This window comes from Sesamum indicum, linkage group LG10 (assembly GCF_026168435.1).
Source record: "Sesamum indicum cultivar Baizhima isolate 11 linkage group LG10, ASM2616843v1, whole genome shotgun sequence".
Classification (NCBI taxonomy): Eukaryota; Viridiplantae; Streptophyta; class Magnoliopsida; order Lamiales; family Pedaliaceae; genus Sesamum; species Sesamum indicum.
The window spans coordinates 4,843,186-4,915,274 of NC_142666.1; the positions used below are offsets into that span (position 1 = coordinate 4,843,186).

The 72,089-nt window shown below is 34.8% G+C and overlaps 5 protein-coding genes and 1 non-coding gene across 7 annotated transcripts; 5 read left to right on the forward strand and 1 right to left on the reverse strand.

Annotated features, from left to right (window-relative positions):
- Positions 1-9,105: 9,105 nt before the first annotated feature.
- LOC148785204 (uncharacterized) lies at positions 9,106-11,130 on the forward strand. The gene is made up of 2 exons (XM_088885913.1): positions 9,106-10,209; positions 10,963-11,130. Exons 1-2 carry the CDS (start codon positions 9,106-9,108, stop codon positions 11,128-11,130), a joined length of 1,272 nt encoding a protein of 423 aa, XP_088742039.1.
- On the forward strand, positions 10,714-14,419 carry LOC110011220 (zinc finger CCCH domain-containing protein 17). Of its 2 annotated transcripts, none has more exons than XM_011093759.3 (9): positions 10,714-12,527; positions 12,650-12,745; positions 12,830-12,919; positions 13,022-13,123; positions 13,221-13,370; positions 13,499-13,618; positions 13,697-13,756; positions 13,912-14,009; positions 14,105-14,419. In XM_011093759.3, exons 1-9 carry the CDS (start codon positions 11,946-11,948, stop codon positions 14,250-14,252), a joined length of 1,446 nt encoding a protein of 481 aa, XP_011092061.1. In that variant the 5' UTR covers positions 10,714-11,945; the 3' UTR covers positions 14,253-14,419. The 2 variants fall into 2 exon arrangements, with proteins under 2 accessions (XP_011092061.1, XP_011092062.1); XM_011093760.3 differs by having other exon boundaries at positions 12,269-12,527; positions 12,609-12,745.
- A 1,748-nt stretch (positions 14,420-16,167) lies between these two features.
- On the forward strand, positions 16,168-16,240 carry TRNAA-CGC (transfer RNA alanine (anticodon CGC)). Its single transcript has one exon. It is a non-coding gene; the product is annotated as a tRNA-Ala (tRNA).
- A 10,269-nt stretch (positions 16,241-26,509) lies between these two features.
- On the forward strand, positions 26,510-32,885 carry LOC105172367 (zinc finger (Ran-binding) family protein). The gene is made up of 5 exons (XM_011093758.3): positions 26,510-27,207; positions 28,069-28,186; positions 29,864-30,216; positions 30,811-30,909; positions 31,179-32,885. The coding sequence occupies exons 1-5, from the start codon at positions 26,588-26,590 to the stop codon at positions 32,383-32,385; spliced, it is 2,397 nt and encodes a 798-aa protein (XP_011092060.1). The 5' UTR covers positions 26,510-26,587; the 3' UTR covers positions 32,386-32,885.
- A 9,434-nt stretch (positions 32,886-42,319) lies between these two features.
- Positions 42,320-43,141, forward strand: LOC105172786 (nuclear transcription factor Y subunit B-4). Its single transcript, XM_011094364.3, has one exon. The coding sequence runs from the start codon at positions 42,432-42,434 to the stop codon at positions 42,855-42,857; it is 426 nt and encodes a 141-aa protein (XP_011092666.2). The 5' UTR covers positions 42,320-42,431; the 3' UTR covers positions 42,858-43,141.
- Positions 43,142-64,074: 20,933 nt separating this feature from the next.
- On the reverse strand, positions 64,075-70,451 carry LOC105172366 (uncharacterized). The gene is made up of 3 exons (XM_011093756.3): positions 70,332-70,451; positions 68,806-68,866; positions 64,075-64,314 (listed from the first exon to the last, which is right to left on the reverse strand). Exons 1-3 carry the CDS (start codon positions 70,413-70,415, stop codon positions 64,091-64,093), a joined length of 369 nt encoding a protein of 122 aa, XP_011092058.1. The 5' UTR covers positions 70,416-70,451; the 3' UTR covers positions 64,075-64,090.
- Between the last annotated feature and the right edge of the window lie 1,638 nt (positions 70,452-72,089).

The window sequence follows — 72,089 nt, forward strand, 5'->3', positions numbered from 1 at the left end:
TGGTATTAATAAAGGTTGATGTTTACCTGCAGGAGCCTAATGTTTTGTTTTTACCTACCAACATATTATACATTTGGCCACAACTTCTGCCACATCGTTCTTATCTACAACCAATAGTAAGGTCTTAAATTTTGATACATCTTAACAGTATCAGGATGCATTGCATATGGTGAATTATGAGTTTCCCGCAAAGTCTCCCCTCCTATCCATCTATGTTAGGCACACGAACTCACTCCCCATTCACTATCACTCCATCAGCCCTTGTCGACAAATTTGGTTTCTTAGTCAATTTCATTCTTTCCAGGATTCGCAATAAGAAAAAATTTTGAGTTTGTGCTTTTTTAATTTGATCCACAAAGTTCGGTTTAAGCTGCAAGGTTGGCAACAGACTGCTACTTGATCAACCTCCAATTTCGTATTCATAGATCTCATTTCTAATGGCAATATCTGATTTTGACTCCCAAAATTAGCTAAAGTGGACGAACTCTTTCTATTCAAGGCATCTGCTACTACATTTGCCTTCCTCGAATGGTAATCAAAAGTGCAGTCATAATCCTTCAACAGTTTTATCCATCTCCTTTGTCTCAAATTCAACTCCTCCTGTGCTAAAATATGTTTCGAAAAATCTTATGGTTAGTGAAGATATGAATCTTTTGTCCAAACAGATGGTGTCTCCAATCTTCAAGGCATGCACAATTGCTACTAACACCAAATCATACATGGGATAATTTATCTCATGAATCCTCAGCTGGCGAGATGCATAAGCAATTACCTTTCCGTTCTACATCAAAACACATCCCTAACCTATATAGAGGCATCTGTATACACCACATAACTTCCGCTACCAGAAGGTAAAACTAAAATTGGAATTGAGGGCAATCTTTTCTTCAACTCATCAAAGCTTTGTTGGCATTGTTCACTCGACTGAAAAAGGACCAGCAATTATGAAAAAACCCTCAACAAATCTCCTATAATACCCTGCTAACCCCAAGAAACTTCTGACTTTAGTCACATTCTTCAGAACTCTCTGTTCCGTAATAGCTTTTACTTTTGAAGGGTCTGACATAACTCATCACCAGGTATCATATGCCCCAAGAATAACTGCCTCATTTACCCAGAATTCATATTTGCTTAATTCTCTTTCCGAATCTATAACATTATGCTCCTCCCTATTTCTCGAATACACTAAGATGTCTATAAAAACAATAACAAACTAATCCAAATACTCTTGGAATGTACGATTCATCAACACCATGAACGTCGCTGGTGCATTTGGTAACCCAAATAGCATCACCAAAAACTTATAATCACCACAACGAGTATGAAAAGTTATTTTTGGTATATCTTTCTTTGTTATCCTCAACTACCAATACCCAAACCTGAGATCAATCTTTAAAAATGTTGTAGCTCCCTTCAGCTAATCCAGCAAATCATCAATTCGTGCTAACAAATACTTAGTGCCCATTTGATTGTGTTTTCATTTTCAATTTCAGTTTCCATCAATTTTATTTATATAGAAATGCTTTATTGGTTTTTGTGCGAGAACTGAGAATATGTTTGGATTAGTTATTTCTAGACCGAAGTATATAGGTGTGAGAATTAACAATATGTTTGGATTAGATATTATTTTATTTTGATTGAAATTAATTATGTGGGTTGACCAAATTCATTGAATACGAAAAATTATAAAATTATCAAAACGCTCCTTATCATTTTCTTTTCTTTGACTCATTTTCTTACATCTTTCTTCTTTCTTTTCTGGGCTAAACCGCACTGTGCATAGCTCCTTCTGACACAAATTGCCATACAAAGAAGATAAGAGATACAAGAACACTTATGTACATAAATTCTAAAAATGGCTATATATAATATAATTTCTTTATCATATATTTTTTATTTTCTTGTAAATTAAAAAATACAATATAAAAAATATAAAAGTACAACCTAGAAAAAGCATATTTTACATTTTAATTCGTAATCTGATATATTTTAAAAGATATACCTAATTATTTTATTTGAATAATAAAAGATAACTAATTTATCAATACCATCTCTGGCGAGGGAGAGTGGTAGCTGAGTTAGCGCTGATCGCGCACCAATTGGGTGAGGGTCCACTGTAATACTGCTCAGAAATATTTTTTACCAGGGAAAGAAAAATCAAGCCTTCCAACTTAATATTGGGATTGGGACTCCTCTAATATAAACCCTATCTAAAATAGATTTGTAGTCCTCAAATGTATATTTGGATATGGACTCCTCTTAAATATATGATTGAATACAACTATAAATAGAGTACATGGTTATGATCAAAGAGATATAGAAACGCAAATGTGATATCAATGAGTTGATCACAACACTCTCCCAATATATAGGCTCTCCAAATAGTCTCTCTCTCAATATATTGTTGGAATAGGTGACCAGACTGGTTGTTTATTTAACAATCTTTATCAAAATAATATTTAATTGATGAATATGGTAAGAGTTCGTCAAACTGGCATTATGTTTTATTGTGCTTACCACTTATGTTGAACAGTGTTCCAATGTTACAACAAAATGCCCACAGACTAAAAAGTTAAACCCGTGGAGTTAGGTTGCGCATAAGTTTGACAGCTATAAAACCAACTTTTAAGGATCAGTTTGATCCAAATCGAGGACCTCGAGATAAGGCATTGAGAGTCCTATAGAGACTTGCATTAAGTATTGCAATCGTGTTTCTTCGATAGAAGACGTAGGTCGTTTATGTGATTTTTTAGTGGATTACTTGGTAAGTTAGTCAACTGGTTGAACTGACTCGCGAAAATCGTCATATGAAAGCCTTAAGGGCATGGTCGGTATGACTAGTATTCATAGTTTCGATAGTACAGGATTAGTCCTCGAACTTGAGAAATCATAGCAATCGCGCGCATATGAAGACTGTCTCTTGGATTTGGCGAGGATGATTGTATCATGAAATATAATCATCATAAACCTTGTCTACTAAGAGGACGGTGGATTCTAAGAAAGAATTTGTCTCTTGTCAGTATTGTGACAGCGAGATCTCCTATGCACTCTAAAATGTTTAGCTCTTGAAATTTTTTATTGTAGCGATAGATTAAGTGGGAAGGATTTCCTACGATGATCAGTAGAGTAAACACATCTCGAGTATGAAGCATAGATGCCTAGTTAAGGATGCAAACCCGCGCCCAATTTCATGCCCTAAACTAAGACCGAGAGATGGTTCACAGTAGGAACGTACTCGTAGAAACTCAGAGCCTAAATATTCACACATAATTCACCTAGTCTCTAGTATCATGGACTGTTGCTAGAAGATCACCCATGGAATAGGTTATTTCTGGTTATAGGATAATCAGAAATAATTAATTAAATTAGATTTAATTAATTATGTTGGTCAAGCACGCTCAAGTTTAGCTGAGGGTGAACATAAAGAATCACACCCTAATCACCAGATTATGATGGAATTAATTTGAAATTAATTCTAGAAGATAGAGCTTAATTTGATTGAATTAAGTTAATTTCTTGGAGAAAAAATAAATGATTGGATCATTTATGTATCAATCTATGGGTTGGATTTTTCCAAAAAATCATTAATTGAATTAGTTAATTTTAGGTTTTAGACCTTTTAAATTAATTGACTTAATTTAGTGGGCTTGATTTAATATATTGATTGGATTTAAAAATTAAATGAGAGAGTAGCTTGGGTCTTTAATCGGAATAAAGGATTTAAAGTGATAGACTTAAAATTAAATTGGATTCAAATTTAGGTCCATTGACACGGGCTTGATCTATGAGAGGTTAGTTCACTTTGGATCAAGCCCATTACCCAATTTGACCTTGTGTGTTCAAAATGAGATATTGGCTGATTTTTGGGAGCGTTCTGGACGAAATTTTGCCCATTAAAAACAACTGAAATTTTCAGCTAGGGTTGAGGTTGTTGAGAGGATGGAAAGTTGGGATAAGCTAGTCTTTTATGTAGAAAGTTGTGACCAGGTTAAAACACTTTTACACTTTTTTATCTCACACACAACACAAACATACATTTTTGGCTCCCCCAGTTCAACAAAATTTCATGGTCTCTCTCTCTTTTGTGCTCTCTCCATCTTGCTCTTCTTGGTTTTTTTGAATCAAAGAAGGAACAAAAAAGAAGATCGAATCTGTTAAGTCATAACGTTCTTTTGATTTTTCTCCTTCCCTTTCTTTATCTTGCTAGCACAAGAACAAGAAGATCTCTGGTGATTGGCGTGGACGATTTAGAGGGTTTCAAAGGTTGAAACCTCGTGGAGGAAGATTTGGTTAAAAGGAAGTCAACACGCATAGCCAATTAAAGTAAATGACAAGGGTAGGGTCCGATTTAGTTTATCTTGCACCCTCTCGATTTTCTCTTTATATACTTAGCCTATAGTTTATTGTTTTATACGTTGAACGCCTGGGAAAGATCAAAGGTACACCCCTTAATCCGGTTTTCTTTACGCTTTGATTTCATTGATTTTCGATTTTTGTGCTTCCCAAGCGAAGCAGCTTCCTACATATATCTCTCTATGTTTTTTCTTGGAGCATCACCATAGATTCCTTGAATTTAAAAGTGTGTAAACAAGTGGATTACTTTAGTAGTAATCCATCACGGTGAGCAAGGTGTGTTCGTGAGTAAGATTCGAAGTGAGATCCAACATGGAGGAATCTTGAAAATGTTCGTGGGATGATCTTCAAAACAATGAGAAATTGACGTGTTTGTGATCAAATCAAGGCATGAGCTTGTAGACGAGTTAGATCTGGATATGTCGAGCGACATACTTCCACCGCTACAGGTTTACTCGATCCACGATTATGTGCCATTGTAATTTTATATTTAGTATGCACATTAATTGTTATACTTGCGATATAATTTATCTTATGGATTAAACATTGTTATTTTCCAACACAACCGAACTGACTTCTACTCTCTCCTCTAACATTTGAATTATATTTTTCTCTCCATATATAGTTTGTTTTATTTGATTATTGCATCGTTGATCTTCATTGACATTTATATTCCCTGAGGAAGATCTTGACCCACGGACTACCAAGAATATACTTGAGGAGAGGTGAGAGAAGCACAAACAGGCGGAATCGTGACCATGGGTTAATAATAGAGCAACGTTGGTGAGCCTAAACGAGATCCCTAGAACTTATCATATTTAAAAGCTAGCGAGACACTTTTCTATGTATGTTTTCTTTTCTAAATTGTTAGAATACTAAGAAAAATTGTATTCGTCAAAATGAAGAACTTGAATATCTTAGATTTTTTTCTTTTTATATGAGAGAGAGAGTGTGTCACAGAGAAAAAACCTGTAATATCGCAATCCCTGTAATATCGCAAATGAGTAAATTACTCTATATGGAAAAGAAATACAATTTACCTCTTTGTATCTTTTAAATACAGTAATTTATTTTCATGTATTTTTTGAAATGTAGCAATTTACCTCTTTGTCTAAAAAAATTGAGGAAGAAGATAAATTACTATTATTTTTTATATAGAATAATTTACTCATTTATAATATTATAAAAAAAAGTAAATTGTATTCAACCCCAAAAGGAAGTGAAGAAGTTCAATGAGAAATAGATCGGGCAATCCAAAATCCCACTAGTGGATGCCAAATTTCTGCCTAACGAGTTTTCCTATTTTTTTGTTTATTTAGTTTTTGTTTCACTATGAACTCAGATTTTATTTGCGAAAGCTTTTGACAGCCTTATTGAGATTATGGATTGAGTAGTTTTTTTTTATTAATCTACGTCCTTTATTTTTAGGAAAAAATCCAGAAACTCCTCCTGTGATGATAGGACTGTTTAAAAAACTTCTTATGAAAATTAAAGTATTGATCCCCCCCTGTGATATAAAATAAAGTTAAAAAACCTCCTTTGTACAGAAATTGAGTCACACGCGCTTTGACTGCGAATTTACTATAAAAAAATTATTTTTTTTAACATTTTTGTCCTTCTCTCACATTTAATATATATATTTGTTAAAAATAAAATATTATTTTATATAATAACTATTTAATTATTTATAAATATAATTTTAATTAAATTAATTAAAAATTATATATTTAAAAAAAAAATACAGCAACAGCAACGAAGATGCCGTCGCTGCTGTATAAGAGGAGGGCGCGCGCACACTGTCCTCACCCCTAGGTGACTTGGACGACCGATGTTTCCCAAATGGGCGGTGGGCGAGGGAAGGGGAGGAGGGAGGTGGGGGGGGCTGAAGCAAGTGGGGGTGGGGGGAAGAAGACGGGCCGGGGAAGAAGAAGGGGGGGAAGGGGGGGTGGATGGATGAGGGGTTATAATTCTTATTTTGAATTTTTTTATAGATTATAATTTTATATATTATAAATATATTTTAATAGTTATAAATTATATATATTATCATTCAAAATAATTATATATTAATAGATTTAGTTTAAACGGTTGACTAGAAGGGTGTTTTAGTTATTATTTAAAAAAAAAATAGGTTTAAGTTGACCAAGGGGCGAGTGTGATAATTTATTTATAACATAGGGATGATTTTTTATATTAAAAATTTTTTAGGGGGATTTTCTATATTTTGATATATCACATGTAGTCAAAATGAATTTAACCCTTTATTTTTATATGTTCATGAATTATTGACGCTTATTTACAATTTAACTTAATTTTTAAGATTGATTATCCTTACACCTTTTTAAAAAATGCTAAATTATATTTTCTTCCGGACTTTGAAAATTATACTTATACCAATATTGAAAATTCTGAATTTACATCTGACCCCTTTCATTAGGGTTTGGACAGAAAATGCTAATGTAAGCAAAGAGAAATAAATGAATTTTTAATTTTTCTTATCATTTAACATTCTCATGAATATTTTTGTACTTATAAAAGGATAAATGTAATATACATATATAGAGCGAGAGAGAAAGTGATGTTAACGTAATTACATTTTTCATTCATAAACACTAAATTATTGCATGAAAACGTTGAGTTAGGGATAAAATTTAAAAATTTATGGAATTATTTTTACTAACATTAGCATTTTTCACCTATATCCTAGCAAAAGAGGGTATTTCTTAAATGCGGGTATGGAATTATCAACTTTTTCTTTACTGTAACTTTGTTAAAAAAAATAAAAAACTATAAAATAATCGAACGGAGTAGATGAAAAAAATTGAAAAATTCTAAAACAGTTATCCACTTAATCCATAAAAATTAAAAAAAATCATAATTCTTTTTATAAGAATATTTTGGTCAATATATCATAAAAAAATAAATAAAAGTTTAATAAAAACTAATGCGATGAATTAATTATTAAACAATATTAAAATTAAAAAGTATTAATAATTTTTTTAAATAACTAAAAATATTTATAATTATATCAAAAGAAATTCGAATTAGAATTTACCACATTCAAATTAATGGCATTATTATTACTGATTGGTAAAATCTATATCTGTAAAAAGGGAAGGGTAAATTTCTTTTATGGTCAAAAATTGATTCAGTTTGGCTATTTCTAAAAAAGAAAGCGAAGAAAACAGAAATGGTCTGTTGATTTCAAGTATTTAGTTTAAGGAGACTTACTTGGAGTTAATTATTTTTTTATTATAAAAAAATTATTTTATTATAATTTTATTTAAATTAATAACACAAACATGACGAGTCGCGATTTGAAATCACGACTCGTCATTAAATTAATGGGAAAAAATGCAGAATTCCCCAAGTCGGGATTTTGAATCCCGACTTGGGGAATTTTGCTTTTTTTTTTCGTTTGAATTATTATTATATAATTTAATTTATATATAATTAAATTTAACAACATACTAAAATGCAAAATTAATAAAATTAACATTGCATTAACTTAAAAAATTACAATTAAGGATACAAATGTAATAGTTATTTATTTTGTACAATTGTAAAAAATTACATTAAATGTATACAATTACAAATATCAAAAATGTCCACCCGTTCTACAATGTCGTCTGTGGCGTTGACGTCGAGGTCTTCTTATTTCCTCACCCACATTTTGAACTGGCTCATTTTGCGCCTCATTTTCTTCACCACCAAACCGACTTGATGTTTCAGAACTTGACTCCACATTGTCACGATATGCACCAAATGATGGAGATGAAATTGGTGAAATATTATATCCTTGTGTATATGGTTGATTAAAATCAAGACCAAGGTCAAGAGAAAAATCTTGTGTTTGGTTTGACATATATGGAGTCGATTGAAACCAATCACCTTGAGACGGTTGAGGCATATAATAATCTTGAGGTGGTTGAGGTACGTAATAATCTTGAGGTGGATGTACTGTAGAAGGACCAGCTATATCCACCCCAATATTATGACGTTCAACAGAATCAGTTGACATTCGGCTAGAACTTCTTCTTTGCCTGTGGGATGTTGTGGGAGCATCATCGGATGGAGAAGCAATTTGTTGTGGGTGTTGGGTTATAGCTTCCTTGATAATATGTAACCCATGTTCAAATCTATCCACCAATTGACTATATCCTTCGATATTTGGTGGTCTAGATCGACATAAAGTTTCAAGGGCATTCACCTCATTTGCCTGAAAAGTGTAGAAAAATAATAAGCCTTGTGTTGTTAAAAAATATATATATAATAAAACATGTAATATTATATAACAACGTACCACAACTTGCAACATAGGTGCTTCTCCAGGTTGGTACCCGCTTTCCACACGTCTATCAGTAGATGACGACACAAAATTTCTTGTTATGTTGTAGTACCACTCCCAATAACCTCGTTCTGTTTCCCTTCTATTGGAAATGAGTGGCCTATGTACAACCGTGTCATATCGTCTTTGCCATCTAGTGATATATTGTATGTGTTGCAGGGACCAATCTGCGCCCGCGTGATTTTTACGGAAAATCTGATGGAGGCTCATATCACGGGTATCCGTCGATTCTGGTACATTCTGCCTCATCCCGAATTGGCGAACAACTCGTTCGGGACGATGCATTTCAACTATTGATAGGGTACGTATTCTGGGCGTTCAAGCCGTGTATTGAAGGGTTCCAACACTGTCGCAACCTTATCAGTGTAGATGGGACCCATCTATACATAAAGTACAAGCACAAGATGTTGATTGCTGCTGCCATAGATGGAAATCAACAGGTACTTCCTCTTGCTTTTGCAATTGTCGATGAAGAATTATTTTTATCTTGGAAGTGGTTTCTTAGACAATTGAGCAGACACATTATACGAGGGCGACGGGGTATCTGCCTTATTTCTGACCGCCATGCTGGTATCATAAGAGCTGTACGTGAATGTCCGGATTTCGTGCCACCTAACAGCGTGCACCGATATTGCTTGCGGCATGTGTGTTCCAATTTCAACAGTAAATACAAAAATATTGTGTTGAAGGATCTTTGTTGGAGAGCTGGCTCTGAATATCAGATCAGAAAATTCAATCGCATTATGGAGGAAATAAAGAGCCAGTCCCTCGAGGCGTTTCAGTGGTTAGATAGGATCGACAAGGAAAAATGGACAGCATCACATGACGGTGGATGGCGATGCGGAATTCTGACGACAAATATGTCGGAATGCATAAATGGAGTATTGAAAGGGGCTCGCCGCCTACCGTTGACAGCAATTGCTGAGATGATGTTTCAGCGAAGTGTCCATTATTTCCGTGAGAGGTTAGCAAGAAGTACTGTAATGTTGACCAACAACCAACTGTGGACGGATTTTGCATATAAGATGTTCACACGTTGGCATCAAAATTCTGTTGAACATACCGTCACCAAATACCATCAGTTCCAACAGTCCGCCTCGGTTGTTACAAGACGTCACGGTGGACATGGAGTCAACACCCATGTTGTCAAAATTGCGAACCGAGAATGTTCTTGCGGCAAATGGACTCAATTTGGTATACCCTGCAGTCACGCTCAAAAGGTATGCGCTGCATTCATGATTAATGCTGCATTAATGGTGAAGGATTATTACGATATAATGACTTATAAGAATACATATTCTAAGTTATTTGAACCTGTACATTCCGAAGATTATTGGGATGTACCGGGATTTGAGTTGGTCCACGATCCTACTATTCGCATCTCTTCGCGCCCTGGTCGAAATCAAACAACACGTATTCACAACGAGATGGATTGGGCGCAAAGGCGTGCACGACACGACAAGCGCAACAAAGAAATTCTTCAACACAATCGGATGTGCCAGTACCGGGTAGCCAGGATTAATTGTATACTTTTTGTATTTTTTACAATTGTACAAAAATATACACTTTTACATTTATACATTTAATGTAATTTTTTACAATTGTACAAAATAAATAACTATTACATTTGTACCCTTAATTGTAATTTTTTAAGTTAATGTAATGTTAATTTTATTAATTTTGGATTTTAGTATATTGTTAAAATTAATTATATATAAATTAAATTATATAATAATAATTTAAACGAAAAAAAAAAAGCAAAATTCCCCAAGTCGGGATTCAAAATCCCGACTTGAAGTCGGGGTTTTGTTTCCCGACTTGGGGAATTCTGCATTTTTTCCTATTAATTTAATGTGAAATCGCGACTCGTCATGTTTGTGTTATTAATTTAAATAAAATTATAATAAAATAATTTTTTTTTTATAATAAAAAAATAATTAACTCGACTTAGTTGACATTTGAAATTGCACAAAGAAGACTCCTCATCTCAGAGGTTTTTGCGAAAAATTTTGGGAAAACGTCAAATCTTAGCGAATATTATTGTAATTGATCCTATATTCTCGCGTCTATATGTAGGAGTTTGACGTAGCATTAGATCAGTTTTGCTCCTCAAATTACTCAGAAAAAAAAAAAGAAGTTCTTTGTTCAATTGCTCTTATCAAACCTTGATCATTCATCTCTGATCAGAGAAGTTTTATTTTCGGAGATTTTGGTTCAATATCATCAGGTTTGCTATCTTTTGATTCTGTGTATATTCTTAGAGTTTTCGATTTGTGTACGTTTTCAATCGATCAACCCAATCATCATCATCGATGGGTTCTCAAGAATCGGCAATGATTGGTCTGGAGTTCTTGGATTTCTTGTCGTGGCTTTTGAGGGAGTTGAAACTAAGGGCTTCTTTGTTCAGGACTCTTTTTATATTTGATTAGCGAGGTTTAACTGTTTCTTACAAGTATTTTGTATTCTTCGACTCGAGTAAATTTTCTGCTACGTTGTCGATCTGTCTCGGGAGATTGGTTCAAGAAATACGAATCTTGGAAACGACGGTTCTGATATACGTGACTGCTGGATGATTCTGATGTTACTACGGAAAGTTATGGCCTGGCTGATGAAGATAGTATCATTGGATGTGGGATTCATTTTCTGCTTCCCTTAGGTTATGATTTTTGAGGTTCTTTCATGTCTTATATGCAAGATTTTGGACGCTGTTTGTGTCTGGTTTTTGCTTATAGTCCCTCAGTGAATTTTGTCTCCCACGCGTGGATCTTTGTTGGGAGATTATGTTTTGGTTCAAGAAATAAGAATCTTGGAAGCAATGGTTGCTCATATGCACTATTACCGGATCATTTCATTATGGAGAGTTGTGGTCCCGGCTGATGATGATTTCTGGAATTATCTGCTTTAGATAGGTTTTGATTTAAGTGGTTCGTCCATGTCTTAAATATCAAGAAATTGGACGATGTTGTGTCTGGTTTTCACTTATAGTCCCTCAGTGAAATTGTGCATGCAGACAGTATGGTTGGAATTTTAGGGTTTCTGTTTCTAGATTGTAAACTTTTTCTCGTGGCACTGAATTGATGAAACAATTCTGGAGTCGGATGATATTGGGATTTTGGTGCACTTGCTCATGTTTGAGTTCCTTCAACTTTACATAGCGGAAGCAGCAGGCTTTATGGTTTGAGTTTCACCAACTTGGTTCAGTTTTTGATTGTTCTGTTATTCTGTTTTGGTTTAGTATTATACGATGGCAGTCAAGGCAGCAACTAGAGTCTCAACCTGTGATGGATTTGGAGGACTGCCTGTGAAAACCCAAGTCTGCACCTACTGGCTTGCAGGGAGATGCAATAGGAATCCATGTAGGTTCATGCACAGAGAATCGCCACCTCCACAATCTCGTGAGATCCAGTTGGCACCAGCGAAGGACGTTCGTGGAATGCAATCCAGAAAGATGACCTGGAGGAGTCCTAAATATAAGAACCCCGAGACTGCCACCCTTTCAAGTTATAAAGGAGGCATGCACACCAGTAGAAGTGGTCAGAGCAGCCATCAGAACGTCTTGGCAAATACTGGAAATGAGAATGTTCACATGGATATAGAAATGACCATCGCTTCCTCGAGCACTCATGGTGATATACAGGCCCAGCCAGAGGTTTTGAAAGCTGTAAGAAGTGAACCTGAAAATTTTAGCTCTCAAAAAGCTAAGCCAAAGCAATGCAAGTACTGGGTCACAGGAAATTGTGTCCATGGAGACAAGTGCAAGGATCTGCACTCTTGGTTCTCTGGTTCTGGATTCACATTGTTGAAAAAGTTAGAAGGGCATACCAAGGTACTTATTGATAAATGAGTTTAGTATTGTTTAAAATCATGGTCTATATGTCCCCACTGTTTAGCCTTGCATTTGTTACAGGTTTCACTAATACACAAGTACTTTGGTACAACTTTCCTCAGGCTGTTACTGGGATTTCGCTCCCATCTGGCTCCAACAGGCTATATTCATGTAGCAAGGATAAAACCATTCGAGCTTGGGACTGCCACACTGGTCAGGTGGGAATAAGTTTCTATCAATGAAACTGTCATCTTGTAAATAGGGTGTTCTGTTATTCATTTTTCTGTCTTCTCTGGATGCAGTGTGCTGGTTCTGTAATTACCGATGGTGAAGCAGGGTGTTTAATCAGCGAAGGCTCGTGGTTATTGGTTGGACTGCAAACTGCTTTGAAGGTATAAATATACTTTCTTCTTTTATCATGTTTCAATGAACTATGTCACTGTATGCCAGTTCATCCTTTTCGATATGGACTTAATACTTGTGTTGGCAAACAGGCATGGAACCTCCAACATCATGCTGAGTTTGGTTTCGGTCTACTTGCTGGGTTAGTTTGTAGCATGGTCCTGGATGATGATAAGTTGTTTGCTGGAATGGAGGTAACTTCCAGGGTCTTTCACCGTGTATATTTATGGCTGCATTAGCTGCACCGTGGATTCTCATTTTATGTATGAAACAAAACTTATATGGCTGCAGGATGGTAGCATACTGGTATGGAAATTGAATCTGGAGGCTCTTACCCTGGAGGCTGCTGAAATGCTGAAGGGGCACCAAGGCGCCGTGACATCACTTATTGTAGGGTCTGACAATAGGCTCTATTCAGGATCAAGAGACTGTACCATAAGGGTAAGTTTTCATATAATGCTCTTCTATTTCTTTTCTTCCATTTTCTTTTTTCTGCCCCTTTCTGCTTCCAATTTTTTTTTTTTTTTGTATGTATACCTAATATTATTCATTTGTTTACCGTTTTCCAGGTGTGGGACCGGAAAAATCTGCATTGTTTGCATACACTAAATCGGCACACAAGAGCTGTAACGGCCATCATTTGCTGGGATAACTATTTGCTATCTGCTTCTCTGGACAACACACTGAAGGTTTGGCTCTTTATAATTCAATTGGGGATGCACTGTGCTGCATCTTGCTAAATTCCTTTACTTCTGTGTGTCAAATAGATTTGGGCTGCAACTGAAAGCGGGACCATAGACGTGATTCATGAGATCAAAGAAGATTGTGTAAGTGGAATACATTGACTTGAAAAGAATTTACCCAAAAATGCATTGATTTGTGCAGTGCCTCCATTGGCCTCTGTATTTCCCATCCCTGTGTCAAGTGCTTTTAAATCTTTTTAGCATTCTGAAAATCTTGAATATATTTAATGCTGTTTCAGGGTTTTATTGCTCTTTGTGGCATACATGATGCTGAGGCCAAGCCTATTCTGCTCTGCTCATGTAACGACAACACTGTCCGCCTCTATGACTTGCCCTCGTGAGTATCATCATCGACCCAATATCGTTTCTGTCAATATCTTCTTCCCTCCTCTTTGGCAACTGTGTAATCATGTCTGTGTTTTGTGATTTAAGGTTTACCGAAAGGGGCAGAATATTTTCCAAGCTGGAAGTTGAAGTGATAGAAATTGGCAGCGACGGACTATTTTTTACGGGTGACGGCACTGGGGAGATCTCCGTCTGGAAATTGCATGGAGTTCCATGTGAAGAAACTGCGTTGTAACTCTACTTGATGAAGAAAGAGAGAATGCTGTTGATATGTTTTTCAGGCAATCTCGTCATTAAGATTGTTGATAACAGTCTCCAGAACACCAGCGATGTAAAAAGGCCACAATTTTGTATATGCACTTGCGTTCAATTATTCATATATTCTTCTTCATCTCTACCAAACTGTTCTTTTACTCTTTGGATAGAGGTGGAATTGTTAATTTTGCTTTTACTGTATATATTTCTTTAGAAAATTATAAAACAAAAACTTTGAAAAATTAAAGAAAAAAATCTACTTATGAAAAAATTTAGAAAAAATTTAAAGTAAAATTATAAATTCAAAGTTCACAAAGGTAAAATCAATGAAAATCTAGCAAAGATCAAGAAATTATACTAGTTGTTGGATGAACTTTAAATTATGAGTATTTATGATTATCAAAACAAAAAGAAATATTTATAAATGTCATCTTTTATGAAAGTTCGTTGCAATTTAGTTGTTTTCATATTGACAATTTCCGCTCGCTTATTTCTTTATCGTGGTAGACTTATTTTATAAGGCAAATACCACCTACTATTCAGTAGAAATAACAATCCACACATAAACGGGCTTGAACTCATGATTTCTAAAGTCATAGGACCTCAATTTCACCAACAAAATCAGATCTTATTGCCCCTAAATTTATACTTTGATGAAAATGAATAAATAGGGAAATTTGGCTCTTCTACGAAATATTTAAGCAAATATCATATTTTTGCAACCTCTGTTTCATTATCTGTTTGTTTGATGAATTGATAGGTGAATTTGTTGCTTTAAACTATGATGCAACAACACAAACACGTTAATCTAACAAATTTGGATTACTGTACTTTACCCATAAGATCATAATATATATTTTATATTGGAAAAGATGTAAATATTTTTATATGATATTGCAAATGAGCAAATTATTCTTCGATTAAAAAAAAATTTCAATTTATTTTCCTGTATTTTTTAAAATACAATAATTTACCTCTCTATGTTTTTTAAAATAAACAATTTACCTCCTTAGATAGGGAGGTAAATTGCTTCACTTTTTAAAATACAGGAGTGTAAATTTTTATATTTTTTCTGTACAGAGATAATTTGCTCATTTTCAACATCACGAGGGTAAATTATTATTCACCCATATTATACATGAGGAAAAAGATATACAAATCCAAGATTAAGAGTGAATTTTGAATCAAGTTCAAAAGTTTTGGACTCGAGCTTGAGTTGAATATACATGTTCAAATGATCACAACTAGCTATCTTGTAGAGTTTTTTTTTTTTGAATTTTTATTCATTTATTTTAGGGTAAATTACAAAGATTTTTTATGAAATTTTGAATAATTTAAATATCCCTTTATTGTTTGAAAAATTACAATATTCCCTGATATTTTATAAAATTATGTAATCCTTGGATGAAGATATGAAATTGTTAACTATGTCCTCAATAATTTTTTTTCTTTTTTTTAAAAAAATAAAAATTTGCAAAAAGGTCGAACACCATGGATGAAAAAATTATAAAAAAATTAATCTAGTTAGTCAATAAAAAAAAAAAAACTATAATTCTTAGTCCACAATGACACTTTGATCAAGTTACCATAAAAATAGATGGATCTCTAACGGAAACTAACAGAATGAGCTAATTATTATACGATCGTTAAAATCAGGGGTATGGATAATTTTTCAAAAAAAAATATCTGTAATATGCCAAACTTTTGTAATTTTTCCTTATCTTATTAATAGTACTATCTATAATTTTATTAATATTAATACGAATTTGTAACTATAATATTATCATGACAGTAATAAAAATGATGGCAAGAAAACTATATTGGAAATTGATGATTCCATCACATAATAAAATGATTTATGACTTTAAATTTATCATGAGAATTTTGTAACATGGGGGGGTGTAGCTCATATGGTAGAGCGCTCGCTTCGCATGCGAGAGGCACGGGGTTCGATTCCCCGCACCTCCAGTCTCCAGCTGTAATTTTCTTGTTTATTTTGCCACTTTTTCAATAATACACTAATTATATAGCAAGTATATTGCACTTGTATATATTGATTCAAATTTTTAAATGAATCGAATTTTTTTTCGTTTGCTTCTATTGTATTAATTGGCTATCGTTTTTCCATCGATTCGAAGGCAATATCAACATGCAAACCCACCGTCTAAAGCAAACTCTTAATCTCAAGTCCTTGATGGTCTGCCTTAATGGCTTTGGTGTTTTACTCCACCATTAATCTTCTCTGTAGGTGGACGTTTAGGTGGGATAGTTTGGATCTTGACCTAACTCGATCGGGTTCGGATAGTTTTTTTGAGATTTCTTTTAAAAGAAAATTGGGTATCGAGCAACCTAATACTCGAAGAATTTCTCTCCCTGAATTGCAAGTGCCCAAAAGAAAAACGAAAAGTACGTGTAAAGAAAAAATATTTGAGTTGAGGGTTACAAGTTGTCGTTCTATCATCTTCTTCTCAATCTTCTTCTTCTCTCCCAACTCCTAAGTCCCAACCTCGATAAAGATTCCTTTTTCTTTCTATCAAACCCTAAATCTCTAAGTATCACAAGAAGATGATGGTTATTTACCAAAATCAAAGATTAGAATTATTTTTCTTTGTTTAATTAATAGTATATTCAAATTTCTATTACTTACTGTTCAAAAACACTTCAGTTTTAATGAAAAATATATATATACATATAAGTAAAAAACAATATGTTTTTTACATTTAAAAGTTGTCGAAGCTGTACAAATAGGTGTTCAACTTCTGTTTATCAAATAGAAGATTTAATTAAAAGAAAAACTTTGAGTACCTGATAAATTTCGAATTAGGATCATATAGCTAAAATAGAAGGAAAATATTTATTTTTCCCTTTCGAAAGAAATTTTCGTTAACTTTAACTGTTTTATTATCAGAAAGACTAAAAATGCCAAAAAAACAACAAGTTGAGGACCAAAACTGCACCTTTAAATTATTGAGGATCAAAACTGCATAATTGACTTTGTTTGAAGACCAAAAGCGCAATTATCCCATTAAATATTAACTCGCCAGATTTGGGATGCGTCCACACCATTAGTTAATTAATTCTAGAGGAATAGAAACTATAAGACTAGAGTTGTTATGAAGGAATGGCAAGGGGCGGGTTTGAAGCGGACCTGTCAAAATTCGGGATTTGCCCAACCAAAAAAAATTGAACTGGGACTCGAAACCCACCAGGTTGGACTCGGTGGATCAGCTATACTCAGTTAATATTTTTAAAATATTAAAAAATATATTTTTAAAAATAATATTATCACAACTTTATCAATATGAGACTATAATATTTTTGAAAGGTTAATATTTGTTTCTTGTAAATTCATATGTGCATGTTTTAGCTATAGAAATATTAATGTCAGAATACGTGTTACTTATATAAACATTAAAATGTTGAAAACTATTTATACCATTAATTTAATTTATAAAGATATTAACTTTATGTATTATATGTAAGTATAAATAAACTATACATATTATTTTGTATACTTACACATATATTTATAAATATATAAAATATACAAAAAAGACTAAAAAATAATCGAGGAGGGTATGAGTCCAAACCACAAAGGTCGGGGCTCACCCTAGGACCCCTTTAAAACTTCAAAAATCCACCCTACTAGGGGAGCCAACCCGACCCATTGTGATCCCAATTGTTGTGTTTTGAGTTTCACCCACTACTGATTCCTTTAGGTGCATCGGGGAAATGTCTACTTGAACATGAAAGATTTCTTACTCAAATTAGTTTGGTCGAATCAAATTAATTACAAAGTAAATGTAATTACACTTATCATATAATTTATTATTTTTTTACCAAACTATATATACTAATCACATATCAATTACATTACACTTTGACCATTGAAAAATGGAATAAATGCTTACACCCCTTAACCTATAGGGATTAAAGCACTTTGCCTATCAACCTTTCAATTTTTGCCAACTATACCCTAATTTTTTAAAATTGCATGAAGTCCCGTAATTTTGTTTCTTGTGGACTATTCCTTGTGTGATTTTGAAATAGTTTAGGTTATTTGCAAGTTGACCCCTAAGGTTAAAAAATATATCATTTAAACATCTAAGTTATTTAAAATTTTACACTTCACCTTGGGTCTTTATAATTGTTGAAATTAATGGACTAATTTCACCAAAATATTATTATATGTTACTCAACTACTTATTATATGATCATTTCAGTTATTTTGTAGTAATAATGATGCTTATGCCCCATAGGGGCCCAACCCAAGAAGAGTGCTAAGGCCCAATAGGTTTTTGAGCGGCCCAAGACGCCCCCAACCCTGGATGAAGTATGGAGGCCTTAGGCATCCCTGATCTAACTTGCGAATGAGATCCAAAAAAGAGGATCGCCCCCCATGGGCCCACATTTGGCAACCCCCACCCGACAGGTGACTAGCATTCCAATTGGCCGCCACATGAGACCACGTCAGCCCTAGAGGGACAATACAGATGAGGGAGGACTCCCTGAAGACTTGGAGCCCTTGGTGGTTAGGGTTCCAAGACGTGTAAGACCCCCTGTTAGTAAGGGGTCTCTGCCAATCAGAAGATATACGATTATGAGTAAGTCTTGCAGAAAATAAAGGTAGATCATGACCTATCTAACCACTCTTATCTCTTACCTTCTGAAAAATAAGGAGAAAGTGCAGACCTCCATCAAGAGGTTTGGTCCCGTAGGTGGGGGACACTCTCTAGACTTTTGAGCATTATTATTAACACAAATCGTAGCACTCTTTCGTGAACGCAACATATTTTCTCTCATAATTTAATCATCATATCTCAATTTATTATTACATTTTATTTTCTACAATTATCTCTTCTTAAATCCAGTATTGCAGATCCCATTTCTTCGGATCTTATACTCGTTGGCGCAGATCCAAAGCGATAGTCCAAGCTTGTTGCACTTGTGCTATCTTTGCAAGCATCAATTGGTGCCGTCTACGGGAACTAGAGTTAAAGACGTGAGTGACAATGGAAGCACCCAATAGCACACCAAGCAAGCAAAAGGTTGTGGATGCCTCTAGTACCACTCAAACACTGCAAGTCGTATCAGGGACGTTCCTAATGCCTGCCAACGGGGCACCAATTCCAGCACCCCCCAGACCTGCAGTGCTAGTGGCTGAACCTTCAGGATGTAGCACCTCATCTGACACTTCCTTAGGGGAGCTATCCTTAACACTCCTAGGAGCCACTCAATGGATGATTACAACGGCCATTTGGGAATAGGTGATAGCGCTGGTTCTCGCTCGTACTGCAACACCCTCTGACGTGGATGCCCTAGATAAAAAAGACGAGAGGGACATCCCGGCTCCTGTGCCCCTGGCGATAGGTGACCAGGGACCCCCCTTGCAAGTCCAGTAGGAGGTCCCTCCTTAATGGTTAGCCCGTCTGGAGTGTCTTCAAAAAGACCTCTGAGACGTCCAATATCATGTTGCAGGAACGCCCTTAGAGGAACAACAAGGCATCCCTTTCACAAAAGCAGTGACGACTAATAAGCTCCCAGCAAATTATCACACCCCAACTATCGTTGAATATGACGGTACTACTGACCCCCAAGAGCATCTCTCGCGCTTTGAGAATGCAACCCTCTTATACTGATATATGGATAGGATCAAATGTTGTGTCTTTGTCACTACTTTCGCCAGGGCGACTCAACAATGGTTCAATCAGTTGCCCGTAGGAGCGATAGGAAGCTTTTAGGAGTTCTAATTTTTCCTGTACCAATTTGCTAGTAGAAGGAAACTTCAAAAGACGAAGCTCAGTCTCTTTGCGGTATGATAGAAAGAGGGTGAACCCTTGAAGGAATACCTGCACAGGTTTAACGCTGCCGCACTGGAAGTGTCCTCTGCAACTCAGGAAGTTAAACCTAGCGCTTTCTCCTAAAGACTTCTGGATGGAGACTTCTTCAAGTCCCTAGCTAAAAAAACCCGTATCCAAGTTCGACGCTTTTCTAGCCCATACTTCAAAATACACCAACTGAGGATGCCCAGGCTACCAAGAGGGAAAGCCATGGGGAGAAAATGAATGAAACTAAAGAAGAGGGTCCCTTCAAGAAGCCCCAAACTAATTTTAGGGATAAAAAACCGTCTTTTCAGAAAGTAAACACTGTATATACCCCGTTGACCCTACCTATTACTCAGGCCCTCATGGCGGTAGAAGGAAAAAGTCTACTGACGCACTCCAAGTCATCAAGGGATGGCCCTCACCATACCAAATTCGATAAATTTTGTCGTTTCCACAATGACTATAGTCACACTATGAATGCTGACACCTAAAGAATAAAATTGAAAGATTTATTAAAAATGGATATCTTCAAGTGTATGTGTGTTGGGAGAAAACCTGAGCAACACGACCATAACAAAAGCAGGAAGCTGATAAACAAAAATTCACCATATTTTAATATCATTTAAAACTAAAATATGAGATATTAACTAATAATTTTATTTATGGTGAATTTTTAATATTTATTTACAAAAAAATTATCAAAACTTACTAAATTATTGAAGATTATTTTTTAAACAATATAAATAAAAATACTATATTTTACTATTATATAAAATTAAAATAAGAGATATATTGACTAATAATTCAAATATATGGTGAATTTTGAATATAAACTTGATATAATATTGAATATGCACTTAAATAATATTTATAGAAAAATAAAATAAAATAAAAAAAGAGTGACCTCGCGAGCCTCATGACATAAACTATATAGCTCGAGCTAGTATACTAGCCGACTCGGATCAACTTGCACCCCTAGCCCTTTGGGATCAAGTGGTAGCACTAGTCCCCGCTCACATAGCAACTCCATCTGACGCGGATGCCCAAAAGAAGAGGGTGAAGGAAGCCTCCCTACCCCTGTACTCCTAGTCACAGGAGGTTAAAGACCTCTCCCGCAAGCATACAAGAGGTTCCGTCCCAATGGCTCAAACGCTTGGAATGTCTATAAAAAGGCTTCCAAGATGTTCAATAGTAGATTGGCTCTTGGAAGAACAACAAGGTGTCCCCTACACTGAAGTGGTAATGGCGGATGAACTCCCCATGAATTATCGCACTCCAGCCATTGCCGAGTACGATGACACCATTGACCCACAGGAACATCTCTTGTGCTTTCAGAATGCAGCCCTGCTGCATTGATACACGGAAGGAACCAAGTGTTGTGTCTTTGTCACCACCTTTATTCGGGCAGCCCAACAATGGTTCAATCAATTGTTGGGGGGCGATAGGAAGTTTTCAAGAGTTTCAATCCCTTTTTCTGCACCATTTTGCTAGTTAGAGGAAGCTTAGTCTTTTTGTTGTACGAGAGAAGGAGGGAGAACCTTTGAAGGAATACCTGCAAAGATTCAATGCAACTACACTAAAGGTGTCTTCCATTACCCAAGAGGTGAAATCTAGCGCTTTCACCCAAGGGCTTTTGGACGGGACTTCTTCAAGTCCATGGCTGTTGGGTATCAAACCCGTAGTGGTATCACTTAATCAACAAGCCCTAACCAACTATTACACTTGATGTGGAGTACGAAACTCCTTAAATTACAAACTGAGATTACAAAGATAAAGAACAGTACACGAAGTAAATAATAGAGATAAGTGAATAGTGAAACCCGTGATATTGATAGCGGCTCAGGAACATTCAGATTCAGCAGAAGCAACAGTCACGGGTCACCGAAACTCCGGACTCACAGACACTCGGCCCTGGTTGCACCTCACACCGCGGGTGGTTCACACAGACAACCCACCCTTCGGCCGTTCCCACAGAAACACTAACGGGTCACTCACCTCACAACGGTTCACTTAGAATCGGACCAAGAAACCTCACTATACAGCCGTTCACACAGAATCGGGAAGGGTAGGAGTATTTCACAGTGAAGTGCTCGGCTATCTCACTCCTTCACCCGAGAATACACGGCCCCTATTTATAAGGAGAAATGGAGCCGTTGGTACACGCGGGTTTTGGGGTGGCTTTCCTTTAGCCATGGGTTTGGCTAAGGAAAGCCACCACCATTAACGGTGGTGGAAATGGTAACAAAGGTCGGCCATAGAAGGCAACAAGAAGAGGGAGAGGGAGGAGATACATCCGCAGCGGCGCAAGTGGGTGAGACGAGAGAGATAGTTGACTTTAGGGTGAGTGAGTGTGTTTACCTGGGTCGGGTTCATGGGCTCGGGTTATGGGTCGGGTGAGGGCCATCCGAGTGGGCCGAGAGTCTTAGTGAGCCGAGTCGTTGGGCCTACCGAGTTTGGGTCATGGGCCACATAAATACCAACAATGGCCAAGAAGCCCGTTTTCAAGTTTGACTCTCTCCTAACTCATGCCACAAAATATAATAATATAAGATGCCCAAGTTTCCTAAAGGGAAGCCGTGGAGAGAAGAGGAAGGAAACGAAGGAAGGAGCTCCTCCCAAAATCCCGGAACTGACTTCCGAGACAAAAAGCCACCTTTTCATAAAGTAAATATTGTATATACCCCGCTAACATTCCCTATCATCCAAGTCCTCATGGTGGTAGAAGGAAATGACTACTGGCACGCCCCAAGTTGGTCAAGGATGGAGAAATGAAGGCTCTTCTCCAGATGGGGGATACCCTTGAGCCATGAACTGCTCTTTGCAGGCCAGGAAACTATACTCTAAAAAAGGTCCAGCTATCTTCGCCACGTCCCCGTTGAAGTCCACAAACTTCTTGTACTCTAGGAGATGGCTAGCTCAGTAAGCTTCCAAGTACCTGCTGCCTTATTCGTGTTAGAGAAATCAAGTCTGGCTTGGTCGCTTCCTTCCTAATCGCCTCCGCCAGGCCAATAGTCTCCTTTTGCAGCTTCTTAAAGTCATTTTCGGCCTGTTGATAACGTCCCATAACCTCCTTTTTTGTCATCTTCAATCTGGCGATTTCAGTACCCAACTGCTGCACCTTACTCTCTAGTTTCCGTTTCTAGGCATCCCCTTGAGAGGCAAGAGGGGTCCCTTGAAGACGTGAAAACAACTCCTCGCACAAAGAGGTCACCTGCAACATGAAAAGAAAATCAAGAAATACCCTAAGAAGCAAAAGAAAAAAGAAACCAAAAAGGACAAGAGGATGTATCTTGACCAAGTACATGGATATCATTCTTTGAAGTTCCCCTTAGGACACAGAGGTAAGAAGGCATCAATCCCCCAAAGTAAGCATCCCCCTCATAAATTCAACCACCAAGGGTGAGTCCTTTTCCTTCTCTTGTTCTAGGGATTTATGCATATACAAACCGTCTAAGGAAGCGCGAAAAGATTTCATGGGGAGACCCCCCTCATCTTGAAGAGGAAGATGGTTAGGAAGTAGAAGATCGTGCAGAGCTGGTCGGAAGAGTGCCCAAAAACTCATCTTCGCCTTCTTTGAGAAGACCCCTAGCATTGATGAAGCAGGTAGTTTTCCCTTGGAGTCACTAGAGGCCGGGGTCCCCTAAGAATGCCTGGATGGAGGGTTCCCCGCTGGGCACCCTCCTCAGACGTTTTCGTGCATCAACTTGCTAAACATAATATCCCCCCCCCCCCCCAAAAAAAAGAGTAAGAGTTATAATCGTGCATTAATAAAAATATCAAGAATTAAGAAAAGTATAAAATACCTAGGGACTCCACCCGAGGATTTTTCATGCCAAAGTATCCCAAGAGCCTTTCATCAATCAAGGCTTGACAATTATATGGTTTCTCATTCAACTCTTCCAGCAAGGAGGAGAGGGCAACCGTCTTTGCACCTACAGTCATAGCAGGTGGAGGATTATATATCCAACAATGTGGAAAAGTCTAGGGACGAGAGGGCAACACATAGAAAAAACTATTCTTCCAACGTTTTGCAGGGTGGGAACAGGCAAGAAGGACACCCCCCAATGAGGGAAAAAAATGAAAAACACCATTTTCAGTATGCTTAAACTAAAAACATTGGACGAAAGCTTTTACAGTTACAGGGGCACTATGAAAGCTAAATATCACAAAAAAAAAAGCTAGCTAAAACCTAAAAAGATTTGGGGGCTAATTGATTTAAAGACACCTACAAGAAGCGATCGACGTCTGCTTAAAAAAAAGAGATGGGGAATAAAGACCTAACTTTAACCAGGCAGAAAAAAAAAGCTTAAGCAATTTGGGTGTGGGGGAGGGACAATGAGGGTTACTAGTGGCGGAGGGGATATAAATAGTAAATGTCGGAGGGGTATGAAACCCCTTAACCAATTGATGGATGGCGGCGAGTTTGAGATAGGAGGGTTCCCAGTCCGCTGGCGACTGGGACATCTCCCTCTCTTCTTCTCTAGGGGAGGACCCTTCTTCCTCATTACCTCTCTCCTCTTCCAACAAACGACGTGCAGCCACCGCGTCTATTATAGGCTCCATCTCCGACTACCCGTGGGTTCAGACAAGCTATGTCCCATCTTCTTTGAAGTGTTCGCAGAGGATCATCGCCTGGAAAAATCTCCCTCATGAACCTGGCTGACTCGTCGGAAGATGCCATGAATGTTTGAAAAAAAAAGAAGAAAAGCTGTGGAAGAAAGAGTTAAAGGAGAAGGAAGGAACACTTAGAGGCTTAGAGGATAGAAGATCCTTTTTCTTCAAGAACACGTTGTTGGAGGAAGAGGTAGAGATGGGAGGTTTTGCCTTGAATTAAGGGAGGGGGTTGAGCCCACGTTCACCTTTGTAAAGGCGAGTCATGATGGTTAGGTATAGCCCTAGCCATAATATCAAGACTGATAAGATGCAAAGTGCGGGGCTCTATGTTACAGAAAAAGGCGGGAAAAGAAAAGAAACAGGGGACGCTTTTGGAGACAATCCTCTTGAGACAATAAAGAGGAGGCTTCCTTGTTTACGAAGGTCTTCTACTCTAAAAAAGAGCCGATAGGCACCCTCCTCCTCCTTAGGGGGGGCGGATAAAATGATGCACATTGTCTCAAGAGGCCCAGCCCAATAGAGCAATAAGGCCTGGGGTCACCCAATATATTTGCCTTAACAGTCCAAGAGATCCCTTAGCCCGAGATAGAAAGCAACGACCTAACGTACCCCTGGACTCGACCCGTAAATGCGACCCGGAAGGATGTCATCCCAAAGGCCCACACTTGGCGATCTCCACGTAGCAGACGACTAGCTTCCCAATCAACTGCCATGACAGATTACGTCAGCCTTGAGGATATAGCTCCCAAAAGGAAGGTCTCCCTATTGTTTTGGACTCCTTGGTGGCTGAGATTCCCTGCCAACAAAGAGTCTCCCTCAACCAAAAGATACTCGATTATGGACGTGTCCAGCAGCAGATAAGGGCGATTTATTGCTTATCTAACCACCATTATCGTTTTCCCAGAAAATAAAGGTAGAAAGATAAACACCCATTAGACTGGGGCACCCCCCTATATATACAAGATTGGTTTTCTGGGCGGGGGTGGTCCTAGGACTTCCTAAGCACTACTATTAACACTTCTGAAGCACCATCTAGTGAATTTGCTCATTTCGCTTATAATTTGATCATCATATCTCAATCTTTTATTACATTTACTTACTTTTTCATTTTATTTCTTCTTAAACCCCGTACTAACTTGGGCGTTGGAGTGTTAACGTGTTGTTTTGTCGGTCCCTTTTCTTAGATTTGCAAACATTCCAGCCCAAGTCCTGAACGATAATCCAAGCCCATTGGATCCATACTATTTTTGCACGCATCAGATAATATAAAAATAACAATGATAAAAATAAATAATTATGAAAGAGAATATTTAGATATCTAAGAACAATATTTTTTGTGAAATACTTCAGTTAAATAAGAATTTTATAATAAAACTATCATATTTCAACTACAATAGGTGGTTAAATTCATATTTTGTGGAAATAAGGAAAAGTGTCTGTGTTCGATGTTTTGAAATTTGCGTGAAAAATGACAAAAAACGGAGAAATATTTAAAGAACAATTTGTGTGTGAATTTTGATATATATATATTTTTTTGTTATTCTGTTATGCACAAGTTGTATAATTTGGCCGGAGTTGAATCGAGGGTGTAATTTGCTAAAGCTTTTAAAGGTTAGGGTGCAAAGTATGAGTTTTTGTTTCCAAGGGCCTAAACTGAAAAAAATATAAAGTTTTGGGTGCACTTTGCAAATGATTTTGAAATTTAGGGTGCAAAGTGTGTTTTTTCTCTTTTTGAGGGGCAAAACTGCTAAAGTAACAAAGTTTTGGGGTGCAATCCGTGCTTAAGGGTTTAAGCTCTATAGCAGACTCGCGCACCTTTCCTTCCCTATGTTGGCATGGCGGGCTTTTAGTTTCTGTCGTTCCTCCCCAAAGAAGAATGGCACTTTCTCATTTACTTCTGAGGCGCTTCAACTGTTCCCGGCCCCTCTCCCTTTATTGCCTTGCAAAAGTTCCAAATACAGCAGGCTTCTCCTCGCTCTCCCCTGCAGCCGAATCCAGTGACCAATCTCCTTCCATCCCCAAACCCACTTCTCTATCCGCTCGCATGAGCTTTATTTTCGAACAAATCGATGAAATTGACAAGAAACGCGAAGAAAAAGACCAAACCCTCCAGCGAATCCGCGCCTGGCGGGAATCCAAGAAACAACAGAATGGTCCCAGTTCAGGACCGGCGCAAACGCCGCCGGAGCGCGACTCGATGGAGGATTTAAAGTCAGAGTTAGTGAAAAGTGAAGCATTTTTGGTGAATAATGATGTGAAGAAGGAGGTGGAGTTGGTGCACCCGTGGCCGGAATGGATAGAGTTGATGGAGAGGCTGGTGCAGCAGAATTACTTTGACCACAGGAGGAAGGACGAAGATGGTATGATGGAAGGCCTTGGTTTTGATTTATCCGGGGCTGCCACTGAGGATCATAAAGGGCTCGATTTTACGCGGGATTTCAAGACTGTGCAGGCTGCTGTAATCAATTTTGGTCGTGATCGTTTTGATATCTTGAGGTTTTCTTTGAATATGTAGTATGTTATGATGCTTTTCGCATATATTTGTGTCTATATCATTCTTTGAAATTGAGTCATTTGGCACAGATGAATATTGATTAGGGTGAGAACATGGCATTTGATCAAATGCCCTATGATACATACAAAATGCAAAACCTTTAATGATGGTATTGTTGAAGCTTATGTGCTGTTTATATATATTTTTTTTTCTATTTTCCTAGTTTCTGGTCTTTGACAACTTTGAATGTAAATCTAGTATAACAACTGTTGAAGAGAGCATCCTCGAATGCAGATGCTTGGATTTATCTCAATTAAATTCTTTATACTCTTTGAAAGCTTTTTACTTTAAATGGGAGTGTAAACTTGTTTAGCTACTAAATTTTTCCTAATCTTAATTCTCTTCTTTTGAGTATGAGAGATCCCCCCCCTTCCCCCGGAGTAATTAAATAATCAATATGCTTACTGCCATTATCTGGTTTGTGTTTCCATTTCTGGGGATGGGAGACACAACATATGATTTTAATGCTTGCTCACCTAGTGTAGGACAGAGTGGAGAAGAACATTCAAATTTTTGTCCTTGTGCCATACAATCTGTATCAATATAGGTCATCTGCTATAGCATTTTCTCAATTATAATGCAGTACATCCACCTGAAATGAACACTAAGTAATTAATGTATACACGTAAATTTCCTAGTCGGTTTGCACTTTTTTCATCTGTTTTTGCTTGCTTGGTGCGGATGGAGGTTGGGATGGATTTATTTTAATGCTTCCTTTGCTTTTTGGTGCATTTGTTGCTTTCATTTTCATAAATGCCCACTTTAGTTCTTTTAGGGACTTTCTTAGGGTAAATTTATTACAGGTCATTGTCGAGACAGGATCTTCAAATATTGGTTGGTTATGGATGCCCTAGTGCGGACAAGAAGGTGGTCTTTTCCAGCAAATTGTTGAGGAAACATGTCCATCTGGACGAAGGAGATGTAAGCTTAAAGTACCATGATTATTTGTATGATATTTTTCTATTATTGGGTAAAAGACATACCTTTATTATATATTATTTGTAAATAGACTTCACGATTGTAAGATTAACAGAAAGGACATAATTTTTGCAGAACAATAGTAAAGGATTCTGAAGTAAAATTCAGATAAATTCTGTTAGTTAGAGTAGTTCCTTTCAGGAAAGTAGTCTTGTGTTGCTCTGTGTTCTATTTGTTCAATAACTGGTAGAAAGAATGTAGGTATTAGTTTCCACGTTGTAGCAGTAGTAGGAAAAAGGATGAGATGCAGTCAGAGGGGACTTTCCTTTTACTGAATACTTCGTGTTTGTCTTAGGACCTCTTCAATTTAGACTTGAAATTGTTTCCTTATTTGCATTACCACTATGCTTGGCTCTGATCTGAAAAAAACAGTCAATTTGGTGGTGAGAACCCCATGTGTGGTTATAATTTAGACAAGATAACAATCTAAAGCGTGAGTTCTTAGGACTTCCTCTCACTCTGTAATTAAGGTCTGATATAAACTTTTTTTATTCATTGACATGATCCACATAGATACGACCTCTTCTCCAGCAACAAGTCCCTGAAATATATTATCTCAAAATGAGAGGAGGCCAGATTACTCAGTTGATTATGTTTTCTCAATTATGTTGTCTGTGGTTGTTCCTTAAAGATTCCATTTTATTTGATCGTGTGGGTAAACATTCCCAATTATAGATCAGGATAGTATCTTTGTATGGAGATATTGGAAGGAAAACCGAGAAGATGGATATATAATTATGGATGTGGACTTCTGGTTGGGACTTCTGTTAACAGATATGCATATTGCGATGGCATAACCATTTGGTTGGGACACGTGCACATGGACTTAACAATAAGATGAGGAAAATAAGTTCAATTTATATAGCATTTTTACCCAGTCTACAGCTGTATTAGCTGTTGATAACCATCCATATAACCATGTGAGTTTCATAACAAGGTCAAATGTTCTAAAACCTCAAGAATTACAAAACACTGAATGTGGATTCTGGTGCCTATTGTTGACCTGTTCGAAGTATGTCTGCACATCTGCCTGCTGTTGAATGTTGATTATAGTATTAGAAAAATATGAATTAAATACAGACTCCATGGGAGTGGCCCTAATCTAATAATCATGTCTTTGTGTGAATGGGTGTTTAAGTCACATGTGTTTTTGAATTTGTTAAGGATTGTAACTTCATAATGGATGTATTTCCCTACCTTTTAGGAAGAAATGTGAATATTTTTATATTTGAAACTTTTAAAAAAGTTGCAGTAGTTTTCAAATATTTTTACTGATCAATGTGTGAAATAAGAGTTAGTTATTTGAAGAAACCACGTGTTGATTAGAAAGGGGTATCTCAAAGTCTATAGAAACCCCATATTAATGCCATAAAAATTGATTCAAACACACACCATGATCTCTTCTTGCAGTAACATCTGTTCCCGGAAAAATCATGGAGGTCTTGAAAGTTGTTATTGATATTCCTCCGTTGTTTTTATCATATCTTTAGAAGTAATGTTCCACAAAACCCAGCAGTGTATTAGTAGTAGGAAAATGAAACAGTTTTTCAAAACCACATTGAATTTTGCCATTTTAATATTTCAGTTACAAAATTCCCCAACAGTATTTTCATGTATCAGGTTTGTAGTTCCTGCAGCTTGAGGGGCTCTTGTGAAAAAGCATATCTGCTCACAAATAAAGAGGATGAAGCACGGACAATTGATGTCATGCGTATTCTACTTGCTTATGGTTTTGATCCGATTGATGGATCAGTTGTAAACAAATCCCTTTTAAAATTGAAAACTGTGAAAACTGTTGTTCGGAAATTGCTTCATGAGGTAGTCAAGCTAAGTGCAGTTCCAATAGATCCGAATCTTCCCCCTCCTGTTATCAAAAGGCCTCCACCGAAGGTAAAGCAACCACCTCCCCCTCCCAAGAAAAGAGTTGGACGGGATGACATCGAAATGAAAAAGGGCGATTGGCTCTGTCCCAAGTATGTTTGTCAACTGTTTGTTCTATTTACTTGTGAATTGTATTATTTATCCAAATTTTTGCACAGCCTTACTTTGTATCTATTGTTACATTTATATATCTCTTTCACATGAGTGCTGCATATTCCATCATAATTATCTACTATATACCTTGAAATATCAGCCTTCAAGTAAGGAGCTCAGGTGCTGCCCGTACATGTAATACATAAGCAAACAAAACTAAAGAATCTTGTAATATAATCTGTATGAAACATTGTACTATCTGATCCGGCTTAAAGTTAATTCGTTCATATTACATACAACTTGAGTTCTTTAACTATTTTAATAATGTTAGATAAATTAATCATAGATTTCTTCAGCACAGAAGGTTGCCAGAGAACTATGGTGTAATTTAGAAGAGCTTATTTCCAGCACCGGCCATGCTTTTTCTGCAGCCTGTCCGTTGCTGGAATTAGCTATGTATAAGTAATAACAGCTAGGATCACCATTTAGAGCGAAATGGAAACTCTTTATTTGCTGGTTCTTCTGCACTTTTGTTAACTTATTTTGAAAACAACTCTGCTCTTTGCTCTTGCTAATATGTATTATTTTCTCAGGTGTGACTTCATGAACTTTGCAAAAAATACTGTGTGCCTGCAGTGTGACGCTAAGCGTCCAAAGCGCCAGTTGCTTCCAGGAGAATGGGAATGCCCCCAGTATGTTACTATCTTTGTGTTTGTGCATGTGTGCCTTTTCTGTCTTCCAACTGCATATTGCTCTGATTAGAACCTTCTAGAAAATTTAAGGCCTTGATAGTGTTGGCCTCAATGCTTTTTTCGACTACGCTACAGGGGAGCAGTAAAACCAATTGCTTCTGAACTGGAGCAGTGTCTCATTTCTTTCCTTTAAAGTAAAATGTTGCTTTTACTGTCAAAGCTTTATTTTGCTGGGGTTTGATGTATTAATTTATTTGATGCTTGTATAGGTGCAATTTCTTAAACTACAGGAGAAACACAGTATGTTTCCACTGTGAACATAAGCGTCCACCTGATACATATACTGAGAGTCAATTTCCAGAGAAGCAACGTGGTCCCAAGATCAGGATAGAAAAGATCTCTGATAGGAAAGATGTTTCTAATGCATGGAATTTTGATTTTGATGACAATGAATCTGATGGAGCAGATGTTGCTGCCTTTGAGTATGCAGATTCTCAGAAACTAGATAAAGATTTTCCACTCAACAAGCATGCTTTTCATGAAAATTCTAGAGGACACGAAGATGGTTTTGAAAGGAGCAGCAGATCTCCGAAGTTCGAACGGGAGTATTCTGATTCTGGTCCCATGAGAAACGGTGTAGGATTCAATGATTTTGATGAAGAAGAAGATGATGATGTTCATAGTTATGAAATGGTTAGCCAAAATGAAGTGCCTGAAACTTCTCAAATAGATTTCTCAGAGCTTGAAGTGGACTCAGAATCTGAAGATACAGAAAGCACTGAAGGTAATTGGCATGCTCGTGGCAAAACTAAATTACCAACACGTGGCCAGAAACAAAAGAATCGCAAAGCATTTGCTGAAGATGTTGAACTAGACTTTGATACTGATGATGACCTTCCAATTCATCCGAAATGGAAATCGAGTCATGTTGCTAACCAAAAACAGCAAACCAGAGATAGAGATGCCATGACTTTTGGTTCAGATGATGATGATCTTGGGTCCAGCTCTGGCTCTGACGACGAATCTTTCAGATCCAAGAAGAAAGGAAATAGAAGGGGCTCTAATGGAATGGACCGCAGTAAACGGAGGTCCAGCTTTAAGGATGAGTCTCTTTCTGAAGCAGATTCTGATGATGATCTAAGTTTTCATAGTGATAGACGAAGAGATAGAGCAGGCCTAAATCGTCCCGGAAAAGCATCCAGGGGCATTAGCGGCAAGATAGCTGGCAAGAAAAGCTCTGCGAACAAAGGTTTTAGTAGATCTTCAGGACCAAAGCGAACTAATAGAGATTTTCAAGAGAATTCCTATAGCCGGCAAGCAAAGACTTCTAGAGACCGTAACATGTCAGAATTTCCAGATTATAGACGAGGTGGGTCATCCGACAAGCAGGGAAGAAGATCAAACAATTTTGGTAATCAATCTGACAGTTATTTGGATGACGAAAGATACCGGAGACCAAGGATAAACGTGCGATGAGTCGCAGCAGTTCTGCTTCATGTGAGTCGAACGAAGTCTAACATGTCGCAAATCATGTTTATGAAAGCAGCCGGCCTTTAAATGTCTTTGTATGACGATGATACTGATGTATTTTTCTACTGGCATCTAAATCTGGCATTGCAGACTACTGGTTGGCTACTTAAATATGTTCTGCAACTCTGTTACTTTGGATGTCTGCTAAGTGCTAATCCAAATATGCTCCTTGTTCTTCAGAGTTATTCACTTCCCCTGGGGGAGGACTGATTGCAGAGGAACTGCATAACTTGTCGCCTGCAGGATTCAAGTGACTGACCGAGGATGTTCCTGTTTTCTGATGTAAACGATTTATGAACTAATCCTTGGATGCAGAAACAATCAGATATAAGTTCCTGTTTTCTTACGGACAAAGACAACCAGTAAATTGTCAAGTTCACATTCTTTAATTTGGATGTTGTTTATGGTTAAAGGTAATTTCTTGTATGTAATTTATACATATTAAACGACTATCTCAGCAAAAAAACTTGAACTATTACACAGGAGAATCATTTAATATTAATATTTTAACAATTTTTGCCATCCCATTCCCTTCTTCCAGCAATCTCAACTTTTCTTCCATGAGAAAATTGCACTTTAGTACCACAATACGGTCACTTTGCAATCTTAATACCATGTTTTTCCTAGTGATCAAGTCTGGTACTATATAAATGGGGTTATTTGCATATTACACATTGTCGTTCGTTTTTTAATCGAATGGTTACTTACAATGCCCGTGGCCGTTAAATATGAAGCAATTAATTTTATTTTGATACCATACTATAGAGCTCTTTGCATGGTTGGTACCGTATTTTTTAGTTGATATAAAATGATACCATATGAACAGGGTAGAATAGTTTGGTGTGGGCTGTCTGAACTCATTGTTCATAATTTAATTATCTATACTTTTATGTATCTATATATCTAGAAATGTATGAACGAACTTAAAAGTTTATTTCTTTTTTTTTTTTTTCGATTCAACTAAATAATCCTATAAAATTATTTTACTAGATATAAAAACGTAAAAAAATATACTAATTAAATTTCTATTAATTGCTTTTACATTACATTTATTTATTCTCATTAATTACTTTTCACATTATCTATGTTTGTTCCTATTAATTATTTTTCATATTATACTTATCTAATCATATTAATTTATTTTTTATATTATATTAATAATAATCATACTTACAAGATAAAAAATACTCTTATGATAAAGAACAAAATGGCTAAAACAATTCAAGAACATTCAAAGGATTTGATGCCTTGAGAATTTCTTAGCATAGATATAAATGAGAATTAGTTAGATAATTTCATGTCAATTAAAATAAGTTGAAAAACAAAAAAGAAAATTAAATGGTAAATGAGAATGAGTTAAATCATTTTTCCTATAAAGTAAATACTTTTTGCAGTAAGATAGACTAAACAGTAATTTGAATATTTGAGGTATGACTATTATTTGTTATACGATTTATTATTCGTCTATGATTTAATCTTTTCAATAATATACGATAAAAATTATTCTTTATAAAAATATACAAATATGTAAAAAAATACTCTTAAACCATCACTACATATACCCGTTTTCTGCAAAAAGAAAAGAAAAAAAAAGGGCATGCAACTATACATAAAACATTATCTATTCTATTATAAAAGGTGTGAATCGTTCAAAAAGTCATTTGAATTTTTTATATTACATATTATAGTTTTATTAATATAGTTACTAATAAGATTGTAATAGGTATAATTATAAAAATAACTATTAGTTAGGTCATTTAGTAAGTTATTTATATATAACAACGATTAATTTGGTACCTACTAGAAACTAATAAACCACAATTGATCAATCATACGTTGGATGGGCGACCGCGTCGCCCTCGCTAGAGATTGTTGCCTGTTGGGCGACGGCCGGGTGAGGAGGGCGCGCAGAAGACGTTGCCGCCGCTGTTTTTTTTTTTTCCAAATATATAATTTTTAATTAATTTAATTAAAGTTATATTGTATTATATAAATAATTAAATAATTACTAATATAAAATAATATTTTATTATTAATAAATATATAATATTATATATTAAATATGAGAGAATGGAAAAAATATAAAAAAAAGGTATTTTTATAGCAAATCCGCAGTAAAAAGTGCATGTAGGTCAATTTCTGTACGGAGGGGGTTTTTTGAACTTTATATTATATCACAGGGGGATATTTAATACTTTAATTTTTATAGGAGTTTTTTTACACATTCCTATTATCATAGGGGTCTCTGGATTTTTTCCTAAATTTATCTAATGTCTTTTGAGAGTCATATACACTAATTTTCTTAGAAAAAATAATTACTTAATATTAAGCTAAAGCCTCTGCAAAAGGCAACATTGAATTGTAGAAATAGATTTTGATAAAAAAAAATTAGTGTTTTAGTTACTAATTAAAGTATATTAATTACCATAAACACATATGTTTTAATTTGTTAATTGAAGTTAAAATATTTTCATGATAAGTACACAAAAGCTATGACTTAGTATATTTTGCATAATTGAAGCAAATTTTACTTTTCAATTAATTTTTTTTTACTTAGTGTATGTTTATTTTAACTAAATATGATAAATTATTATAGAATTTTCCTTTTAATAATATATTATTTGGTATAGTTTAAAGAATTAAAGTTACAAAATTAAATTGCTTGAAATCTTCGAGGATAGAAAATGCCACTCTCCTAAATTATAGGACTAAAATAGCATTTTTCCCTCATGACATCACATCCGAGAAAAATATGATTTTTGTTATTGCTAATTACCATAGTCAAAAATAATTTTAATTTTGATCCTGGAACTATATGTCGTTAGTATTTTTAGTCTTGTAACTTACTCAATCTATATATTTAGTCATTTTTTGACAAATTTATTAGTCCTGAATAACTCAAATTTGATTAGTTTTTTGTACATTTTGACAATTATGATTCTAACTTATAGTTACAGGACAAAAAATAAAATATGTTCTAGTGCAAAGAGCACCAAAATTATGAATATAAGACTGAATTTGCCGAAAAGAATCAAATATGAGATGCTGAGAATTAGATTCGTCAGAAAAAAAACTAAATACATAAATAAAATAAGTTTTAGGACCAAAACTACTGATAACCAATAATTACAGGATAAAAAATATAATTTTGGCAATAAAGATTCATGGCTAAAACTAATTAATCACTTTTTCATATATAGTAGATACTAATAAAATGGTTGTAAATATTTTGGTCAAAATTAAAAGCATGATAAATATTAATTAATTTTAATCAAAACTTTGTTTAAAATCTATTCTGATTCTTAAGTTATTTCTATCTTACATAGGAAATAATTCTATTTAAAGAAAATGTATGGAATAATCTATTATTATCACTACTATCTACACTTTTTATATAGGGTGATTTTGCAAAAAAATTTATTTTTAAAGAAGTGATTTTTGTAGAGAAAGTTGAGAGTTGCAGCAGAAAAAAAACGTTAGTATTGTTCGTAAAAAAAACAAAAAATGAATAGCAGATATAAGTTAAATTAGATAGTGTTTGGTAAAAGTCACTTCTAAAATAAAGTTAAGTGATTAAAGATCGTTTAATCCCTATTTAAAAGATACTCTTTTTTGCTTATTATTCCACTTATTGTTTGTCAATAATAATTATTTTTTTATAAAAAATAATAAATTTTATTTTGATTACTATATTTCATATTTATTTTTTTAAAAATATTAAAAAGTATATATTTAAGTAATAAAATTGTTGATTAACTTGCATGATTGCCAAAAATATATATATATATATACATATATATTATTAATTAATCAAATGATAATATGTGGACCGAATCATATAATTAGATGACATAGCAAATAAATATAAAAAACTTAAAATATCAAATATGTGAATATCATTTTTTTGGTGTTTTCAATTCTTTTGGTATGTCATTTTTATTTTAAAATTATTTTATGAATCTTAACTAATTTTTCACTGTCTTCTCAACTCCTGCATCATTTTTCAACTTTCTCATATATTCGTTTATCCACTTAAAATACTAGTTAATTTTTAAAATTTCAAAATATTTTTTTAGATAAAATTTAAAATCAATTATATGCACACACATTTGAGTATGTCATATATATATTAGTTATTATTAATTTTTGGTGACTCAAGCAACTACTTATATATATTGTTTCTAATTAAATATATTAAAACGATAGCTTCATTCCATTTTGGGAGATGCCAAAGCTTAATTTATCTCATTTTTCCCTTATTAAAACGAGATGCCAAATGATATGCCCCATAATTATATTTTTTAGTATTTAATATATATATATATATATATATATATATAGAAATTTTCTATTTCCACATCCCAATTGAAGAATGAAAAGAAAAGCAGTACAATAGTTCATCATTAATATGTAGAACGAGTTATACTAAAATCTCCCAGCACTACCTGACCTCATTTCTCCATCCTAGAATGGTTTTGTGCTTAGCAGATTCATTGCTTCTTGTACAAGACATGATACATTATTTTTGACATGAGACGTAGGAAAGAGAATTTTATCTAAAATTTGGATATGTCTAAGGTTTATAACAGGGTCGACTGGAAATTTCTTTACGTGATTCTTGAAAAGATGGATTTCCCCTTCAGATTTATTGCTCTCATCAAGCATGCTATTGAACACTGCTGATTTACCATTATGGTTAATCGAGAGCCATCTGGCTTCTTTAAATCATCACAAGGCCTCAAACAAAGTGGCCTAATATCTCCTGCATTATTCATCCTTGCTGCAGAGACTCTATTCAGAGGACTTAACCACTTTTTCTCACAGAACCTTGATATGTTCTATCAAACGGGTTGTAAAACTAGAGTGACTTACCTGACCTATATGGATGACATCATTATTTTCACCAAATGTAAGGAACAATCTCTGAGCAAACTGATGCAATTCCTGGATCTCTATGAGGATCAATCAGGCCAAAAAATTAATCACTCCAAGAGCTTCTTTATCCCTGGTAAGAAGGCCAATCTCATTGCCCACAAAATGAAATCCATTATAGGTTTCAACATCAAAAGTCTTCCTGTCACCTATCTTGGAGCTCCCCTACATAAGGGACATAAGAAGAAAATTCTATTTAAACCCCTTATTAATAAAATTAGAAATAGGATCAGTGGATGAGAGCATAAACATCTTTCACAAGGAGGTAGGCTTCAACTTATTAAAAGTATTCTATCTTTTATGCCTATCTACCTTCTTCAAATATTGAGTCCTCCAGCTGGCACTCAACAAAAAATTGGACAACTTTTTGCCAAATTCCTTTAGGGATCCACTATTGATCACAAGAAAATTCGTTGAACTATTGGGCATCCATTTTCTATCCTTATGAAGCGGGCGGTTTGGTATCAGAAACATCAGGAAAACTGTCACAACGTTCTCGCATAAACTCTGGTGGAAACTAAGATAAAAAATTTCCTTATGGGTTAGCTTTACTATCAGTAGATATTGCAAAAAGTCCACACCTACCTCTGTTAAAGCTAAACAAAAGGACTGTAACATTTGGAAAAGAATTTATAGCATTAAATCAGTCTCTCAAGAGAACACCTTTTGGAGCCTTGGAGATGGCAATATCTCTTTCTGGTATGATGGTTGGCTCCCTGTAGGCATTACCATTCCCTTACACACCCTAACAGAGCCTCAAATGCCCTGGTCAAAAACTTCTGGACCAACCATTCATGGAATATTGGTAAACTGAAAGAAGTTGTTCCTCAGCATATCTGGAGCTTATTTTGCCGATCCCCATTAATCCTCAGTATTAAGATCTCATGCATTAAAAACCATCTCCCCACAGTTCCTTTTCTACAAAATCAACTTGGGAGATTACTAGAGATCACAAACCTTTACTAACCATCTTAAAAAATCTATGGTCCCCATTTGTTAGGCCTATCATCTCTATTTTCATTTGGAAAGTCCTTCATAACTAGATACTGGTCGATAACAGGTTTAAACAAAAGAGCATTCCTTTGGCCTCTAGATGTGCTTGTTGCTTGAAGGAGGAGGAGATTATCCCTCACATTTTCTTTCATAACAAGCTTTCTCTTAAAGTCTGGAGCTTCAACTCAATATTCTAGTTACGAATAATTTTTTCATGATCCTTCAAATCTGGAAAAGAAACATCTTTAATCAGCCTCACATCAGAGATATTCTTTCCCCACTGATCATGTGGAACACTTGGATTTGTAGGAATGCTACCATATTTGAGGGGACTCCTTTCAAAGCTAATCGTATTATTTTACATACCCTCAATTATCTTTATCTTTTGGGTAAAGCCAATCTTATGAGAGCTATACACTGGAAAGGGGACATACCTGTTGCATCTCTTCTTAAAATTCCTCCCACCCCCCCATAAGATACCATCCAGATTCTCTATCATTAAGTGGATTAAGCCAGATAGGGGATGATTCAAATCGAACACGGATGGTGCCTTAAAAGGAAATCTAGGCATTGTAGAGGCAGGTGGTATCATTAGAAATCATCTTGGTCAGACTGCCCTTGCATTTCAGGAACATCTTGGCCTCATCTCCAACACAGAAGCATAATTGAAAGCTATCTATAGAGGTGTTAAATGTGCATTGAGAGCAGCATTAGGAAAATTTAGGTGGAAACAGATGCCAATGTCGCCTTCAAACTCATTTCCTCTCACCCCCAAGGGACTTGGCACCTTCAGAATCTGCTGCAACAAAATAGAAATCTTTTATTCCAAACTGAGTTCAAGATATCACACATCTTTAGAGAGGGTAACCAAGTGGCTTATTATTTTGCTAACAAGCATGTTTCAATCAACATCTCACCATTCTATCCCCTGATGACATCACAGGTATTTTTAAAGGTTTGATTAGACTTGACGCTTGCTCCTTCCTTGCTCTTAGAATCAGAAGTACTAATACCTCTAATTTCAGTTAAAACGCTTTTCATGAAATTAGGGGCACTTCATTATTGATTGGTTCTTTGCTGATACTTGTTGTCTTGTCTGGGCCTTTTTTGTGTTGTTTATGTGCTTTTACCTAAATAGATTCCTTTGAGGTTACTTATTTCATATGGTTGATGTTGTGGGGAATGGTTCCCTCTATTTTTGTCTGGATATCTTCTGGTTTTGTCACTTCATGCTGTGTTCATTTATTTGGCCGTTTGTTGTTGTAGTCAACAGGTTTTTTTTTTTTGTAGGTTTTGTGAACCCCTTTCGCCGGTTCAACGGCTTCCAGCCATACAGACAACATCTTCACGCTCATAATAATATTTTTTTTTATTTATCCCTTTGGAACATTAGATACATTTTGGCTTGGAGTCTTCTGTACAGATTTTATTTGCAGGTGCTGTGCAATTCACGATGTGGTGGGATAACAATAACTTTTTGACTCGTCACAATTTTTTCATTACACCTGTTAGTGTCTTTTGCTATAAGTGAGTAGTACTCCTTGTTTACGGTTTTTACTATACCTATTATAAAGGAATAATACTCCTTATTTACGTTTTTCAGTGCTATATTTGTAAGGGAATACTATTTGTTTATGACTTTTCTAGAAATTCTAAGGAAGTAGCTTTTCCACTATAAGTATTTTTGAACAATTTAATATAGAAGGACTAGGGACTCCCCACCTCTAAGTGGTTTTTTTTTTTAAAAAAAAATGTAGAATGTAATTAGCTACATGCACTTGATCGTACCGATCATATTAAGTTGAAAGGCAAAAAATCAATAAATAATTGTGACAATTTATGTGGCGTTTGCAAGTGCTTAATTTCTGCAGAACCTGCATATGAAGACTTTTTTTGTTACAAATGAGATTTGAACCCAAAACTTTTTATTTGGCTAATATTGTGTTACACATTAATAAATAATGTCATAAGTATCAATAATATAAATTCCATGCAAAGTAGGGACTTCGTTGTTAATTGACGTACGTCAGCTAGGAATTTAGCAAAAAAAAGTATTTATCTTATATTTAGCTGATCGTACTACAAGAAATACAATACTTAATCATAGTTAACTGTCATAGTTAATAGTAAATAGTCGTAGTAAATAGTCATTGACCACAACCATGCACCAGTTGTTTGTCGTGATTTTTGTGAGGATGACTAAAATACTTGCCATGGCTCAAAATCATGACAAATATTTTTACTATGGATCTTAGCTATAGCAAACAATTTTTTATAGTGGAAAAACTATTTTTTACATCGATTTTATTTGACTGTAATTAATAATATTTATTTATCACGATTTTGTAGTTATATCCATTAATATTATAACCAATAGTATTTTTTTTCTAGTATTTTTCATCTTTGCATCGAATTCTTTTATTATTAATTTTCCTAGAAATTGATTTTCTATTGTTGATTTGCTAGAAATTTTATTGTCAAATTTGGTGTTGAAATTTTCAGGGAACTTTTGGAAAAGAAATTCTGAAGGCCAACTACGCACAAAGCTTTGCAACATTAAGATTCCTTTCTAATTATATATAACAAGAAAATATTTTATTTTTAATTTTAATTTTAAAATCACAAGACTTAAAATTTTTATCCCCTACTAAATTTATTGCTAATCATCATCAACTTGGCTCTTCTTTTTAATTTTTCTAGCTATCCACATAATTTCTTACCGTTTTAAAGGATAACCTTACCTAAAAATTTAATTATGTTAAATGTAATAATCATTTAACATTAATATTTTAATAATAACACCAATTCTTGGACATCAAATACAACAAAACAATGTAGGGAATCCCTATATATATATATATATATATATATATATGGGCATGCAGTTTTATTAATTTATTTATTGAGTGATGTAATGGAAATTAGAGCTGGCTTTGCTGCCAAATAGAGTGGCAAAAACCCAAGCAGTCAGAAACTAGGGTTTGTAATATATTAGTGGGAAAATGAAGAAGCAAACGTGCATCAACTCAGTCCATTCATTTTTAAAACTGTACAAATACATTGGTGGGAGTGTTTGAAGCTTTGAGATTATATGAGGGACCACTTGCATTTGCATTTGCATAGGCATAGCTACCCATTATGTATCATCAACTTAACCTTTGTAGGGTTTTCATTTCTCAAAAGTCTTTGCTTTCCCAAAAAAACAGGTTGCTCTAATAGGATACAATTGATTGGCCCGGTCTCATTACACAGAGAATCATGATTGTGCTACATCAACAATGACAAAACAAAAATGATTAAGACTATATATATATATATGATCGTCTGATCAAATTCATTCTTGAATTTTTTATCTATATATTGTCTCTGATACAACAATTAATATTATATTTCTCTTTCAAACTTTCGTATTTTGTGGGTTTCGATGAGTTTCATGTGCAATTAAAAAAGCCCTTAGTTCTTGAAAAGATTTAGGGTTTGAGTCACTCTCCAAAAGTTAGGTTAATGTCCCCCTATTTAATTATTCATCTATATATCTTCAATATTAGGGTTCCTTTTTGTGCTATTGTACAAGTTCAAATTGATTTCTTCCCACTAACTTATGCTCACAATAAAAAAAAAAAAATCAAATTAATGAATGATAAAGGAATTACAAACCCTTTAGGCTCCATAGCCCATCAACTTAAACAGCTTTAAATTTAAAAACAAAGTAAGATTCCCATGTACCACAAGAGAAGGGTATTTCTCATGGTGTAAGGGACAATGAAATGACATAAATATATATATTGGCCACCAAGTTATGCCTCCTACCCATCTAATATAATGTTTTTTCAATTAGTTATAGAGCTAAATATGTATATATTAGATTTATTAAGTGCGATCGTGGGATCTAAATCGTTATTGACGATCAGATACGTGTATAATACTTAAAAACGTATGAGATTTTTAAGATACGCGACATCACAGTAAACCGGTGTATATATCAGTATTATTAGGGTCGATTAGAGAAGGGAAACGTGTCTGTCTGTCAATAAAAGAAGATCCAATCAGATCATTTAGCCTTGAAAATGACTGATGAGCGTGATAAATTGCTCCCAATAGCAAACGTAGGACGGATCATGAAGCAAATCCTCCCCCCGAGTGCCAAGATTTCCAAAGAAGCCAAAGAAACAATGCAAGAATGTGCATCGGAGTTCATTTGCTTCGTGACCGGTGAAGCGTCCGACCGGTGCCACAAGGAGAACCGGAAGACGGTGAACGGAGACGACATCTGCTGGGCTCTGAGTTCACTAGGATTTGACCACTACTCGGAGGCCATGTTAAGGTACTTGCAAAAGCTGAGGGAGTTTGAGAGACAAAGGGCTAACCAAAGTAATTATAAGCCCTCTAGCAGTACCGAAGAGAAGGATGAAGCAACCAGCAGCGCCGCTTCAGCCCCATCATTCGATTTCGAGATTCTTGAGAGAGGAGGAAGATCTTCACCCAAGCCCTGATGATCTATGCGCACAGTCGAAGGACGACAAGAACATAACTTGCAGTAAGAGACAGGATCTCAACTCTGAAAAGAAATTTTTAAGGTAACTTTTCATGTGTATTTGTAACTGAAAACCCTCTTGTTTACATGAACTCTGGGATCAAGATATGCCATTTAGCTGTTACAGACATCAAGTTGGATCAATTAGCACATATAATTTCCGTTTATAAGTCGTGTAAAGTACTCAGATCACGGCCCGATTTTCCAATTGTTTTCACCATTAATAAGCACCCGTTTTCACTACCTTTCTGCTTCTGCTACTGCTACAGATGTTAATACGAGCTTAGAAATTCTATTATCATTTTAATTTAATTACTAGTACACGATCTCGACGAGAAAATAACAAGTAATGCTTGCTTGTTTCTCATAGTGATAGCTAATTAAATTGTGGCATCTTCTCTATATTTTTTCTCCTTCACTCTAAACCCAAAACTCGTATACAAAAGTCGTATGTATATGCTATATACATTTATTCCTGGTGTTGTATCTTGTCGGCCCAGTTGCTATCGAGAGTCTTTTCATAATACTAAGGTTCATGTAAGCCTCAATCTTGGCTACAAAATTCTATGTAATTTGAGACCTCGCTGATCCTCAACCATTATACTTCATTTGAATGAATGGATTTAGATCTGGACAAGGGATTTCGAGAAAGGGTTTCAAACGAATCCATATTAGATGGACCTGATATATATCCATCAGAATATTATTAAAAATAGATCAAAATGAGAAACGAAGGATTTCAAATCATTTGAAAAATAGAATTATCCAAACAAGTGGACTGGATTTATTGTTATGGATTTGAAATCCTTAGCTCCAAATATATCAATCCAAACAACACAACAAATCATTTCCAGAACTGTTACTAGTTACAAAGAAGTCTGATTATTATTTAAGAGGTGGAAAATTATGAACCAAAACCCTTCTGAGAGAAGAAGCAAGGAAAAGAGACTGTGTTTGATTAATTAAACTATGTTCAACATCTAAAATCAGAGGGCTCTCTCTCTCTCTCTCTCTCTCTCTCTCTCTTGCGGCCCATATTGTTGTGGATGTTTCAAACAGTCTAGTCAAATGGGAGGTAGAAGTTTCCCAAGAAGATGAACTAGGGTTTGTCCAAACCCTTGAACCTGGTGCTACAGTATGGATGTAGAACGACAAGATTAGATCAAGTACACAGCATGTGTATATTTTACAAACTTTTTCAGACGCAGTACAATATCCCAATGAAAAGGAGACTGGTTAATGTCTGAGAATTTGTGTCAAGATTAGGGTTTTTTAAGCATGAAATTAAAAGTCTAGGGTTTTCCACAAAATCTTTGGGACCACTTCTCCAATATCTTCCTTGAACAGAGTTGCCAAATGAACAGTGGTAATCATACACATCATTCCTTAAGCCCCTGTCCGCCTGTGTATAGGCATAAAGGTTAATTAGAGACATTACTGACCTGTGCTTTCTACTGACCAATCAGGGTTCCAAACCAAACAGTCATCTCAATTAAATTAAGGGTAAATACTATAGATGCTGCTTTAACTTTGCATTCATTTCTTCACATTAACATTTCAAACTGTAATTGGTTTGAGTCCCATGATATTGGTCCATCTCACCATTTTTCGACGAAAATATAATCAAAATTTGACTTTTTATATGGTAAAATGAACAATTTAATTTAATTTTTCTTCACTTTATTTTCTTAAATTTGTAAAATCAAATCTAATCTTCTTTTTGGGCTATAAAGTATTGTAGCTTCCTGCCTAAAATGCCAGATGTTGGTGACCAACAACAGTGAGATAAGGTTAAGAATTTGTGGTGTGAGAAATATAATGAGAGTGTTAAAAATGTAGATGTTGTACTGAGTGTATGTGAACTAACTATTGTAGTAAATAATGTATGTTATGTAATGAAATAAAGTTGTTTCAGCTAAAAATATTTCCCCCCTCCGTCTCAGAAACGTTTGAATCGACATCTTGAATAACTAGAAAGTTCATAAACTCACGATAGGAGAAGGAACCTAGAGAAACATGAGTCTTGAACAAAAATACGGCTTAGAGGTGAAACACGCCTGGGGCGTGTTCTTGTCTGTTTGAACCCATCGGGTATGCAACTCGTTGTGGATGTTGAATGTGTTTGTTCGAAAATTATGCTCGTATCTCATAATTTCTTGTAACTATGGGGCATGAGACGTGCAACTGTTCTAGAGTGTGTAATTTTTTTATTCTTTTAAAAAATAAAAATAAAATAAAAAATGACAAAGTCTGCCTTACTCCCACATTTTTATGGAAAAATAATCAAAGTACCAAACTCAAACAAAAGCTAAAATTTAGGGATACTTAAAGTCTAGAAAGGCCTTAGTCCCATAGAGTAGGGGGTACAACATATTTAATTATATGATTTAGAAAAATTTTAAATTGGTCCTAAAATTTAAAAAAACTCGATACATAGTCATCTGCTATACAAAATTTTCAAAATAGTCCTAAAATTGAAAAAATTCGATACATTTTAGTCCTTTGCTTTACGAAATTTATAGGACTAAATAAGACAAGTTTTTTTCACTTTTCTGATTATTTTAAAAATTCCCTAAACATTGTACTAAAGCTATCGAGTTTTTTGTATTTTGGGACTATTTTGAAAAATTCGTAAAGTAGGAAACTAAAAATGTTGAACTCCCTACCCTATTGGACTAAAAACATAATCGTCATCAAAAAATAGACTTGAAAGGGAGGACTAAGTAATTTTAAATGCAAATTTAAGTGATCAACTATGCAATTTTACCCTTATATTAAGTAAGTAGCGTTTTTCTGGATTAATATAAATGCGCACTTGGCATGTCTTTATAATATTTAGAAAAAATATACAAATTTCAATTTCGTAGTAACTAATTAATAAGTGAAAAACGACTAAACATTATAATCAATTAAATCACTAATACAATAAAAACGCAATGTGAAAAAAGAGAGATCATATATTATATGATGTGCAAACAATTTTTCAAGGTGATATATAATATGTTTTAATTAAGTGTTACAAATTTATTTTATGACATTAATAATGGTTCATATAATTTTAATAATACTGATAACTGCTGCGTATTTATTAATGTTGTTATTAGATATATAGTAACAATAAGTGAAAATATTTCTACGATGCAGTGATATAATAACTTTGAGTACACAATTAACTTATATATTATTTTTGTGAAAATTATTAAATACAATGATTAATTATTTTGATATCAGTAGTAGTAGCACTTGAAATTAGTTTATCAAAATTATTATTAATTTCTTCTTCTAGTGCATCAATGTACAATATTCCAAGATTTTGATATATATATATATATATATATTAAATTAGAGGGTACGTAATATATATAATAATTGACTCATTTAATTATATTTCTGAACTTATAGTACGTACCTCAATTATATATATATATATAGAGAGATTCTTTTCGTAGAAACTCCAAATAAAGGTCTATTAATTAATTAATTAGGTTACTTTTTATTATAATTTGATGGGTTTATCTTATACTATAGTAGTAAATTGAAGTACGTACATTAATTTATAATCCATTAACTCAAAAGGAGGAGAAATTCCATTTAATTAATTTTGTCCTATAAATTAGGGTTTATACGTTTGTAATTTCATTGTCTAGGGAAATATATTAAACTAGTTTCGTATCTTCAAAAGTTTCTCATATCTCGTTTATATTCCAATTTATGTTCGTTTTTTTTTAAACAAAAAAATAATGGATAACTCATGTGGTCGTTAAGTTTTTAATTTGGAGGAGAAGTTTCACAAATGACTCGAGCGCGTGAAGGTTAATTTAAGGATAACATCAACTGATTAATTAGATTTTTATGAATTATTTAATTTTTTGTAAATGGAGTAAGTACTTCTCATTTATATTTACGTAGATGTATACATAAATTATAAATCCATCTCCAAAATAAAAATTATTAATAATTTATCATAAAAAGAGTTCCGTCTCTAAATCCGTCTTTATCAAAGACGGATTTAATTCCGTCTCTAAATTTTGGTCTCTGATACCCTGTTTTCTTGTAGTGGTACTTGAACTTTTGATTTTAGTAAACGGATAAGGGCCTTGCCAAATCCCCTGCCATGACACTGACGACTTTGATAAAAAAAAAAAAAATAGGAAAGCAATAAGAAATCGGAGAGTTGCAATGCCAACTCTGAAACCTAAAAATTCTCTTTTAAGAAAATACCTTCCTGTATTTTGAAAAATGAAGCAAATTACCTTCTTATTGAAGGTTTAGATAAGGGTAAATTGCATCACATCCCCCTGTATTTTGATGAAATAGCGAGAAATTTTCCTGTGCTAATTTTATAGGCAGAAAACTCCCACTTTGATAGAAACTAATGGTTCTAACGAATAGTGTATGACATTTGCCTATTGTGTGAGCGAACTTCATTTTTTGGCCTTTTTTTGGGGTTACTTTAAGTGTAAAGCGCCTACTTTTTTTTCATTTCTTTCATATTTAAATATATTTAAAATTAATTTATTTATATTATTTATTTGTTTAAAATGTATATGATTCATTTAAATTATTTATTGAGCCAAATATATTACAATAAATTATATCTATTTACGAGATATATTATTTTCAATATAAAAACACCTAAAAAATATATAAATTTTTTATAAATTAAAAATTTAAATTTAAAAATCACAATACAAATTTAATATACTAAAACTCACTTTTCAAATTAAAAATTTATATGCAATATAAAAGTCACTTATAATAATTATATATTATTGACTCAATTATTAAAATTTGAAAAATTAAATTACTTTTACTTTATTTTTTAAAAAATAAATTTTTCTTCTTCTTCAAACTTGCCGGAGACGGCGCCTAGGCGACCATCATCGCATAGGTCCACATTGTAGGGGCGACATCACCAAAGATCTGGATGACATCACCCGAATCTGGCCACCTCCCCTTCCAAAAGAGGGTGACAATAGCGAAGGTGAGGTCGCCCATTTCGCTGCCGCCCCCTTTTGTTGGGGTGACTAAAAGGGGCAACATTAGGTCCCTTGCTTTGGCGGGGGTGACAGCACGTCGGCGGCCGTTGGTACTAACATTAATTGAAATATATATATATATATATATATATACTTGTGTGCAACTTCTATAAAAACTAATTAAAATAAAATATTTATAAAATTTTATTATTTAGTGAAGTATATATAAAAATATTAAATTTATAAACAAATAATGACAACAAAAATGATGAAAAACAAAAAAGAATAACCATAAAAAAATAATGGAGGAGTGGGGAGTTAATTAGATAAAAAATTAAAAAAATAAAATAAAAAAATAGACTGAAAAAGAGAGATCAGACACCAAAGAGGTGCTCTCCCATAATATATAGTATAGATTATGTTATATATAGTGTATATATATAAATATATAATATATATATTATATATAAATAAAATAATATTTTAAATTACTTAAAATTTGAACCATTAATCTTTCGGAATTGCATATCAGTGGTTGATATAAGAAGGTATAACGGGCAATTCAATATAAATTTAACGCCATTAAATTTATCTAACGGAAGGGAAGAATATGCAATATTTTAAAAAATACAAGAGGGTTTTGCCTATGTTTTTAACACATAGGAGTTTTTAGCTAAATTTTGAAAAAGCAAGGGGCATAAAGAGATAATTTGTTTATTTTTCAAAATACAGAGAGACAATTTACTATTATTTTTTTCACAAGAAAATTCTTGTTTATTTTTCATATCATAGAAAGATAAATTGCATTTTTCCCTAAAAAGCATATAATGACAACTAGATTTGCTTTAGTTGATCTATTTGTTGAACATATTAATTCTTCTTGCAGTTCTCCAGATGATCTAACGAAAGTTAGGACAAGGATGAAATGTGAGAAATTTTTGTAGATACGAAAGAAATATGCATTTTCTTCATTACCATATCGATTATCTACGATTAAATTTGATGTTCTGGTAAATAAATATGGGACTGAAATTGGAGAAACCTAACTTATGGGACGAAATATGATCTTCCCCTCGAAAGTTAGATATAGCAGAAAATCTCACTCGGATAAAATTTTAATTTAAACTGGATCTGGTCAGACACAAACCAATTACACAAATACACTTGTCATAGGGGGTAATCATTATGCCAAGTGTATCAATGTTATTGTATGTTTAATTTAGTTTAATCAGACTTGATTTGAGTACTTAAAAGTTTTTCATCTCATCAGCAATATTTACTTTTATTTTTTTAATTAAAAGCGATGAACCATTATTGATTGAAATAAATAGATTATAATCATTCATGTAGAGTATCAATATCTAACAAAGACAATTACAACAATCATATCCTCACCAAGCAGTGCGAAAAATCCACTCCGCATCAACTGGTGCGAATATTTCTGGGACATTTTCTTCCTGTCAAGACCCATCTACATGGAGTAACGAGCCGGCGCATTGATCAAGCTGCACCAAGCGGGGTTGAACTACAGGCCGAAAAAACACCGTCCTAGGGATCATGGATCTACTCCGAGACGAATTTTGCTACCATTTCTAATAAACCATCGGAATCCCATCTCCAGCAAAGGTCAAGCGCAAAACAACAGCCTCCATCCATACGACGGCCGCATCCCTCCTCCGGCTTCAAAGATCGATTCGTGAGTGAAATACCTTAGGATTAGTCATTATCCTCCATGCTTGTTTGCACAACAACGTCTAATTGAACTCATGAAGACTGCGAAAACCAATGCCTTCCTTTTTCTTACTAACACATAGTTTCCTCCAAGCTAACTAATGTATCTTCCTGGGGCTGTCTGGTGCCAAAAGAAATTAGCCATCATAAACTCTTGATCAGACACTAACCTTTCCGGCATCTTAAAGCAACTCATCGCACAAGAAGGAATAGCCTGTAGGACAGATTTGATCAAAATTGCCCGCCCGCTTGGGACAACCACCTAGCTGACCAACTCTGCATTTTCCACCATATCCTATCCTTCAAACCTTCTAAGACCTCCCTTTTCAACCGCCCAACTACCGTTGGAAGGCCAAGGTACTTCGCATGCTAGTTTGCCACTGGAATCCCAATGATCTTATCCCCCTAACTCCTCTTAGAGGGTCATCGGCGTGTTCTTGCTGAATACCACTGCCGATTTCTGCAAATTGATAGCAAGGCTAGAAATCTCCTCGAAACGGCAAAGCAGCGATTGTAAACATCTCAGCTCCTTCACAAATGCTTGGCAAAAGATTAGGGTATCATTGGCGAAGAGGAGATGCGAGAACCGGGGACCCGACTTGCAGACCACCACCCCTGTAAGAAAACTTCAAAGCTCCTCATCCCGAATCACGCTACTCAAAATCTCTGCACAAAACAGAAACAATTAGGGAGAGAGGGGGTCCCCTTGGCGGATCTCCCTTCCGAATGCAAATAACCAAATTGAACACCGTGAAGCAAGATTGAATAAGAGACATTAGAAACACAGGTCATAATCAAGCATAATACTTTTTCGTGGAATCCTTGTCTACTCAGCACTCCTGAAAAGAGAACATTACACAAATTAATAGGTCTGAATTCCGTACCCATATCAGGATCGACACACTTAGGCAGGACTACAATATTGGTCGTGTTAAGTCAAGGGTGAAGGGAACCCTCGTTAAGGAAATGTAAGACGCAACTAGTAGCATCACAGCCTACAATACTCGAAAACTTTTGATAGAAATTAGGGGATATACCGTCAGGGTCTGGAGATTTGAGAGGGTGCATTGAATGAAGGGCTTGTTATGCTTCATCAGCGGTATAAGGGTGCAGGAGTACAACATTTGCATCGTCGCTCACCATCGGCATTAAGCACGTCAAGCATTCATCAATTACACTTGGAGTCAGGGGAGTAGAAGTGAAGATCCCCCTGAAGTAGTCATGAATTAGGCCTTGAATTGCCGAATTTGAAGTATGAGGCACATAATCAGATTACTCCTAAGATGTGAAAGTCGCTTAAGCGTGGAAGAACCCATGTTCGTATCCCTTGCTTTGAGCCATAGGGCTTTACCTTTCTGTTGCCACACCAGTTCTTCCCTAGCCAGCAGCTCTTCCAATTCTTGCATCAGTGCCTCTGACCAACGATGAGATTCCTCAGTCAGGCGGCCACTTTTAATACGACATAGTTCGGCATTCAATGCATGCACTCTCTTAATAATACTATTGAATGATAAATGATTATACTCCTTAAGCAGCTTTCCACATGCCGCTACCTTACTACAAAAAGCCGCACCTAGTGAAGCCCCTAATCCGCGGACCAACCTTCCGCCACAATTGCCCCTATATCATCTGATCGAAACCATGCTGCCTCAAAGCAGAATTCAAGCTTAATCCTCTAAACTTCCTGCCCCTGCTCTCCCTCTAACTCCAATGTTAACGCAGAGTGATTCGACGAGGCAATGACCTTGTGCTTGACTAGAGCGTTAGGGAATAGAGAAGCCCCCCACTGGTCCACAAACCAACTATCTAGCCATTCTCGTACGATAGCAAGGAAAACCCTATTGTTGCACCAAATAAACTTATGCCTTGTGAAGCCCAAATCGTATAGCCTACAATCATCCAAACATCGTCTGAAAGCCTCAATTTGCTACTGCGCCCAATCATTCATACCTTGCTTCTCATGTTGATATAATATCTCGTTAAAGTCACCCATGCAGACTCAAGGAGTGACTGACGCAACCTGCAGATGCCTAAGTAGGTCCACACGACTCTTTGCCATTAGCAGGTAAAGGGTTCATAAAACCCTGTAAAATGCCATCTCCTTGGATTACTTTTCCCCCTACCCTGGGATCAGTATGATGGGGCGAGTATGACAGAACCCAAACCTCCACAACTTTTCTCATAAGCAACAACAGTCCCCCACATGAGAGGCCACACCCAGATCAAATAAGTTCAGATGTTGCTGAATCACCTCTATCTCCTACAATTAGACTTGGTCTCGGAGATAAAAACCAACCTGGGGTTCTGGAGCCTCACCAGCTCCCTTAGAGTACGAACTGTCCAAGGGGATCCCAACCCCTGACAATTCCAAGCTAGTATTTTCATGTCTGCTGGCGGGACTGCAATGCAGCCTCCGCCGATGAAACGTTAGAAACCTCATCTATCAAATGCAGTCTCCGCTTACTCGCCCGTGACCCCTCCGCCACCTATTCTAATTATTTGGACTCCTGCTTCTCTTCCTCGACCCAACGTCTACTCCTCGCCCCTTTGGCCTACAGCCCCAACACCCACACCGTCGACCCGAGTTGGGCCTCTTGCATTAAACTGTAGCGGAATAGTAATCAATCTTGCCTCCTCTAGCTGCACCGCCTGCTTCAATCCACCCCCTATCACTAACGGCTGCACAGGAAGCTGAAACGTGCATTATTCAATGGGGAACTAACATTCAGCGCTACCCGAATCCGCAATATGGATCCCGAAGAAACCCCGATTCATCCATCTCCATATCATGGAACCTTCGTAGCTTGTTTCCAATCATTAGGGCTACTCCTAAAGTCATCATGCTCAATGAGATACCGTGAACGTGGACAAAGAATTCACACCACTCCAGATTGACCCCCATGGGATTCTCCTTGCGAATGCAACAAAGTATCAGAATGTTTTCCTCAAAAGTCCATGGGCATCCTTTGAGGGCTCGATCCCAATCAATGATATGATTGAATCGGAGGAGAAACCTGCCCCCATCCAACTGATGAATCTCCATCCCTTTCACCGGATTAATCATCCCTTGAAAGGATGTGCACAAGCCGTCAAACCTCATATTCCTATTTGCTAACAACTGGCCCACCAAGCACAACTGATAGTGCATCGATTCTGCCTGCCACAAACCCGCCGACATAACAACCCCTCCTCCTTAGAGTGGGTGGGACTAAATTATGCATATGGCCCAAGGAAGAGCAAGAGGGCCCAGGGCCCCTCCTAGACAATTTAATAGCTCATGGGGGATGTCAACCCAAAATATTGATTTAGCCCAAGAATGTGGCTTAACAAGTGGTGACCGACCCAAGCCCCATGTTTAAATGCTCCCATATGGCATACATCTGGACCACAAAGTGTACCTCCCAGCCAACATAGAAGACACACGTTAATGGAGGTTCCCTAAAAGCCTTAGACTCCTGGATAAGGAGGACTCCTTGCGGATTAGGAGTCTTCGTTGGTGAAGGATCCCCTCAATGCGGAGATTGACTTGCATCAGCAAGATTAACAGAAGATAAGATTGTAGCTTATTCCAATAATTTTTATCCATTCTGCCCAAGAATAGGGCATAGTGCAGAATCCAACCACAAGTGGACACCCCAGATTTGATCCCCAAGTGGGGAATACCTTCCAGATGCTGGAATATTGCTGTCAACTCTTACATTGCGTTCTCCTTTGCACTCTAAACATAATTTCTCTTACGAATTTAACTATCATATCATGATTTCTCATCACAATTCACTTTTTGCGATTATTTTCTTTTAAATTCGATATTAGGGCATCGGAATGCTCATGTATTATTTTGCATATTACATTTCAAGTTCTTCTATTTCTCAGCTCAAGTCCAGATCTAAGGTCCAAACTCATCGGACCCATGCTATTTTCGCACGTATCACACATATATATGTATATCCTTTTGTTTTTTCTCAAAACAAACAAGGATATATATATATATATATATAAATGGGCTTGTGTGTGTCATTTGTTCATTTATTCCAATACGCAAAACATCAGATGGAGCTATAGTGCATACAACATGTACATTAATTTCAGAATATTTGCCAAATCAAGAACTATCCGTAGACTTAATTAATTTAGATGTAATGAATTCGTTTTAATAGATATAGTTAAAATGTGGCACTACATATATATTGTATACGGTTGTATGTGCAATTGCACTAAAATTGAGTAATACATTAATTTAATTAATATATTAATATATCTAAATATAATATAATAATAAATTATAATAACAAAACAAACATTCACACGTCGGATGAAATGAAATTAACAGATATTGAACAAATATCCTCCTAGAATAAGTTATTAGACATCCAAGGGATATTAGTAATATTTTAAAGAATAATGATGTGTTTATAATTACGACAAATTTTAAGAGAGTTTGTTGTAAATTTTTCTTACTTTTCAAAGGCAAAACCTAAGTCACATAATTTATTATTGGTGGGCAGTGCTCTGGAGACTTCACGACAGGATTGGCACTCTAGAATTTATTAAGGAGTAAATTGCAATCTACCTACCTGTGTTATTCTTTTACCGGCTATTCTTTTTGTCACTGTCTTTACTTCACGTATATTTTTTTTCATCGCTAATTGTCTAATCTATATACTATTTTTTTTTTTTGTCAATAATTATTTTTAGTGAGAACTAACAAATATTTTTTGTGTACATGGAAAAAAATATTCATATCATCACTCCTGCCGAGCAATTAAAACATTATTATGTATTAAGTGTTAGACTAATTATAGCTAATCAAGTTCTAATGAACATAATCCTAATTATTAAAGTAAATTTCCCTATTCTAATATGATATTATACGAATATTAATTAAATAATTTATGTGTGTAGAGAAACCAGAATTGGGTTTAGTGAAAAAGCATCCAATTAAAAAAGTAATTTAATTTTTAATTAATGTCGAGATTTAGTGTAGCAAGCACGACTGCTGCTGCTTAAATAAAATTTTTCGAAAATCCAACTATAGCTGCAGAGTTATCAATGTTTTTGGCAGAATATATGAGATGGAATCTTCAAGCACACTTTGATGATTCTTTTTCCTTCACTCACCAATTAAGTTTATTACATTGTCCTAAAATGAAATTTAGGTAAAAATTATAATGATACCCATTGGCCTAAAATGAAATTATATATTGAATAACTACGCATACATCAATTAATTATAAATGTCAATATTATTATGGGAAAAATATTTTTTTAGTCCGTTAAGTATGCCTAATTTTAATTTTAGTCCTATAAGTATGCCCATTTTTTATGAACTCCAATAACTTGCAAAATTGATTAGTTTTAGTCCTCAAGTCGATTGGATTTATAATTTGCGTCCGAAAAGTGACATGGCATGACACCTAGATGTGTTTTTGTTGATTTATAATCCTATGTGGCTAAAATTATGATGTGAAAGACAAGTTGGCCATCTTTTGTACAAGTTCGGAGAGAAGAAAAGTCACCTTTCTTCCTTCCAAAAGATGGCCAACTTGTCTTCCACATCATAATTTTAGCCACATAGGATTATAAATCAATAAAAATGCATCTAGGTGTCATGCCATGTCATTTTTCGGGCGCAAATTATAAATCCAATCGACCGAAGGACTAAAACTAATCAATTTTGCAAGTTACTGGAGTTAATAAAAAATGGGCATACTTTTAGGATTAAAATTAAAATTAGGCATATTTAACGGATTAAAAAAATATTTTTCCCTATTATTACATTGTCCCCTCTGTCTGTCAGTCAACTTTGGCCAAGATAAAGCAAACGTAAGTAAATATTTCGTCAAGACTTCTTTGCCTCTATTACTTCTTCTTTGTCATGGAATTTTGCAACGGATTAATTTCATCTGAAAGACGTTGCAGAATTTGTTTGCGACGGAAAATTTTTTGGTACTGTAATTAAGTACTAATATCATAGTCGAACTTAGGAGGGGTAGTGAGGATGGAACTCTCCACACAGCCAACGACTACGCTTTCTCCGACCACCGGAAAACCTTCTCTGGAACCTAAGCCACCGGATGACTCTTATTGTTCTCAACCCCAACTTGTACCAACTTATGCATCATTCCGACCTTTCTTTGCCCCCTCGAAAGAAGCACCTTCAAAGTTATATATATCTTTGGGTACAACTGCCTAATTTGCCGATTGAGTAGTACGACATAGAATATGAGCAATTTATTCCTTTATAATATTGAAAATGAGTACATTACCCCTTATGAAAAAAATATAGCAATTTACCTCCTTATACAGGGGGGTAAATTGCTTCATTTTCAAAATCATAGGGGAGTAAATTGTTGTATTTCAAAAAGTATAGATAAGTATATAAATCGTTATTTGTTTTTTCATAAGGAGTAATTTGCTCATTTACGATATCAAAAGGAGGTTGCTTGTACTTTTCCCATTTTAAATCTACAGTTTGAACTAGTAAAAAACTGGTAAGTTCTATTGTAGTATACTCCTTCTACTACATCGAAAGTATTCATATAAATACTTGTTATTGGTTTCAAAATGAGGTTAAATACGAGTGAAATTTAATTAAATTTTTAATTTGACTTTATCATTTATCTTATACTATATATAAGATTCACTACAAGAAAATCAACTAATCGCTATAAAAAATAGCAACGAGAGTAAATTTGTTGGTGATCAGCAATGAATTTAGCAAGGGATAAGATTTTAAATTTTCATAGTTTCAAAAATAAAATTAGAAACAAAACGTTTCATTGCAAAAATTCGTAGTTGGCTTTGCTAAAAACTTTAAAATCTCTTGAGAAATTAAATTTTAGTTACAGAGTTCATAGCTAAAAATTTTGCAAGCTAGTTATATATAATAAGTTAGAATTGAATTTTTTTGCAAGAATATTTTTATTATAATAAGAAATTCAAGCTAGCTATATATAATAATTTAGCATTGAATTGGTCTTCAAAAATTAATTAAGTGGGTTGTTCTTTGTCTTTTTAAAGAAAAACTTGATTAATAATTATGTCAAATTTACATGGAGAATGATGGGGGAGAACTTAGAAAAAGTCGGATATACCCCCAAAGAAGGGTAAAAGTGACTTTATGCGCTAAGATGGTCTGACCTAAATTTGACATGATTTCAAACAAAGTAAGTAAATACTTAAGGGCGTAATTAATGGGCATAATCACGGATTTCTAGCACATCACGTGTGATCATGGTGCATAATTTAAGGAGATGTGCATTTAAGTGGGATCCAAAAGTTTGAGATCGTAGGCACGTGGCATTTTCGATATGGAAGCCTCATTCAGTATAAGAAGGGGAAAATCTCTCCAACAGAGGTAATTTTTTTAAATTCATAAAATAATCATATCTTACATCTCAGCATTTTTACATTTAAGAATAATAACTGACTTGAGCGTCGCAGTGTCTTCGTCGGGTGTCAACCCGACTAGATAACGTTTTCTTTTATCCACAGTATTTCAAGAATTTGGGAGCGAAACGCGAATGCGATCGTAGATCGACTTAAACGATTTCGAGCCCGATTAGAGAAAAAGAAAAAATATGGCCTAGTTATCTCAATCAAGGCCAATTTGACTTCTCTAACTAAATTATAGTCTACTTAAATCTTTTCAATATGTCCAAACTCAGAATACCCCATTTCAGTTTGCATTGAAGAAGAAAAAACTTCATTTTCAAGGTTTTTCGATCGTCAAGTCTGCTATTGCTTGCAAGCACCACAGCATCAGTCTACCAACATAAGATGTAATAGCAAGTGAAAGGATAAGTCTAGATTATAGATATTCAAGTGAGAGTGTCTTTTATTAATTGGGTAAATAGCAATTTACGCCCCTGTAAAAAGGCGCAAATTTAAAGAACTAAAATTAATCGCGTGAAAACTTAAAATCATCTTTCTCCCTAATAGAAAAAAGTATAAGTCAACTACAAATAAACTAAACAAATACAATGAGCTTCTTTTATATTTTTAAATAAATCTTGAATTATAAATTACTATTCAAAAGCATTTCATAAATATAAAATTAACTTAAAACTTAAATTACTCTGTTCACACAAACTCTCAACACTCCGTTTTCGTGCATGTACATTTGATTAGCTTGTAAATTATTACTTGAATTTTGGATCGTCAACTAGTGTTGATCATCACTTAAGTTAGTTGATCAGGTAATAGAGACTAATTAAATACTTTATTGTATTTAATTAAATTAATTATAATTTATATATTTTAATTTTATGATCTTTTATTAATCTTATATCATATTAATTATATGTATTCTCTTAAATAGTTTAATGAAGTATTTATAAATTTGTAGGTCGTCAAATTAAAAAATAAATTAGATATATATAATCATGTTATGAGAACTGAGGAGATGGATGTATAATAAGAACCTCCCAGGGATAGCAGGTCTGACACTGAAGTCTGAGGATGGGCTTTAGACTTTCATAAAAAAGGTCACCGTGGACATATGGATGGAGACACAATAAAGTGCCCTTGCCGAAAATGCAAAAATACAAAATTCAGAACACCCGACGATATCAGTTATCACTTGTGTATGGGAGGGTTTATGTTAGAATATTATAATTGGACTTCTCATGGTGAGGATAGGATGCAGGAGGACTTTGAAACTGTGGTTCTCCCTCCAGTACCGGAGGAGCAAACCTCAGCTTCTTATGTCAAGGGTAGTTATTCACGTTAGCGTGATGAACAATATTTGGATTGGGCGCAGAGGATGGTTTTTTATGTAGTCGGGCCGAGTTATTTTTCTTCTTCTCATGATGGTGTGCCTGATGATGGTACGAGGTCCTGCCCTGTTGAAGTCGGTCCTAGTTCATATTATTATGATGGTGGCCCCTATGATTATGAGTCAGGATTGGCAGACCATTTTTATAATGTAATGCATGTTACCGACTAACCGTTGTGGAATGGCTGTATCCAATCTCAATTGAAAATTGTTGTTGAGTTGGTGGACAACAAAGTAGATGGTCATATTTCTGAGCAATCATATGATCGAATATCCTAGTAGGCTAATATCCCCAGGTCAAACCCTACCAAAAGATTACTATAGCACGAAGAAGTTGGTAAAGGATTTTAATTTACCCGTTGAGAAGATCGATGCGTGTAAGAATGGTTGCATGTTGTATTGGAAGGACGATGTTGATTTGGAGTATTGCAAGTTTTGTGGGGACGCAAGGTACAAGCCGATCCGAGGGCGACACCCATGTCGCAAGAAGTCCCAATATGCCATCCTTAGGTACCTTCCGCTTACTTCCCGTCTGCAGAGGTTGTATTCTTCAAGGGTAACTGCTAAGTACATGATGTGGCATGCCGCACATCAGAAGAACAAGGAGCCAATGTGCATCCATCCGATTTTGCAGAAGAGCCACATTGATTGGTCTTTTGCACAAACGATTTTGAGCCTCACGGTCAGTATGGTCGTATTTATTCATGTTGGCCTGTTATCATTACACCGTACAATCTCCCCCCTAGTATGTGCATGAGTTCTGAGTACATATTTCTTACAATGGTGATCCTTGGCCCTTCTAATCCAAAGTGTCTAATAGATGTGTACTTGAAATCGCTGATCGGAGAACTATTGCGGTTGTGGCATGTGGGTGTTCGAACATACGAAATGCCACAGACAATGAATTCATCATGCGGGCGGCGTTGATGTGGATTGTGAACGACCTACCCACCTGTGAGATGGCGTTTGGGTGGAGCACCACCAGTGTTATGGGTTATCCGATTTATATGGATGGCATACGGACATTCCATCTGATTAATATATGAACGTGCAGGTACATCCTGAGTTGAACTACACGAACAACAAGCTCCTGAAATGTCATTATTGGGTCCAAGTGCAGAATTGACATCGATCCCTTGCTATTTTGTGAGCGGGTACAACTTCCAGATGGAATGTCACAATGCCAACAATTCAACCATGAATTATGGGGTGTGTATCAAAAGTTCATCGTATACAGACGATGACAATGACTTCTTTGGAATCATCGAAGGGATCGTTCAATTGACATACCTATTTATTCCTGACCTGCACAACATTCTGTTCAAGTGTCATTGGGTCGATCCAGTAAGAGCTAAGAAGGTTCACCCACACTATCACCTCGTTGATGGAAACTTCAAATGGGTATATCAAAAGGATGAGTCATTCATACTTGCACGATAAGCAGTGTAAGTGTATTAGACTGAGTACCCAAGTATGAAAAGGGACAATCCAAAACCAAAGCTCGGAGAGTTGTGGATGCGTCCAAGTGGACTGAGATCTCATATCAGCCAGAGGACTTGTACCAGTCCTTGAAGTTGCTACGGACAAACACTCGTACGATCTGCATGATCCCACTGGTTTACAAACTGTGGTCGATCTTTTGGTTGCATATCAGCAAGGTGCAGGTACTTCACGGACTTAAGCTGGTCAAATTGATAATGAAGATGAAAAGGATGATGAAGACAGCTTCGAGGACTACGAGACTGACCAGGATGAATAGGAAGCTACATAATATATATGAGTCAGGGTTCATTGTTGAATTAGGGTACACAAAGTCGGTCTTTGCTTTCACACCACGCATGGCTCGAGCTTTGAAGGCAGCCTCCTCCGCTGCGTCGAATGTGCCCATCCACCGCCTTTCTTTCAACTATGGATCTTTGCAACAACAAACAAAAGATCGAGAGGTGAAGAAAAGGGGTTATTAACAAACATCTCCAATGTCAGAGGAACAAGATCAAGAACAACATTATTAGGTATGTCGAACTCAGGTTCGAAATCCAAACCAGTGGAACCATAAAAGCCACTGCTTTAATGAAATATCCTAATTATGCAATGTTGTAAAATAAAAAAAAAATAAAAGTACACCTTCTATCTTTTTTTATAAAAAATTATTTTTTGGAATGGTCAATTTAATTAAAAACCGTTACAAAGGCCATTACAAAGTAAGGCAATCAACTTTTGGCGCCAGGCTGAAAATGAAATTTTGTAATAGCCAAAATTCAAAAGTCGCTACAGACGCAAGTACAAAATAAAATTTTTGAAATTAAAATAAAAAAAAATAGGTGAAAATTTTAATTTTGATTGGGCCTTACAAATGCCGTAACAACAGTAAATTACACTAGTTGTTACGAAAGCAGTTATAAGAAATGAGCCATCTCATAAATTCAAATAAAAAAATACGATATCTTTACATCCAGGCACCCGACTCATTTCAAATTTAAATATCTAGTATGTGTCTATTAATCATATCAAACGGTATGATTTTAAATTACATGGTCTGATTTAGATATACTATGTCAAAATCCGTATACCCAATAAGGCAATAATTTGACCGAATTGATTCTTTTTTGTAAGTGTAATCGTATCTGATGATTTGATCGTAATTTTGACGGCCCGATTAACCCATACAGTTCAACACTATAAAATGATAGTTACATCAATGTAATACTAACATTTATGAATATATATATATATTTATTGCATTTTGTGTACATGTATCAATGTCAAATAAAATGTTTTATTTTTTTTAATATATTTCAATTATATTGTTCCACTATAATGATACGTTTTCACAATATTAAATCATAAAAAACGGCATTTTTTTAAATAATTTCAATAAAAATAATTAATTATTTGGAAAACGCTTTGTAACGACTTTTGTATGGAAATAATCAAAATGACGTCATTTTCATATATTGTAACGGTTTTTTAAATGACTAGCATTCACTATATAATTTGTAACGGCTTTTTAAATATTGTAACTCTTTTTAGCACGACTTTTGGAACGACAAAATTATATATATATATATGCCACACTTGCAAATTTTTTTCTTCCCTTTCTTTCTCTTATCTTTTCGCGCCCTTGCTCCACCCCCCACCCCCCCCCTCTCTCTCTCTCTTTTATTTTTGTATTTTTTATTTGATTTATTTTAAAATTTGTATAATTTTTATGTAATTTTTGTAATATTCGTAGAATTAGTATGTATATTTTTTTTATTTTTATGTAATTTTAAAAAAAAATTCTGATTTTTTTGTGAATTTTTGAAATTTTTATTTTCTGTAGTTTCATAAAACAATTAAAATTTTGCCTAATTTTTTTTTCATTTTCTATAATTTTAGAAAATTTCAGAAATTTTTCATAAATTCTGATTTTTTTTTATTTTCTGTAATTTAAAAAAAATAAAAATTTATCAAAAATTTCTAAAAGAAGTTTCAGAAATTATGCATAAATTTCTGAATTTTTTCCTAATTTCTGAATTTTTTTTTTAAATTACAGAATTTTTTAAAAAATTCAAAACTTTTCCATAATTTCTGATTTTTTTTATTTTCGGTAATTTTAAAAAATTGGAAGTTTTTCATAATTTCTGAATTTTTGTAATTTGTGTAATTTTGGTAATTTTAGGAAAAATATGATCCTAAATGCAATTCGTAGGGAAAAATGCAACATAATGTAAATTTAGAATAAGTTTGGACCTTAATGTAATTTTAGGTGAAATTTGGACCTTAATGTAATTTAACGCAAAATTTGGACCTAAATACAATAATAAGTAAAATTATACATTTTAGAAAAGAAAAATTGGTCATTAATGTAATATTAGGCAAAATTTGGACCAAAATTGCAATTTCTAGGAGAATTATGTACTAGACGAAAAAAATTAAACCTTGATGTAGTTTTAGGTGAAATTTGGACCTTAATATGATTTAACGCAAAAATTGGACCTAAATACAATAATAAGGAAAATTATGCATTTTAGGAAAAAATAGGTCACTGATATAACATTAGGCAAAATTTGAATCTAAATACAATTTCTAGGAGAATTATGTATTAGAAGGAAAAATTGGATTTTAATGTAATTTAGACCTTAAAGCAAATAGTAGAAAATATTTGGACCTTTATCTAATTAAATGCAATTTTTAGGAATTAATGCCAATTTTTAGGAAATAATGAAATTTAATGAATTCTTTATAAATATTTTAAGGAAAAAATTAGGGCCTTCATACAATTTTTAGGCTAAATTTGGACTTCAGTACAAATAATAGGAACTTTACAAAAAAATATATATAATTTTATCGATAATAAAATACAATTATTTGTTTTTAATATTAATAATTTTTTCAATGGTGGATAATGACGATCAATGCTCTGCCACCCCCGGAACAAGGTCGCCGTCGTGGCCCTCCTCGGGATGAGCCAGTGGATGCATCTCCAGCCTCCCCATCCTCGGAGGGAGTTTCCCAACCTCCACGGATACCTGCAGACTTCTCCGCGGTGGGGTTAGATGCGGTGGCAGGAGCCAACAGTACCCAGGTCTCGACGAAGCCGTTGGATGCACCACCACCACCACTAAGGCCACTACCTAGAGACATTTTATCAACCTCCGTGATGTGAGGTACGTCGAAAAATTTAGTCAATTGGTTTTACATTTTTTTTGAATTAATTTTCATATTTAATTATTATTTTCAGGTCCAATCGCTATTTTCGCACGTCAAATGGCATTATTCACATCCTTGGGCCAATATATCACAAATCCAACAGGAGTAGCTATTCTAGTTCCAAAAATTAAAGGTAATAATTAATTTTAAGTAGTATTTATATTTTTAAATTAAATATTTATATGTTTTTTATTTGTCAATTTTTCAGATGTCATACTGGTGGGACTGCGACGACGAGTCGATGTTCAAACTCATAAAGTCGCAGGCAGGGAACTACGGAAGCTGTTCGCTGATGCCTGAAACCAGTTAGCCCAACCACTGTAGCTGACCGAGGAGATCTAGCTACGGTTCCTGAAGTTTTGTCGAGCCCAGAATTCCAAGTACTGTCGGCCAAAAATAAGGTCAATTGGGTAGCCAACTCGAAAGCAACTGCGACCGTCGACCGCCGGGGATTGTTATCCATTAGGGCGCACAATCGGGAAATGGTAAGTAGTTTAATGCATATTAGTAATTTTATTTTATTTTTAATTGTTTTTTAAATTGATTTGAATAGGAAACATAAACTCACACGCCCCATCACTCAAATGAAGGTGTTCAAGAAGGTTTACAAAAAGAAGGATGACGGCCAGTGGAGCGGCACGAGACGGAGGAGGTCGCGGGTAAGTAACTAAATATTCTTTTAATTTTAAATTATTTTTTTAATCTAATTATTTAATATGTTCGTAAGAGATATTCTTGAAAATGATGGAGGAACGCTAGAGACAACACAACAGCAATGAAGAGCCTCCATTGTCCTCTTTCTTGTGAGAACCACTTCTCGGTGTTAATTGCTTCTTGTCACTGAGCTACTGTTTTTCTAACATCTTTGAATGATCTGTTCTTGATTACAACAAACACATTTAGCAGCAAAACAGAAGCAATTCTTGAAGTCCAGGCTCCTGATGCACAATCAATAACGTACTCCATGCTTCAATCCATGCAAATTAAGATAAGCCGAGTGATCAAATATGAGAATCAATATATTAGATGTACGAATGCTTCTACAAAACCCCATCCATCTTCGATATCTGGCCCTATCCAAAATCCTGAAATTAGCAGATGGTCGCTACAACTTACATCATAATGAGACAAGAAAGGCTCAAAACATTGTCTTGTGGGAGCACAGATGCTGCTACGAGAGCTCCTATTCGACAAAATCATGCCTCCATGAGAATACTTGTGCAATAGATGGGTGTTGGCTGCAAGTGGTTCAACTTGTTAGACTTGAAAGATATTATCAAAGTCTACTCAGATACCCAAAGCAATTGCACAAAATGCTGCACACATGTCAATAAATATCACTTTGTTGGCCCTAAAAAACATTCTTGACATTTTAAGCCACATATTGGTTCTTATTTCCTGAAAATAACAATCAATGAAGAAGGGTGTCTAATTCTCATTTTCGGTTAGTAGATATGAGTAATGATCATATCCTAATATTTGCCTTTTAACTAATAGAGAATAATTCAGAAATATGCTCTCCTCTATAATGAAATATTTGCTTTTTTTAATGGCTGAAATTTGGTTGTTCAGGCAAGTGGAGACACAGACTTGGGTTGGAGCTTATCATATCATGCCTTACAAATGTCAAAGCTTTGTGTGCCTAATTAAGCTCACCAGAGAAGTGACAAAGTATTTGCTTTAGTAAATTGCCAATTTGAAAAACTTAATACAACAGAAACAGCCATCTATATGCACAAACACAAGCATAGTAGAGTAATTTTACAAAATCAATGTACGACTATAATGGAAAGCAGTTCCTTTGGGGTTCAGGATAATCTACAACAGTAAATTACATACACGAAATATATACAAGGTACTATAGTCTTCTTTGTTAACAGTATTACAGAGAAAGATACTTCCTTAGCCACAATCTGAATAATCCATTTTGAATTTGCATGGAATGATAGATAAATATTGAGAAAAGAGGTCAAAGGTTTGGTATCTGAATAATTGACCTAAAAATAGTGTTCTGGAAAGGAGTGGCTCCATCAAATTTTTGAATGAGCAAGCACTTCCTTAAAGAAAATTGCCATTTTAAGAATGAGACAATATTTGCAGACGTCTGATAAGGATACATGAATAGTCAATTTTGGCAGAGTATTATACACAACATTCAATTTCCTTTACCCTTGAATCTAGTGAGAAAAGATACATTCCATTGATATGCTAGAAGTATAAAAGAAAAGAAAAGGAAAAGCAGAGACATTGGAGGAAGGTGAAATGTGGTGAGGTGAATAAATAAAAGGGTAAATGTCTAGCATTTATTATTCTTGCATTTTCAGAATACTGAAAATAAGCCTATTTTTTCTCTGGTTAAAAAGTTAATGGTGAAGATCAATTAAACTATTTTAATTTTGATAATTAATATTTTCTGATAAACTGACAATGATAAGTAGTAAGGTATTTATTTAGTGAAGCTTTTGTTCGCAGTTTAAATAGTTATGCAGCCACCTTCTATGATTTGAAATGCATGATAAGAGAAAGTTTTGATGTTACTTTCAAGAGAGACAGAGAGCTAGTGTAAAAAGCATAAGAAAACAGAATGCCAAGAGATGGAAACTACGATGTCGGGATCAAGTTTTGTATATTTTGCAGTACATTTAATCTAGGGTATGGGACTTGAGGGCTCAAAATGTTATTTATCCATTATATCTTTCGAAAATAACTTCTAAAATCTAACCTGATCAACCTATCTTGTTAAAACTGGTCATTTGACATTTGGTCCAATACAAACTTCCATAACTTACTGCATGCTCCAGTAAACTTCCTTTTATGAGAATCTTTGGAACAGACAGAATTTTCGCATATCAGCGAAGCATGCAGTCCAAGATTCATCATTTTCAAAGTGAAATGTACTCTTTAAATGATTCCACCTGCAGTCCGTCCATCTATCCTTCTGTACTAAATGCATCTGCAATCTAAGTCTGAATTTTGACAAAGGTGGAAAAAAACACTACATTCTTTCCGAAAGTTGGGAATATTCTTTCCCAAAAAATCCTTGAGATTGTGGAGATCTCTGTTCAACCCAGGCTCCTTAAACAATGGGAAGGTGCATATATTTAGAAAGGAAGACTTTATCCTTTAGTCACATATAATGTCGATAGTTTTCATAATTTACAGTAAAATGACACTGCATAAATGCTCTGCACTATAGCACTTTTTCATACTCGGGGGCTCCTTTTCTCCATCTTTTAGAATGAAAAGCGGAGCTTCAAGCTCCAAATATCGAGTTTTATATCAGCATTCTGTATTAATGCAACAAAAACTATCATTATTGGGTGGTGTAAGTGTACGAAACCATCTTGAGGGAACCTTACCAAATCTAATTAGTTGAAAAGCCCAAGTCCATATAATCCCACATCAGCGCCCCATAATACCAATTGTGTGGTCCAAGTTTTATACCTTTCAATTAAGATCATAACATTCCACCACATTCCACAGCCCAAGAACCGAACCGGCTGGATTTGAGCTAGTTCCTAGTCTAGACAAACAATGTGATACTGGATTCACCAGCCACATAAATTGACTTGGTGCTAGCGTAACTTGCAGCTGGCAAAACAAGAAATACCAGCTCAACCCACCTGCAGTGCACGATTATAACTTGGAAAAGTAGTGAATGGCTCTAATACGGTAATACCAATTAATATGACCTGAAGGAAGCCTACCTCAAAAGCTAACTACTAAAGTAGGATATCTTAAAACCATCTAAACTCCAAACCCATATTCAGGACTACCAATATGAGATACAAGCTGATACACTGCAATAAGGATTATAACTTCTAAAGGAAAATCCCAAGCAACCCCTTGTGGTTTAGATGTTAGCTTGCTAAGATCTTTCATGTTCTGCATTTTAGTTTTGATTTGGATCCAAATTACGGTTAAATAGACTTAGACCTCTTTAAAAATGCCAAATTACAGTTTTCTCGAAAAACTTTTGAAATTAGACTTGCTCCCCCTCCGAAAATTCTCTATTTATATTGTACTCCTTCCATTAGGGATTAGACGAAGAACGTTGACACCAACAAAAATTAACATAACTTCTAATTTTACATCAAATTCAGCATTCCGTATAATCTATTGACAAAAAATACCCTAGTAATAAGTCAAACGGGAGGGATGTGCCCCTACTCGATTCCTGGTCCTGGCCTCGAGAGCCCACAAAGCGGGAGGGGCAAGGACATAGCTGAGAGGAGGGTGCATCTCTCCCAAAGAGAATCGAGGGGAGTGAGTGACCCTTGGATGAGGGGCACAAAAGAGAGCTAGTTATGTTAGCCGGAAGTACGGTCAGTGTTAAGAGCATAGACTCTTGTTTTTTCCATCATATCTATTTTTATACTTATAAAGGAGTAAATGCAATATATATAAAGTCAAAAGGGTGTAAGTGTAATAAATATTATTCCCAAATTATTGTCATTGGATAAAAAGTAGCCGTTGATGAAAGAGAAAATTAACAATAATTTATATGGAATGTTGAATGAAGCACAAAATGAGAAGTTTATGTATTTATTCTTGATATCAGCCATTCTCGTCCAAACCCTAATGGAGGTACAGTTGTATACAAAGAATTCCCGGAGAGTGTGAAGTGTAATTTCAAAAGTTATTTGGGGGAACGTCTAATTTCACATTTTAAAAGGGGTCTAAGTGTAATTAACCCTGTGAATTTAAGCTAACAACATATTGCGCATAAAAGATAGAGTGTTCATAGAGTATGATTGATGGAGCAGGAAGTTAATACACAGGACGTGAAAGATGAAAATACACACTGGGCCACGCATAAGAAATTTTGTTTTTGAGGAAAAATTTGTCCAGGAACATGCTTCAGACTCGATAAGAAATGAGAAACAAGTCTGTATAAGGCTAGAAATAAAGCAACTACTTTTCTCAAATTCGGCCAAGTTTAAATTTGAAATGGATTTTTAGAAGATGCATGATATAGCAGGAATGAGGCATAACTTCAAACCCACTTTTAGTTAGACGGATGAAACAGCTGAATCTTTCATCATAATCAAAATAGTCATTATCTGGACTGGCACTTCATTCTGTCAATGCCTAAATCAAAGTCTTTAGTTCAAATAATATTTTTTTAGTGTCAAAACTCAGCCCCACAGAGAAGTCAATGAGACCAAACAACAACTTTTAAAGTGGATGCGTAACTGTTCAAAACTAGCCATCTGGCATACTCAAAGTATGTCTCTGATTATGATTCTTATTACAAAAATAGTTCAAATGAATAATACCAAGAAAATGAAAACTTATAACTTATAGAACCTCATACATATAACTAAGAAAAGCATATCAAACCATAGAGATGGTTGTCATGGAAAATGTTGGTAGTTTTATTGGGGTATTTAGAATTACATGTCAGAGTATGAAACATTAATATTTGGACTTAAAGGTACCTTTCAATTCTAACAATGCAGATGGTATAGATTATGCTATTAGAAGGTCCTCTAAAGCATAAATCCATTCCTTCAGTTTGTGTGCTATAATCTGCTACAATATGGCCTTCATCTTTAAGTTACCTTTTATGGGCATTTTATTAAAACCCAATAGTGTCCATAAACATATGAAAACCTTCAAACAGAAGATCCATACCATTCCAAAATACATTACATGAAGAAGAAACCACTTTAAAGCTTGGACAAATTCACTGTAATTAGCATCATACAAGAAAAGCCAGAAAGAACCTGTTCTGGTGGTTCTAGGAATTATAAGCCTTCCACCAGTAACCCTCCTGCTGTCAGTTCCCTACAGCAAGCCCCATCTAATTATCAGTCAAAGGTGCCAGCTAAAATACGAGACCATTTTGTATTTGCAGTAGATTAAAATGCCATAAATATGACTGTATTTAAAATTACAGCACATTGTTTAATAATATAGTTATCTCATATGGTACTCAAGTTATAAAGTACCATTACCGGCAAAAAATGCAAAGATTCGTTAACCATACTGGAAAGAGAAAAAAACATACTTCAATCAGGTATTAAGTCTATTACAAGAACCTGCCTAGATACAAAATAAAATGTGGTTTTCAAAATTGGAACTCAAAAAGTCAAATGTGCAAAGCATTTGAATGAAGATATGCTGCATCAGTGCAGGTGCTTTTGTCCCAATCCAGATTGTTAAAACGCATGTGAGAAAACAATATTCCACTAAAGCTGTTCTATAGATTTTGACAATGCATGAGATAGAATAAAAATGCAAGATTGACATTATGCATAAACCACAATGCAATTAGTCAGCTTTATGTTGTTGCAGACCAAGATAAATATAAAAGAAACCTAAAAGGACAAATAGCACACCTGCTGAACCATCTTAGTCAAGGTTCCATATGGTTTTAGATACCAAGTTCAATGAACTTAACTCTATTCGCAAATAAATAAAAAGAATTAAAGTTAAGTGAGTTCAAGACAGGAAATCAACACTCAAAAGGCTTAAAGTCACAAGTTCCGTACGTTTCCTTCATCAAACCATTTGTACATCTAACTTCAATGAATTAAAAACAATATAAATGAGGACGCCAAGAAAATATTATTCATATGAAAAGGTATCAGAAGCACATTTGCTTATTCTTTGACTCAGCTAGTTGTAAATTTAAGTTGTTTCATCCGTACTTCCATTGAAATGTACCAACGACCGAACCCCTTCAACTGTAAGGAATTAGATGGAGAAACAATACTGCACCATTCATGCACGTTTACCTTTCTTCTATCTTTAACAAATTAGATGAGAATGGAGCTCGATAAAATAACAGACCCATATAAAAATACAATATATGGATTAAAAGAAGGAGAAAAACAGGTAAAAAAAATAGTTCTTTGCTCAAACAAATAATGATTCAGCCACTGTACATCCAATCAAGTAACCAATTACCTCTGAGTGAACCACAGCCCACATCCAAAACACCAAAAACAAATTACAATAAAATACGCCAAAAGAAGAACACCAAATGCTCGGAAAAACATTCCCGTTTTGCTTCTTGAAGCCCGAAACATTTCGTTTACGAAATTAAAATAAACCTATCCCAAATATAAACACAAAAAGCAGATACGCAACATAACAACAATGGAAAAACATGTAAAATCAAAGGCGAAAAAGCTTTTTTTTTTCTTCTTTTTTGTTATTCCCTTGTCCTATTACCTTAGGGTTCTTGAACATTCTTCATTTTGACTGAATGAAAATGAAGGCGTAGTTAAGATGAGACTGCAGTTACCTGCAATTGGGTTTGGTGGCAGAAAGGCGTCAAAAAGCTTACTGAGAGTAAGTACGCCATGGTAGAGACTGATGAAACCACCATTGCCGCTACTTCTAGAGGTATAAATACAGGCTTAATTATTTTAATCTATAATATAACAAATACTCTTTTACATTTTAAAAATAATATAAATAAAAATAAAATATATAAATTAATAAATTATATTTTAACAAAAAGAAAATTATAATATTATCGATGCAATAAAAGAATTAGTACGGCAATATTAATAAAATATTAAAAAAATTAATTATAATTAATTTTTAAATTAATTAAATAAGGTATAATTTTTATATTAAAAAATAAATACAGCAGTATCTTTGATGATCATTTGTAAGTATAGAAAAAAATAAAACTAATTAAGGAATTATCTACAGAATCAAAAAATATTTATTGTTGTGGAGTTACAAATCCCTGTTTGTGAGTTAATTTATTTTCTTTTCTATATTAGTTATTATTCTTATTTTTATTTATGATATATTTTTCTTTCTTTCTCTTTATTAATTTAATGTACTGATTTATACATTTTTTATTATATGCTCAAGGTGTGCCGCAATGGCTATTATAATAAAAAAATCAAATAAAATTACACTTTTAGTCCTATTACTATGAACCTTTAACACTTTTAGTCCTAAAATTTTTTATTTAGTTCTATAATTTGTACCCCTTTACATATTTCTTTTAGTTTTTAACGAATTTGGTCCAAAATCTCTCACATTTAGTCATATTTCGATAATTTTGCTTCTACGTTGGCACATTTCGTCCACCATAAAATTTTTCAGCCAAAACGCCTAGCCGAAAAAAATAAGTCATTCACCAAGTGTGTCCTCAATAATTTGGGGTTTAATGAGCAATGAGTGGAATGTTTTCTCAAATTAAACCCTAGCTTCTTTCTCAATTTTTTTATATGAGAGAATTGCCGAAAATTAGTTGAAATTACTTTTTTGTTGAAACTTATGAATTCGAACATCAAATTTGAGCTAAAGAAACACAAAAGAAAAAAAAAATGAGCCAAAGAAGTTCCAAATCAAGTGTTGTAAACTGTAAATATGAGAAGAAGGCTTAGTTAAAGTGTTTACAGAGTGATATCCCGGAAAGTAGTTATACTCCTATGAAGACTACAAGGTATGTAATTTTTTGAATATGCATTGTAATATTTTTTTTTCATAAATATTTTATAGAAAATTGAATATGGCAAACATGGGTGTGACTTTTTCTGTGGGAGGATCCACCTATGTGGGCTAAATTGCATATTTGATCCCACAAAGAAAGGTCGATGTCCTTTTTGGTCCCATAATTTAGAGAAATTTATTTTTGGTCCCAAAAAATGTTAAGAAAAGTTGCAAAGTTGATCCCGTTAGTAACTTTCCGTTATTTTTTAATGAAAAGTTGCAAATTGTCGTTAGTTTATCAACTAACTCATTTTTTGACCTTGCTGCACGTGGGGTGATGAATTGGAGGGAAGACTACCGCCAAAATGAAACCCCTCTATATTATAAAAAGCCATAAAAAATGGCCTGTTGCTGTGTGTATTGAGTATATTGCTCTGTTTTGTGGATAATATTGAAAATAACATATACTCTTTTTTTTTTATATCAGTCTATATTTACTACAATTTCATTTCAGGCACAACATCATAACATTTTACATAAGAAAAACAGGTTGACATATTCCTATTTTCTTACATTAAAAATTGTATTAAAAAACACAAAAATAAAG

Excerpts from the sequence above, each read along its gene's own strand:
- LOC105172367 (XM_011093758.3), top strand. The coding sequence starts at position 26,588 with ATGGCACTTTCTCATTTACTTCTGAGGCGCTTCAACTGTTCCCGGCCC. Across the intron at positions 27,208-28,068 it reads GATCGTTTTGATATCTTGAG|GTCATTGTCGAGACAGGATC; the intron begins GTTTTCTTTGAA and ends AATTTATTACAG. Across the intron at positions 30,910-31,178 it reads GGAGAATGGGAATGCCCCCA|GTGCAATTTCTTAAACTACA; the intron begins GTATGTTACTAT and ends ATGCTTGTATAG.
- LOC105172366 (XM_011093756.3), bottom strand. The coding sequence starts at position 70,415 with ATGGTGGTTTCATCAGTCTCTACCATGGCGTACTTACTCTCAGTAAGC. Across the intron at positions 68,867-70,331 it reads GCCACCAAACCCAATTGCAG|GGAACTGACAGCAGGAGGGT; the intron begins GTAACTGCAGTC and ends GGCTTGCTGTAG. Across the intron at positions 64,315-68,805 it reads TCCTAGAACCACCAGAACAG|CCAACACCCATCTATTGCAC; the intron begins GTTCTTTCTGGC and ends AACCACTTGCAG.
- LOC110011220 (XM_011093759.3), top strand. The coding sequence starts at position 11,946 with ATGGCAGTCAAGGCAGCAACTAGAGTCTCAACCTGTGATGGATTTGGA. Across the intron at positions 12,528-12,649 it reads AGTTAGAAGGGCATACCAAG|GCTGTTACTGGGATTTCGCT; the intron begins GTACTTATTGAT and ends AACTTTCCTCAG. Across the intron at positions 13,619-13,696 it reads CTCTGGACAACACACTGAAG|ATTTGGGCTGCAACTGAAAG; the intron begins GTTTGGCTCTTT and ends TGTGTCAAATAG.
- LOC148785204 (XM_088885913.1), top strand. The coding sequence starts at position 9,106 with ATGTTGATTGCTGCTGCCATAGATGGAAATCAACAGGTACTTCCTCTT. Across the intron at positions 10,210-10,962 it reads ATCGGATGTGCCAGTACCGG|AGTTTTCGATTTGTGTACGT; the intron begins GTAGCCAGGATT and ends GTATATTCTTAG.
- LOC105172786 (XM_011094364.3), top strand. The coding sequence starts at position 42,432 with ATGACTGATGAGCGTGATAAATTGCTCCCAATAGCAAACGTAGGACGG.